This window comes from Taurulus bubalis, assembly GCF_910589615.1.
Source record: "Taurulus bubalis genome assembly, chromosome: 11".
NCBI classification, from domain to species: Eukaryota; Metazoa; Chordata; class Actinopteri; order Perciformes; family Cottidae; genus Taurulus; species Taurulus bubalis.
Window position 1 is genome coordinate 17,158,795 of NC_136599.1, and position 72,089 is coordinate 17,230,883.

Genomic DNA, 72,089 nt, shown 5'->3' on the forward strand with positions numbered 1-72,089 from the left:
AAACAAAACACAAATGATGTGATTCCCCATGTTCATTGAGATTCATCACATACAAATGATTTTTAATGTGCTTGTAAAATTCCCAGTACTTTTATGTAAATCCTTTCTCATGTTTTAACGAAGACTGAATCGTGTATCTTTCACAGCTATTATTGTACAAAGATTTGCAGAAGGCCGAGATAGGCACCAATCTGGACAAAGCCAGAATAGTTCTTTCTATGAACTAATATTGTACCTTGTAACTGTGATTCTGAACAGTTCAGCAGAAAAGAGCTTCATGTCCTAGTTTAGACAAACCAAAGTGTCTTGAGCCACACATAATCCTACAACATTAAATCAACCTCAAAATATATACAAATATATACTTTTTTTTGCTTACATTACATAAAGCAAAGCCCAGAACAACACTATAAAGCATAAATGCAACCCATAGTCACATATTCCCAAATGTGCACATGTATTAAAGTTATTTAATATTTCAACAACCTGTTTTCCCTTGGGCACCAACAGTCTCGGGAGCTGCCTTCAATACTGACTGAACACTGAGCACTCATACACATTCTCACAGACACCCATGGGTTTTGAATCAATAAATGACAGCAGCTGACTTTGATTGCACTTATCAGTCAACATTTATACCTAGTTCATGTCCATTTAGTACCCATTGCATTTAGCACCCAATTGTTGGGCAGCAAATGTGAGATAATCCATCACCAGAATAACTGAAAATTAGCATGCATCTTCTCATGTTTGCAGCGTAGTCTACACAATGCGATCAGTCATAAAAAATGCATGGAGTAGCATTCTCCTCCGATACGAGACATATGTTCAGTATTCTCTAAAGCATTCTTCTTCAGAGAGAACATTGCTCCGCACAGCATCATCTCCTTTCCTTTCCACACCCCTTTCTTCCATCCTGGCACTCTTTCATGACTCTGACACTGAAAGGTAAAGTTGGTCTGCAAAGAACACCTGTGTTGTGCGTGGCAGGCAGATGTTGAAAGGAATGAAGGCAGAGAAAGATCCCTGACATCTTCAGGTCAACGTGCCCACATGCTGCTCCTCAACACAAAGGAATTTAAAATTGGATGGTTTCTTCAGTGCGCAGTAGTTCAGCCTTGTGCTGTGGTTAATCTTTGAAGCGCTGCTGATCACCGTCTGAACGTTAGCCTTGCAATATCAAAAGGACTATCAGTCAAAAGCAGATGGCAGTGCAGATTCCCCTTGATATTTGGTTATAGCTGAAGGATCCTTTATATGTGCGAATCCTATGATTCAAATTTCATCTGAATCATAGAGGACCCTTTACTGACTAGATTTATTTTGATATATATCTGTCATCTGAAGAGGCCCACATAAATCAAATATTACACTCACTTTATCAACATTTATTGCATCAACATTGATTCTGATCATTCGATTTCTGTGTTTTACTCACTTTACACGTTATCTTCTTTGCATTCAGCGTCATTCACCTTCCTTCAATTATCTAAAGGTCAGTGCCACAGTTTGGGATTTCAAATTAAGTACCATGATGTTTTCTGGTCAGGCCAAAACACAACACAGAAAGAAAAGCAGTTAATTGAAGGTCACTAATGATGTCACAAGGTTGATAAGATGCTAAGCACTGAGTGGTTCTTAGACCGCTAACCCACTAGGGAGTCCCATGTCCTTTATTCAACCTGCAAGACAACGGTGAAGACTTATTATTTGGGAGGAACTGCAATGTCAGTAGAGTAGGTGATTAAATAAAATATTGTTTTGCAGATTAAATCACTACCGGGATGGTTAAAATATCTTAACAGACAGCGGTATGGAAATATCAGAGAAATGTACCCAGAAGCTCCCTCTAGTGTTTAACTCCAATAAATACAATATATACACAACAAAGCAGTAGAAACACCAGAATAATACTGACAATTCCACACAGATCATCCACATTCAACCACTAATAAATCACTGGGAGAAGCAGCTGGCCGGTCCTTATGTTTCATACTCACTGCCCATCTAATCTACTGCACGAGGTTGACACTGTGATATAGATCCTGTATACAGTGCACATACTGTATCATCTTCTGTAATAAAACAATGTAACATTTCATTCGGCTTAATGAGTCCATTCACATTTCCCAGCTTCTCTAAAATCAGATGATGTCATCAAAGGATTTTTGGATGTGCACAATATTTCCCCAAATTACATTTAAAGCCTGGTTCAATTATTTCAAGCTCTTAGAGATTGCTTGTGTTGCAGCGCCCCCGGTGTGCAGGGCCATCAGAGATGTCACTAGGGGGCATTGTTATACCACAAGAGGGACCACCTGCCACCAATAAAAAATACATCCATTACTATGGCAACTAGATTTTCTTTAGCACCCAGTGGAATATATTTTGTAAACATTTTCCCTGTGGCTCAAAAACACAGGGCAGAGGTCAATGTGAACTACCACTTGGGCTGTATAAATTGATAAAAAAATGAATTGCTAAATGGCGCTGTAAGACTCTTAAAACACTTGAATAATTATTTTGTGTTTTGTTTGGGCACATTGCTTTTCTATATACCATAGAATTACTTGTATAAAAAATACATACTCAAACCTGTAGAGGAATCTGTAGATCTCACCTATCAGCAGTGAAGTGCTTTGAGCCAAAGAGAAAACACAACTTGAGGTCAAGATTACAGGTCAGTGCAGCACAATAGCCTTATAATGGGTGAAAATGTGTGATCTTGAAGCTGTGCTTCAATGTCTCTCTCTCCATGGAGGGTAATATTAAGGTTCAGATCACAGTATTCACCAGTGGTTCGAGTGGTAATTGGAATGTAAGCTTCTTCTCTAGCCTCACAATTAAGTTTGGACCTTGTGGGAACGGATCATGGTGCAGACAACTTGAGAGTAAAGAGCCTTATGGTCAATAAATATCGACGGAAGAAAGTTTAGTTTTCTAGTGTATTTACAATCTATAAAAAGCTTAAAAGTCTCATCAAGATTTAATTGAAAGGTTAAAAGGTGAATTTAAAGGTGCTCTGTACCAGTGGTTCTCAAAGTGGGTAACGTAAATACTTTGCTATAAATAAATAAAATGTGTTGATCATTAAAACGTGAACATCTACAGATAGGGGCCATTTGAGCCAATAAAGCAAGCGCATTGCATCCATTACTCCCAACCCTGTTAGCTGTGGGCCAATAGAAACTCTGGTATCAAGTTAATTATGTTTACGTTAAAGCACTTACTGAAAGTCAGAATTAAATCAGTACGTTTAATACATTTATAAGGATGGATGTCTATTACTGTTTACAAATGCTAAAAGTTTAGATTAAAAGTTAAGTGGTGTTGACTTTCCCTGCTGGGGAAATATTCAATTCAATTACATTTTTTGTAGAGCAAATCACAAATTGTCCTCAGAGTGCTTTACAATTTGGACACAAACAACATCCTCTGTCCCAGGACCCTCACAAAAGGACAAATGCATTATGTCATCCCATCTTATCTTATCTTATATTAACGTGATTCAAATCGAAATGTGTGTCTCTTTCTCACTGTGAAACAGGTTTTAAGTTTAGGTTGAAAAGTTTTATAATACAAATAGTTCATATGGCATAGAAGCGTAAAAATGTGTGTTGTAACCTGAGTTTGTCTGTACTTTGCTTACGTAGCCGGGCCGGCCACACTGCCTTTTTGTGCATGTGAGCATGCATGTGAACCCTCAGGTCATGGATGGCGATCTGCACTGCTCTCATTCGGTGGTTACAGATCCCCCATCCTCCGGTTCGCTCTCAGGTAAACACTATTTGCTCTTTCAGCACTATTGCTGTTTGTTTGCAATTGTTTGGATGCAATCTGCAACCTCACTTCTTGATGCCACTAACTCTGACACACTCGCTTCTCTATGAAGCCCTTTTTGCTGTATATTGAAGGGCCTTGCCACAAGAACATTTTTAAAGGCCTAACATTAACCTTGATTGCTGAAGTACGCATGGAAATTACAATCTCAAAAACATAGTCCAACTAAGAGTACTTGTCAACACAGGTCTATTTTTACACAGCAGTTTACAGGAGACAGAGAGCGTCCTTCACTGGGAGATTTGATCCTCCGATGACACAGTGAGTATCAAAAAAGACATACTGCGCATAGAATGAAAGGCTTCGTCTGTGTGTTTTCAGTATCCATGACTAAAATAAGGTAAATATATTGTGTCTGGAGAATAAAGTGAAGGTGAATCTAAATCACAGGTGTAACGTGTATGATTGTCACTGAAATATTTATTTGAAGTCTTACATTTATCTCACAATAGAGCTGTGTACTTATATTATTACTGTTATACAAAAGAAACTTTAGATATTAAGGTAAGGTAAGGTAAGGGAGTTTATTGTCATTGTAAAACATACAACGAAATTAAGTTGGCGACTCATCAGTCAGTACAGCAGTATCAGGTAAAAACATGTTTAAAAAACATTAAGACAGGACATTCTAATTTCGAACAAGACATTTAAAAATAAAACATAAAACACAGGTATCAATGGCTTAAAAGTGAAAAAAAGTGTTGTGTTATTGTCTATTTTTGCCCCCCCCCCCCCCCCCCCCCCCCCCCCCCCCCCCCCCCCCCGCAGCACTGTCCGGTGTGAGCTGGGTGGGGTGGTGGGTGTGGGGGTGATGGAGGAAACCACTCTGGGGAAAAATCTGTTCCTCAGTTTGTCCGAGTTTTAATAATCCTGAATCTTCTCCCTAAAGGCAGTGGAACAAACAGAGAGTGACACGGGTGTGTGATGTCCGTGTAGATATTGCTGGCTTTCTTCTGGTGGCGGCCAGCATATACAGTGTCCAGGTCAGGAAGGGTAACTCCCACAATCCTCTGTGCTGTCCCTCCTGCTGTGCAGCTGGAGTAAGTACACAGTAAAGCACTGGCAGAGGATGCTCTCTATCACACTTCTGTAGAAGTTAACCAGGAGATCAGCGGGCAGGCCAACTTGCTTTAGCTTCCTCAGAAAGAAGAGCCTTTGCTGGGCTTTCTTCACCAGGTGTGAAGTGTTCAGGGACCAAGTGAGGTATTTGGTAATGTGGAGTCCCAGGAATTTGATGCTGTCCACCCTCTCCACCTCCTCCCCACTTATGTAGAGTGGAGAGGGTGTGGTCTTCTTGGATCTCCTGAAGTCCTGACTTCCTTGGTCTTGGTGGTGTTCAGGACCAGGTTGTTGTCCAAGCACCACTCAGCCAGATGTTGGACCTCCTGTCTGTAGTGAGTCTCTGGGTGTTGGAGATGAGTCCCACCACTGTGGTGTCGTCGGCGAACATTACTATTGTGTTGGAGGAATAGATGGACGAGCAGTCCTGGGTGAAGAGGGTGAAGATTATTCTGTATCAGTGAAGTTAACTTGTGTGAATAAGATTAGAAATTCTCTTTTTAGTGCCTTCTCACTGTTAACGTTTTCTGATCTTAGTTAATTAAAGGCCAGAGATAGGCCTGCATTACTGTACATAATTATCTTCAATAGTGATTGATCTGACAGTTATATTCTTGGTTTGATATATTCTTGATTAATCAATAAATCATCTATACAATGTATAAATAAAAATCACAATTTAATTTAACTCAAGTTAATATACCAAAAATCCAAGAGTGATTCAGTGTACTATAGAACAGAACAGAATTCAGTTAATATTAATATTCAGATTCTGAGACTGGTCTTAGCTTCCATACACAAGCTGCTGTTGAATATTATCTGGAGAGTTTTATAATTATAGCTATGAGCATCTGAACATGTTGCTCGTTCCACATGTTCAAGCAATATGCTAAGTCTGTGAGTGCTCTCTCTCCACAATCCTGCACTTCACATTCCTTCAAACACGTGAACAAACACTTCGGATGTCAGAACGTTTCAACTGACTGTAAAATACACAACACATTTTCCTTCTTGGTGGGTGTTGATTGTGTTTGGTCACTCATAGAGCTGATATGACTGCTGCAGATGGAGCGTTAAGTGAACTCAGATGGGTGTGTCGCTCTTTACAAACACTGGCACCAACTATTTCAAAGAGTGCATGCAAGATAACATATTGCACAGTGCCTCTTGTCCATTGAAATCAAAAGTTAGTATCACCTTTTCATTTGTGCAGACAGCGTAGAAAGAAGGAAAGACCACTCAGCAGACATTCTTCCTCTTTAGTTATTCGACAATGGCAAATGGCATGAATGAATGAGCAGTGATTGACCTTTTGAATCACTAATAACAAATCTAACTGACTTTCATGAGGAGGCTGACCACGTGTTTCCTTCATAGCCTATTAGAAGTAGAGTTGTGCTCAGGTAAAAGTACTCTGTGGATTGGGGGGCGTGGTCACGCCGCTCTCGCGCCTTCCCCTTGATTGACGTTCGCCATACACACGCGCAAAGAAATATTCCCCACTTTTTGCACACGTACATATTTGACTCAAAGCCTGTGGGTTGTTTATAGTATATGACAGCAGTCATTCCACGCGCACCGTCTTCAGAGTCACTTCGTGTCCTTTGACCTCTGTTGCTTTTAAAATAGAGAATCGACATTGGGGAGACTTGAGTCAGGTGCAGTTGTTGACAGAGCAGTTTTGGCCGCTCGTCAAAGACGCTCAACGTGTCGCAAAGTATTCCTGCAGGAGTTGCGATGTTTGTCATGTCGCGGACTAAAAGTTGTCATCACTTATAAACTTTGGACACGACGTGCTTCTCATGAGGGAACTGAAGACGAGAAAGCACGAAGATTCCTGTTGTCATCACTTCAGTTGGGTAAGCTGCACAACTAAATTAACTTCCAGACAACTTACTGGTGTTTTATGCAGGTGTGTGACATACAAAGACATTCAGCGTTGACACAGATGCATACATTGGGACGTTAGAATAACGTCAGAACTATAAAAGCCGCGGCACTCCATCAAACCTTCACGCTGCAAGCTGAAACTCTTGTTGATCAGAGTAAATCAGGGCCAGTTTCAGGTAGAGACTTTACCTGTGAGCTGTCTGATCCCTGTGGAGCTCAGAGACAAAACAATCAAAAACGAATCAGTACCGATGCAGGCTATAGGAGCCAAAGGAAAAGATATGGCAGTGAATTGGAGAAAAACACAAAACAAGTTATGATTGCTTTTTATTTATTTATCTTTGGTCTGTGCTGGAGATTCAGTGTTTTCACTGTGTGCTTCTCCCTCCCTCTGGAGATGAGGCATTGTTATGGACAAAGTTATTCAAATGATTATATTTCATTCTGGCATTACCTGTTAGTAACTGTGCAGCGCATTCTCACATTAAAATTTATATCATATCACAGCACTGCTTTATAATAATTCCGTAATATTGTTCGACACTTACCATAATGTAACTATTGCTGCTTCCCAACCAAAATTATCTTCAACGTTATACAAAATCATTCACATTTCCCCCCCTCAGTCAAAGCTTATTGAATTATGTGCCCTATGGTTTGAAAAGGGGTCTGACAATTAATTAGGAACATGACAGTCTGTACCACTTTTCACTCTGGTAGCAGGTTGTGCTGATTTCAGTTGAGATGTTGGCTCTTCATTTCTTAGAGCAGATTTAATTATAGTGTTAATCAGCATTTCTGAGTGTTAAAGATTGACCTAAACATTGGTGATTTTTGCTGTGCATCATCATGTTAAACCTACTTGCCTTCTACCGCTTTCACAAGTGAGACTCCCTTCTGAATGAAGATGGGTTCACAGATCCCATCTCTCTGTTCCTCTGTCTGGCCACTTAGAGAGTGAAGAGGAGTGGCGGCGGGTGAGTCGCCCAGAGCATTGGCCACGCTCGGCCCTGTGAAGCCGGCCCATTCAAGCCTCGGCAGCTTTGTCATAGCGGAATGGGTCAAGTCCCTCTCTTTGTGCGACCCGACTTGACTGAAATGTGGTAATTGGGGAATCCTGGGTTCCTTGCTCCCTGTGGTGATGTTCGGGGGCCAAGCTTTCAGTAAATGAATGTACAGTACAGCAAGTTGTAGCATGAGAAACGGGTCAGCTTTTAATTCAAACTTTGAAAATCATTCAGATATGTGTTAATTCAGCCTAGTGTTATCGCGCTCACATTCTCTCCTCTTCTCATGTTCAGGGTCATGTAGTCTTAGGTGACCCTGACTCAGGGGGGCAGGTCGGTCATGTGGTGCCACAAACACACAAACAGTCTCCACTTCATTAGAAGATACCTTTTAAAACTAATAACTTCATTCCCATTAGCCTCAGCTGCACCTTGAGATTACCTTTAAACTTAAGCCTTTTAAAACATACTAACTCTATCTATCATAGCAACATAGCTGCAGATTTTTCATTTATATTAATATAAAATATGTATAAATATATATATTGATAAGCAGGCTAATTTCTAGTGATGAAATGGTTTTCTGATTAATTGAGTGAATTGATTGATAGAAAAGTAATCAGATGATTAATGGTTTCAGTTTCAGAGTGATAGATACTTTTATTCTCTCTTTTTTTTCACTATTTCACTAAGTTTATTGACCGATTGATCAAGAAAAGCAGATGAACCAATAATGGAAATTTGTTATTTGTAACCCTGTATGCAATCACACATTTTGTCTGTAAACTGTCAGAAAACAGTAAAAAATACCCATCACAGTTTCTCTCAATGTAAATACATGTATTAACATGTCCAATATTCCAAAAATATCCAATCATTTCTGAGAAAGAAAGGCATCAAATCTTCACATTTGATAAACGGGAACCAGTAAATATGTGGCATTTTTGCAAAATAAGCTGTACATTTTCAATTTTCTTTTGATCATTGCAGCTAGTCAGATCAAACAGTCCACTTAAACACACATTTCTGTCTCTGCTTTCTGCAGTGTGAAGATGTAAAGCTTTTCTTCTCTCTCTTTAAGAAACACTGTATCATGCTGGTTGTTTTGACTAAAGGGCTCTCTTCAAATACGAATTGAACCTTTCAAATCCACGGCTCACCGGCATTTTCTGGTTTCAGGGCAGAGAGAGGATGATAAATTCTAAATGTCAGATGGTGAGTGGTTTGTCTGAGTGCACTTCTCACGAAGCAAGCAATTGAATGCAAACTGACAGGGGATTTGCGCTGGAACTGTCATAATGCTTTGACACCGTGAAATGGAAATCAAAACTTCCCGAGGCAAATGGCTCATCGGGGGCAACAATGAGAGAACATTATTGTAAAAGTGTCCCACGCTGTAAATCACCTCCTACTGCTTTTCCAGAGGTTGTACACACAGTCACCCTGGTATGTCCAACATGTGTTGCCACATGCCAGGCATGCTGTCTCCACCTCTCTACTCTGACTTCCAGGGAAACAAGGAGAGATAATTGCCTCTCAGCAACATCTGTAATTGTATAATTTCATCCTGTCAGAGGAGTGCTATTCATTCAGTGCTGCAGTTAGACTGTATAACCCTGGTTTCACTGAAGGGCTAAACTGACAAAAACCCTTCCAAAACTTTGAATTTGGTGGAATTAATATATTATTACTGTATGATTATTTTATATGTAGCATATTTATAAAACATCCTGTTATTGTATAATGCATTGAATGGATTTGAAATGCAGTCCAATGTGTGGTGACAGAACAGAGTATATTTAGCTGCTGTCAGCATGTGAGCAGCTCATTGTTATCCATTAGGAGCAGCTAGTGCCATGTAAGAGCCTTACCATGCGGGGGGCGAGTTTCTCAGCCACTTAATCAGTGACGCGCTGGGAAAAGTAAAAACTCCACGCCAGTCACTTGTATTTATGTGCTATCAACATGCAGCCGCTACATGAAAGAATATAGCATAACCAAATAATCAAATGTAAAATAAACCGTCTCGGTTGCAAATATCCTTCCAGAGGGATTTCAGATGGTTAGATGTGTGTGCGTGTAATTCTGAGTGCCACTAGGAATTGATCTGAGTTGGAACTTTATTGACGAAGGAGACACAGTTGGGGATTCCCTTAATTAGAAAGTATAGGAAGGAAGGCAAACACACGACAATCATTTAGTACAAAGCAATTCAAAGCCTCTCCTTCCTGCAAAATATGAAAGTCGTTAAACAACCGTAAGATGCAAAATTGTTCAATGTGCAAAGCTCTATAATTGCAGTAGAAACAACAACTAAGTGGAAATTAACATATTCTGAATGCGACTGCGATTTCACTCTTTTTAATCATTCATCATGACTATAATCAATTCAACAAAATTGTCTGTGGGAAACAAAATGCAAAGACTGCTTTAAAGTAGGTTTCAAGCCTGAAAAAAAATCCCATATTTCTGAAGCAAAGAATGAATTGGAAAGAAGAAAAATCATTGTGTTTGCTATTGTGCTAGAGAAGCACAATAATCACACATTTTACATATCAATAGCCTCGGAGAAAGCATTCCAGTGGATGAACTGTTTAAGAAGATAATCTGAGAATACTGCATACATGAATACATTTAGCAGCCTGTGTGTGTACTTGAGAATGACAGAAACACACTGTCATACTGGATCTTTGAATGTTTAATTAATGTTGAAACTAATATTTGCTGAACTTCGTATTTTCGTAGTATGTCCAATCTTCTGGACCACCATCCATCATCAACCAGCTCCCGATACAAATCCCCAAAAAGTATCTAAAGGGAGATTTTTACGTGTGATAAAGAGTGGCAGGTGGCTCTGCTGTCTCGTTCCCATGGCCTTTCCTGCTGTGAGTATTAGTTTGTGTAGTTACCCTGCTTCTGTGCCATAATAGGACATGCAGCATTGGACTGGATGGTTTAATGACGCGCTGTGTTGGCTTGTTGGGAAGACGACCATGAAAGAGAAACTAAACGGGTGGAGAGCACTGATGTGTGTATTTGGTGAGGGGATTTATCGCTCTCCTCCGAGGACGGCCAGTCCACATTTGGAATGCTTGTGAAATATTTACAGGAGTCACTGACACAGGAACTCAACCGCCATTAACACCGCGGTTTAAAATAGAGGGGTCACTGTCAGAAACTGATTGTGTCTTCAGACTGTCGATCCTGTCGGCCTTTTCACATTTGTTGGCAGATTTGTTAGCATCAAACTTTCACCCGTCGAGGGATTACGCTTGTATCCCGAGGAAAAGTCTTTAAAATTCCCACTAAATATTTCCAGCATAGATACCGCCAGTCCTGTTTCCATGGTGTCTGGCTGTCTGCCACGCAGCTCTTGCAGTTCCTAACAACCCAGGGCAAAGGTCATGACCGCTCCAGCCGACAACTGTTTGGTGAAATCAACGCCTCACACAGGGGGCACAAATAACTTTGCACCCTGTCTGAATTGGAGCAACAGAAGTTTCTCCAACGAGCACAAGAGGAGCAGGATGATCTGGCTCTGAGGGTGGGCACGTATATATCTGTCCTCCGCCTCCCTCTACCCCCCGTGCTGCACTTTCAGGAGCTTTTGTACAAGTTCAATTGACAATAGGCTGCATTCCTCCTAGCGAGTGAGGAACATGGTTTGCTGGCACTTGACATGCTCTTCACGGCATTCATATGGACGCTTGCTTTTAAACAGTGCCCTCGCTGTTAAGATCCCTCTTTCAAGACAAACGCTCACTTTGAGATACGGAAAAACAGTTGTGACACACACAGAGCATTTTCTTGTTGGCAGCGACGGCGCGTCCCAGTTGCCAGACTATGAAGTAACATCCTCTCTGTGTGTGGTCACCTCCTGCAGATTTGAGTGGATCACTGCAAACTTTGCTTTGTTTTGGTCCGGGAACCTGTAGAGAGGGAGCAACTTTAGATAGGCTTGTTCAAAATCTAGACATGTCTCACAATCAACCCCAGTTCTGACTTCACAGCAGGCACACGTGTGGAAACGTAACAGTGAGAGGTCTTCTGTGTTTGACAGGAGTAAAGAATTTGGCTATGACGCACCGTTTTCATGTTCATACATGTGCTGCTGCTTTAACTCTACTGATGTTCTTTTTTTTGTTTTGTTTTTCCCATGTACCATTTCCAGTGTATTCCTTGATTTTCAGTAACTTATAAAGTGAAAAGTTCTGGAAGGAGTATTTATCCTTATCTAAGTGAAAGTTCTACAATGACATACTGAAAGTAAATGTCCTGCATTTAACATAGCAGCATCTAAGTAAAAATGAATAATTGTCATCAGTGTTCAACCAATCAACAATCAAAAAAATATGTATATCAAAGAAAAGGATAACATCTTCTCATTTAAGAGGTAAATGTTTGACATGTTTTTCTTCTACCATTCTAAAACTAAAGAGCAGAAAGTGTAGTGATGCATTTAATTAACCCAAGTTGAAAAATATTATCTTTTTTAAATAACCATTAGAACCAGCAGCCTTTCTTATGCTCAGAGTTTCACCCTTATGGTGAGCATGTTGTGCAAGTCTTGTACGTGCTACAGTGTGCCATGGTAATATGTTGTTTTATTTTATCATATTTTCCCCAGGCCCCTGAAATCCTAAATTCTACTTTTCTAGCGCACCATGGGAGAACTTGGACCTTTGCCCTCAGCCCAATGATTTTGCTCATCCGCTGCTGGTGTTCCTAACAACGGGCTCTGAAATGAATGTCGGTCTTTTCCTGCTGCTGGAATTTTTCATATGCTAATGAGACAAATTCCCATGGATTTTTCTCCCCTGTGCCATAGACGTCACCCCCAAAATTCGGCCTCCCCCCTCTCGTTTTCTGTGTGTTATTGTCTTTCTCTCGTTCTCTTACTTTCATGCATGCGCTGGGTCATAACCTTGCTCACAGTAATCCGACACAAGACTCTTGTATGCAGTTCCAGCTTGAAAGCAGGTGTTGCTATGACTCTGCATCATCCTGCATCAGGTCTCACCGAAGTTCAGACAAATCAGCATGCATCTCCTTGCTTTTCTGAAATTTCCCTCATTAGAAAACTCCCTCAGATAAATATTTTTCTGACTTTCTTGTGGAAGGAATCTACAGAACAAGGTGCAAAATAGTTTACAAAATGGCTTGTGATTGGTTTGTAGGGGTCTGTTTACATTGTATTTGAGAACATTGTGAACCTAATCCTGGCAAAACGGTTGAACGCCATCATTAATCTGTGTTTACGGTATGGTAAACCCCAGGTAGCCACAGCAACATACTTCCGTGCCCTCCTTAGTAACTTAACCATGATCCACTGAAGCAGTAGCTCACGGCAGGATGTGGTATGTCGTGTTTTATCACAGCTAAAGGGCATTGTTTGGCCTGGCGCAAAGCGGATATCTCATATAATCGTGAGATAAGTGAGCTCTTGCTTTTATAAAATGGTCATCCAGTGTGACGGTTTCGCACACTTAGTAGTCAAAGGACTTTGTGCTGCAGGTGTTCTCTGAACGCCCTTCTTTCTCCTGGCAGTACCTTTTGCGTGAGAATATGAGGCATTTGTTAATTGTTAGTCAGCAGAGTTGCCACGGGGGATGTTGCAACCTCTGAATTACAGTAAATAGGTTTCAGTTGATACTTGCCTCTGATTGTTAGATCAGCCACCATGAGTTTAACTACAACCTGCCAACAAATTCAGTGTCTATATTGAAACATTTATTAACCTGATTGACGTCGTCACTTATGTGGCCCACCTGTTCACACACTGAAAGATGTCAAACAGTGCATTATCTGCATATGGATTGATCGAGGCCACCATGTCCCTCTGAGTATTTTTCCTCTGCTCTGGCACCTTCCTGTGTACACCAGCTCCTGAACTTCCGACTCAACACAGCAAAACCCCTAAAACACTCTTTAATGGACCCTTTCAATTGGATGCGCAGACCAGAACAAACGCTTTCATTCATGGTGTTCCAGAAATGCTAATGAAGCACGGCCCTAACACTTTCACAGGGGTACCCATGTGCCACTCAGGGTGATGCAAGGTACAATACTATGTATCCTGTTCCAAGAGTAATTTAGACCGACCAATCTGATGAGTGTCCTCAAATGCCATTGGCTCCAAGCCATAGTATTGATGTCACAGATTAAGAGCCAACTAGTTTAAAACCGGCTGAAATAGAACATTTATGTCAGTTTCCAGAAACGGTACATAAAAGCCCCAGCTGCCTTTAGTGCTGTAATAGTAGCATATTTTATCCACCATCAGTCACTCTTACTTTATAATTACCATGATTGTGTTATTAGTTTACTCTACTCACTTATTTGAGATAATCTAAGTCTTTTTTCTTTATTACATTTCAATTTCAGAAATGGTTGTTTTCTTGGTTATGTTTTGTGAGCCTTTGTCAGAGTTTGCTTCACATGTAAAGCTGTTTAACGAATAGCTTTCGCCTATGAAGCCCCATAGACCTGGTACCTTGTCCACCCCTGTGGCGCCGTGACAAAAAGTCTCAATGGAAGATGGTCTATTTGTAGAAGATACGAATGTTGTACTGTTTGAAAACATGGGGGCTTCAGCTTTTCCTAATCTGCAAACCAAGTAAATGTGGTCCAACGTATGTCTTATTATGTATTTTAACAATAAAGTCATACAAATATAAATGTCATAAGTATAACCGCTCAATCTGTTCAAAAGATCTTGGATGGTTTTCTTATCAGTTTACAACACGTTCTTGCCAAAGTATTTCATCATGGCGTATGTTATTTTTACCAAAGATTTTAGTTATGTTTTTATAGCGGAGCCTGGGCCAACAGGACGTCACAGCAATTCTCAGGAAGGAGTCAGCAGCCATCTTTGTCCAACTAGATCTATGATGGGAACTCAGTTCACTGCTTGCCCTTGAATACTCCATTAATCTGTCATAGCACAAAGTTCTTCAGTCGTATACATATTGATCAATATATCTCCTATTTAGCACTATTTAAATTTGGGGGGAGATTTATGTTATTTGAAACTCGGCTACACGTCATGTAAAAAGTAATAAGACATGTCCTGAGTATATCTTTATAAATAGTATCATACATATTGTATTTTAGTTTATATTTATCAAAGTTACAGTTGTAGTAAAGGGTAGTAGAAGACATTCCATTATCCATAGGTTATAATGGTGAAATTTAGATTATAGACTAAAAGAGCAGGAACATCTTCATTTACTTTGAAATGGTAATATAAATAGGTTTTCTTACAATATAACTCGTATTCCTTAGCCTCTAATCTATCAAAGGAGACCAGAAGTCTGCATAAGACTTATGGCTGAGGCGCTATTCCTGATTTATTTTGAGTAGGTTATTTCCTGGGGCTAGGGCTTGGCTGGTCTTGGTGAGGTGCCTCGTGAGTCTAGTCGTTTGACATGTTGCAGCAGATGCTTAATAATTTATTGATTGCCAATGCGCCATGAGTTGGCAGATAAGTAATTCACTTCTGATGAGTTTCTCACAAGTGTGTTAAATCTTTAAATGCAGCGGATACCAAGCCAGATACATTGCCTTTGCTTCTTGTTATTCTTCGACAAGCACACGGTTAGTGTCGAGCATTTCAACAATTAACCGCTCACGCTATTTCAGTTTTGTAATTTTTTGTAGGATGCTATCATGCATTTGATGGTGTATCATTATTGCCTCATTAATCTTCACAGATTATGCATGATACCTCTTAATATCACACACATTTATGGGATTGGAGCCTTGGCTCAGACAAACAGATGTTAAGGTAGAAATATTACTCCTCTTCCTTTTATGTCTTGTTTGAGAGGAATCTAAGCTGCAGGTGCAAGACCCAAATGTGTTTTCGTAAAAGTGACAAGAAAATCGCCCTTTTCTTTTTAGTCGAGCTAAATCTTGAGTAATGACATCCACAAACAATGTTTTGGGGTTTTTAAAGGAAGGTTGGGAGAGAACATGTGGGAGACGGTTCACAATTATGTTTGTGTGCGACAAGACCAGACAGGTCTCACCTTGAGGTGAGGCTCCATTGCATTCTGTGTATGAGCCCTTTGGAGATGAAGGATAATCCCCGGGATTGCAAAAACAGCTGTTATTTCTAAACGTCACAAAATGTCATTTTTATTTACAACAAAGCTCTTTGACGTCTCTGAAGCTCCTTGGGTGGCTGTTGTTGTCGGCTCTTTCTTTCCAGAGAAATAGTGAGACTAGAGGAGTTAAATGTGTCAACAGGTGTATTCACTGTCCTTTGTCTCATACAGACAGAAAATGTACAGCCATTATGTATGGACACAATCATTTGTATTGGGTAGATATGTGCTGTTGATTGTTATATATTGCTATTGCAAAACCAATAGCTGGAGAGCAGTGGGCATATTTGAATGATGCATAAGAAAGTCTTTATATATTTAAGGCGCCTAAGGATTGGAGCAATTGAGCTGCTAAAACCCCCCATTGCCAGACTTTGGGGGGTTCAGCAGCTCAATGGACATAAACATTTAAACTAAAATTTCTTGTTGTTGGTATTTGGATAAAAAATTGCAATTTCCACTTCACCACCATTTTCTCATTTGAGCTCTGGACACCCCACCTTAACAACTGGGCAGACTGTCCTCCGTGTGTCAGGGATCTGCAGCGACGTCAGCAACCCACCCGACCTGTCTCCTTCACTATGCTTTGTGGGTGTGCCTTTTTTGCCTTGTCATCACCATTTATATCTATACAACCAATGTGTTTATGATACATTGTTTACAATCGCACAAGGTTCTTTATATATCTAGCCTCTTAATCTTTCTCTCAAAGTGTGGGAAACGATGTCATATATATTGTAATTTGTAAACAGATTTATAGTGAAAGAGCAGCATTATTGGTCATGGTTGAAGTGTTGAAGGAAATGGCACTCTCAGGGGTTATTGAAATGAAAAATATCCTGCCGTGCCTCCCATTGTCTGTCACTAGTCTTGCATCCATACTTTCAACTATAACTACGCCCATGTATGTACGCTCACACAAGCGCTCTACATAAGAAACGTACATACATCCCAACCCACTTGATCCATTAAACAAAAAAGATAAATAACTTAAAACAACATGTTCACACGTTCCCCCACATTTCAAGTTCTCTAGGAGGAATGCATTGTGTTTAAAAACTGAATTCTCTTGTCTAGTGTCTCGTGCCATTGGAGCTAATCCTGCACATAAATAGACACACACAATGAGCCAGCACTGTATTAATAGGTTCTCTGCTCTGAGCAACCAAGCACACATAAATCATTGTTTAAAGACGAAGAAAGAAATTCAAGACATAGTCCTTTTGTGTGCATGTAAACAGAAAATAATCTCCCCACACCGCCACAATTCAAAACAAAAGACTGAAACCCATTTTGACAACTGATTGACAATAACGTGGCTTCACACAAAAAAAATCAGATGTAATCCCATAATATGTTTTATGTTTGAAGTCAAACTGAATTTTTGACCAAAATACTAGAGGATTGGACCTACGCAAGTTTCAAGCAAAATCTCATATCTTGTTTTTTGGACTTCTTAAAAGTGACTTCACCAACACAGCTAAATACCACTTTAGGCCTCCAAGATTATCCCATAAACTAATTACTAGCTTAGTTCAGGCCATAGAGCACAGCACTGCTCCCTTATCTGTCGCTCTGCAACAGTGATGCACATTGTGTGAGGGTGAAGGAAGGTGTGAAGAGGTCTTCTTGAGGCCTCCGTGTTTGAAAGGGGGAAGCTGAGTGTGACTGTTTGTCTCCGCACTGTCTATCCCTGCACTGCTAGCTATGGAAAACTGATTAAGCTCCTGAATGCCACTCTTCACTCCTGCAAGGGACGTGTTTCTATAGTGATTAATGTTGTTTCCTAGCTTGTGGCACTCAACAGAAATATTTTTTTCTTTTATGGAAATGCTGCTTTTGTAATAATTCATTATTATTCCTCTATCGTTTCTGTGAGTGGGATGTATTTTTCCCCCAAAAAGCGTTAAGAAAAAGAGTTGTTGTTCAGGAAATACCTAATCTGATGGTCTGGGTTTTTGTATAAGGAATTTAGTAGCGTGTCAACTGCTTGCGTGCCAGACTGGCTCCTGTTTATAGAGGCGACGAAGAAACAAAACAAAGTTTAGTGGCACTTACATGAGCGGCACACCTCAACAAACTCCCACACTGCAAAAAGTAACAGTTACATTAAAAGATGAAGAAACAAAACCACCTTTCTGACGTACGTACGTGGTGAGAGCTGAATTAGCATGCTTCGATGACCTCAAAAACCAATGTGGTGTTTACATTTTTACACCAAATCTCTTGATCACAGGCAAAGAGTTCCAACCAGTATGTGTGTGTGTGTGTGTTTTAGGTTTTTTTAGGTTTTCCACCTGCCAGTGGAGTATGAAATAGAAAGTTATAGGAGATCAAGTGCAACATGCGTTGCAATGTCTTTGTTGTTGCGGGTATTACGGTAGAATATGAGCGACAACACGCTTTTGCCCTCAACCTGTTTTGCTTGAATACAAAGAAAACGTGTAGCGCTCCGACTCTGAACACAATACTGGAAGCACAGGTTTGATGTGGATGTGTTTGATGTGTGTCACAGAGTTGTTTGCGTAAATTCCAGGCTTGCATGATTACTGGGTTGCTCGGTGGACTGAAACGAAGACACGATACTGCACCATTAAGTAATGACAAAGACACGTTGGATTCAGAGGTAAGGGGACTTATGGTAAGACCTTAACAAGCTTAAAGGCAGGGTTGGTAATCTTCTTAAAAAACATTTTTGTTGAAAGTATCGTTACATCCTGACAGTCATTTAATTTGCTGAAATAAAATGATTGGACGAGCTGCCTGCCTACCTATCTGCCGGGTATTCTTTCTGTGCGCTCATTGCTCATCGGCGGAGTCTGCCACAAGCTCCTATCTTTACAGCTGTGAATAACAACAACAGTCATGTTTTTGCTTTACGTTCATAATGATAATTTTGAGATCGTGGCTTTGGAGGGACGGCCTGGAGGGACGGGCTGTCAGTGTTGCCGACTTTGTGACGCTCTTGTAAGATTTAGCAACTTTTGGAGCTTTCATGAGAGAAGAGTTGTCAACACTGGGCTGTGTTTTTTGGTTGGATCCTTTTTTGCTATCGGCTGTCAAGCTCAGTTGGTATTTCACTGACTATGTCGTTTTTTTTCCCCTCGTTGATTGAAACAAAAGTTAAGGAATTGATTATTGTCCTTAATGAGTACTAGAGGCTACTGTATCGAACACAAACAAATATCCAATCATATAGATATGAATAGCACTACAGGAATTTGCCTGTTGGTGCTAGTTCAATGCAGCTTTTGTTTAAATCTGTGTGTGCAAATATGATGACAGTAAGTGTGAAATCTGTCATCTACAGTTAAGCAGGGCGATCATATGTTATTGTCAAAGCAGCCTAGATAATAAGCTAAGATGGTATTTGCCTCCAGATCTACAGAGAACTAAAGATTTGTGTCACTCACATAGCAAAGATGTACCAGTAATACACACAGAAAGTAGCCACAAAGCACACATTCACAAACATGTTCCTCTAAACCACTATTCTTTTGCATGTGGTTTTTGCTCTGCCATAAATCAACGTAATAGTTTTCGCTGCATAGCTCAGCAGTGTGAATGCATGCATGAGAGGTTTCCTGAGGCAGCCAGTGAATTTGCTGAATTACACATTCTTCACCATCACATTTATTCAACATCTTAAATTTTGAGAATGAGAGCGCAAGTAGCCCAACCCATTCATTTAAAGTTGTGTACTTTGCTTAACCAAAGTAATCACGGACATTTTTGTTCCTCCCTTTGCCAAAGCACTCTAGTAGTAGTTAATGTATAAAATGTGTCTGAAGGCTGTCTTTCTCTCTGTCAGTCCCAGCTGATTTGTATGGATGTCTGAAACATAACCCATTCATCATTGATGCTATTGTCTGCGTTGACAGCAAAGCTTGTCATGATGTTTCCTGTGTCTGCAGTCGTATGTTGAGAATGTCATAGAATTCTGAAAGGGTCACAACCTCAGCTGCTGTTGTAATACATTTACAGCACATACTTGTGTGTCCTGGTCACCTTCCGTTCTCTCGTTGATTATACTCATTACACACACACACACACACGCACACGCACGCACACACCTAGTCATCTTATTTTGTAATATGCCAAACATTTCTTGAGTTCGTTTTGGAAGGTATTTTGGAATAGCAATGTATCTGTGAGTTTCGCATAAAGACAGAAACAAAAGACTAGTAATTATGTGTTTGGGGAGGAAATGCGTCATGACAAAGGCTCCGGGCGGGCAACCTTTTCAGTTAGTCACCACAGGGGATTGAGATGTCGATGGAGACGTGAAGTCGGAATTCACAAATGATGCCATCGTTGGTTTGTTTTAATATTCATGGTACTTTAACAAGCACAATGAAACCGGTCATGATTAGAGACCCTCACAACAATTGCCAAAGTCCTGTTCACTCTCTTTTGTTTAGATCCTTGTGTGAGTTCCGAGTTGTCAACACTAAGCTGTGAGTCATGAACTTTGAGATTTTTAATCTAAAATATGTTAATATATGTACTTTGTGTATACTTTAATGCATGTTCTATCAGCACAGAACATATATGTGCTATAAGGACAAGAGTCCCCAAAAATCAATATAAAACTTTGTCACATTATTATTGTGTGGTCTACAAAGTGACATAAAATACCAAAAATTCACCTTTCCAATTTTTTAGAATTCAAGGTGACATTTTCAAATGTTTAGTTTTGTCCGACCAAACCTTAAAATATTCAGTTTAAAATTATATTAAAAGATCAGTCGATTATCAAAATATAATGCAGATTAATTTTCACCCAAATAACTAATCAGCTCTTAAAACCCATATATGTTGTCATAAAATATTTCTTATGTATCTGCTGTGTTGTATTTTCGGTCCCCTTTCCTTTTGGCTTTCACTTTTTCCCACATTAATACAGCCAAGTGACTCTGTGTATATTTACTTCTACCAGACAATGTATGTTTGACCATGCTACAACTATTTACATTAATCTCTTGTGCACATGCTGCTTTGTCTACACAGCAGCTCAAGCTTTGAGTGAAAATGCAAGTCTACTAGGCTTTGTCCCTTGGGGTTGTTTCTCTATGTTTACACAAGCCGTGCTCTCTTAAACATGGAAAAGGTCCATTTGACGTGATGACGACTGTCTTAAATTGACTGCGTAATTACGTCCAGCCATTCTGCACTGACGATGACTTTAGTAAATTGAAGGCAAGCCTGAAACAAAGTAGAACAGTAGAAAAAGTATAGCTTCCTACTTAATATCATTTTTTTGGATCAAATAGTTAAACACAATTTTGTAAGACACCTCTAGTTTCTTTATCGAGCAGGATAAATGCAGTTAAGATTGTTTTCTCTCCGGAACTGCTCACCAAAGCTTTCATTGAAACGCTAGTTGCCATTCTTCATGAATACTTCATCATGCAGAGATCTTGCCTAAATTCAGTCTTTAATGTACTGGGTTTTGAATGTAAACTGCAAGTTGGATTACAGTGTGAGCATTGCTTACCCTTTTGACACGGTCATTGTGTCTCCATTAGGCTCAGAAAATGATGTTGTTGATGCAATCTCCATCATTCCAAAATACACTGCAGATCTGAAAATCAATTTACACCTCAGAACGGTGTTTGTCGAGCCACCTGTACTGCAAATCCCTGCCTTACTACTTGGAATTTATTTTGTGCCTATTGAGAGAATTGCAGATGGACAACATCCATACAAGGAATGTGTATGTTGTTTGAATAGCTTCAGGAGAAATACACATTAAACTAAATACTTTCTGTACATATCTCCGGATAAAAAACTGTGCCTGCATAAAGATAGAACATGGAAATGAAGAGAAAAATCTTTAAAATCCTAGTGGCCTGCTGTCAACAACTCTGTCTGTTTCAGGCATGTTCTCCCATGCCTCCATCTATCAATACCCCAGAGCACTGCAGGGAAAGTACACAAAAGCTCCGGTCCTCTGAGAGAAGATGACTCCCTTCTCTTTTCAATGGAGACACATTGCATTAAAACCATTAAGACGGAGCCTGGTGTAAATGGGCGTGCATAGTTTGTAAGGCAGGATGGAGGGATCCAGAGAGAGAGGGAGAGAGAGGGAGAGAGGGGGAGGGGGAGAGAGGGAGGGGGAGAGGGAGAGAGAGAGAGAGAGAGAGAGAGAGAGAGAGAGAGAGAGAGAGAGAGAGAGAGAGGGAGAGAGAGAGAGGGAGAGAAGGAGAGAGAAGGAGAGAGAGGGAGAGAGAGGGGGATAGAGGGGGAGAGAGAGGGAGAGAGAGAGATGCATGGACTTCCTCTCCGCCCATTCTTTAATGCTCACTGAGTAGCCCTGCAGTGCAGGCTTTGCCCCAGTCATTGTCACCAGCTTAGAGAGTCTCTTTGCAAAGTGAGAGGCTTTCGTGTGACATATGTCACTTGAGTGAGTCTCCTGTCGCTCCTTTAGCCGCATGAGTGGAGGGGCGGGCAGGGAGGTGTGTCTGTGCTGAGAGGAACAACGTGTGGTTGAGGAGGAAGGACATGTCAGAGATGTTGGTTCAGAGAGAGTTGTTGGAATGATCCCTTGATGGTCCTGTGTTGTACTTCTTTTATGGACTTGTAGTGCAGCAGCCTTGGGCCTCTGCTAGAGGTGGATTTAAGAAGTAGAATGACTCAAAAGCTAGTAAGTATTGGTTACTTGAAACGTATGCTGTCATTAGTCCCTTTCAGTGTTTACTGTCTATGTATTTGAGTAGAAAAACATGTGTGCAGAACATGTCTGCATAACTTTGCAGTCTTTACATTGATTCAGTTCGTAGGGGTGCTGGTTTGTCTGAGAGGGGCTGAACTTATTTTGAGTGTAAAGAAAGGGATGGGTTAGTGTATGTGTGTTGGCAAGGATTAGGCCGAGTCATGTAGTAGTCACCCTCTTAGGGCCCTGGCCAACTGTTGGCTTAGGAAACACAATCCCTGCGGATTTGTGGCTGTGATCTGCCATGTGTTCAGGTAATAGATCTCTCGACTCCCAAAACAAACGCTTTGTTGTCTGTTTACATAGGGACACCACCCCATTTCACGCTCTGAAGATTTTGCCCTTTAAATGAACTCTTGTCAGCTCGGTTGAGTTATCATTAAAGTGACAGGTTTGCAGATCTCCACGTGCATACAACACGTAGTAATCTGCCTCACCTACAAGGTGGCTGGCTTGGGCGTGCATCAGGCAGTGGATTTGCTGCACATGAATGAAAGTTGCCTGTTTGGTTGTTGCCAGGATCAACACAAATCTGGATGAATGGTCCCATATCTCTGAGGGACTGTGTGCCTCCTCTCTAACAAGGACTGGTTTCTTGTCTGTGATTGAAATCACAACACCGTCACTACTCATGAATGTACAAAAGTGGTGTCGGTGGTCTCTAATGCAAGGTTGTATCTGCATGTGTGTGTGTGTCTTTGTGTTCATTGAGAATGAGAGGGGCTTACAGCTTTATTACAACATAAGAATGTATGTTTACTCCACTGGAACAAACATCCAACCAGCTTTGTTCACCATTCAATCCGGTGGAGGATAATCACAAAAAGTCCTCATTGCAAATAATACTCCTTATTGTCACAATCTCTCAATTTGTTTAATTGATTCTAAATTCAAGCAGCTTAGTCCTGCATCTAGTCTAGAACAATTACGACATTAACCTTTCTGACTAAGAAGGGACAACGCATGCAGCTTTGCGTCCTGAGAAGAACCCTGAGTAGCACTCAGTCATTGTTAAGCAGCGTACTGTATGACTGCCGGGGCTCCCCGTCTTCATTCTCCTGATAGCAGGATTAGTTAGAGGGTGAACCCATTTGGCATTGCCAGTGCTGCCGCCACAGTCTCAGCACTGTGAGAACTAAGCCGTGAAATACGGACGGGTTTAGACCAATTTAGAGTCTGCCATCTTGGATCTAGCGATTGTAGAAGACAGCAGCTTTGTGCCAGTCGGGTTTACTGTAAGCATGCCATGCGATGCCACTAGCCAGGCTCTACAGTTCAAAGGGTAATCTCCTAGACAAGTGTTGTGCTGTCTTGTGCGCTGACATCACAACAATGAGGGACAACTAAAGCTAAATAGTGAGCCCAGTGGGACATTTTGCATACATAAGGGACATGTTCTTTAAATTAGCCTTTATACAGAACTTCAGAAAACAGAAAAATCCAAGATATTTAATGTGCAAACTGTTGAAATTTGATTGTTCTAATTCAAGTAGAAGATGATATTTAATTAGATTTGTTGAATCCATTGCTCTCTACTACTCCTCTGTGGCCATTCTGCCTCTTTGTGCCAAGCCTTTTATATCCATTCAATAAAAGCCCATTAGGTAATCTACATTTACTTGCAAAACATCATGAAGAACATTATTCTTACCCTGAGGCATTGGACAAGAAAACCATCAAAACAGAACAGAAGGAATCTGTAATGTATTTTAATTGGCATTATCCAAGAGAAACACTGCAAAGTGCATGGGTTTGACAGGGTTTTATGATGTCAGATTGTATTCATGCATACATCATTCTGGTTTTCTTTTGCTTTCACTTTGATGTCAGCCACATTATAAAGTGGCCTGTTTTCAACAATGCCACCTTGAGTGTGATTATTCACAGCACATTTAGAACAAAACAACCCTCCCTCTGCGATGTTAATTCAATGCTGCATCTCTGATTGGAACAGACGCTTGTGGGGCTCTTATTTTACTGCTTATTTTAGTGCTGCTCTTTCCATTGAATTAGTCGACATATGACCATATTTTAATATGTATCTGACTCTTCCAGGTCCTCTGTGCCTTACAAATCCCAAGTGACGCCAGTTGATCTGCATCAAGACGTTCTCTGATCTCCACCGTCTCCATTAACGAGGGAGATGAGGTTGGTGGGGAGCCTGCAGCTTGTTCTGCTCTTGGCCTTGACCTCCACAGCCACAGGCCTCAACATCCCTCTGGAAGGTAGGAGTGTCATGTTGACGATTTAAGATCGTGCTTTCTTATTCAGTACTTAATCTCCATATAAGGTTGATTTACGAAGTTTCATTGACATGGAAAGCGAAATCTGTTTGAACTTATATTTGTAATGTAACTGGTTGCTTAATGTGTACTATTTAATGTCATCCCTCTCTCTGTTTTGACATTTGTCAAAAGTGTGTTCCATTTTTTTTCCCCCGCTGTCCACCCTGCATGAGTATGAATGTAGCAGCTTTTTAAAATTGCGACTAACAAATAACAACTTAGAGTAAATTGTTTAAGTCACAAATGTTGCAGCAGAGGTGTCTTTGTTTAGGGCTTTGAAGGCTTTGCAATCAAGTGCTGGTGTGTGCTGTGTTAGTTCAGGCACCTTATTTGTCCAGATTATAGTGTTGGCAGACAACTTTGCCTTCTCATCATCATATAAGGTAGTAGGGAAGAATAGGAAACAGCAAAGGCAAATCCAAAACAGTTGTATTACATTTTGTTGCAGTGTGATCTTGTAACAGAAACGTTGTCACCAATTTTAACATTCAACACTTTTATGTGTCTTCGTATTACAGTGGAGCAGCCTCCAACCATAATAACTCGCACATCTGGTCCCATTATTGCCCTCCCTCTTGACAACACCATTACTATCAGGTGTGAAGCCAGGGGCAACCCACCACCAGAGTAAGTGAAACACACATTTATAGCTGAAGATGAACTGTGGCAAAGCACATAACATTCTGACTATTTAATTGATTGATGGAAACCTGCTGTATATTGTGCTCTGACAGATACAGATGGACAAAAGATGGCGAAGACTTTGTTCCTCCTTACATCAGGACAGACCACAGAGATGGCACCTTCATGCTTCACAAGAAGCACCTTGTCACGTTTCGGGGTAAATACCGATGCTACGCTTCCAACAAGCTGGGAACTGCCATGACGGAGGAGATCGAACTGAGAGTTCCAAGTGAGTAACCTTTACATAAGAAATTAATCTATTACATGCAATTACTGATTTCTGCTTTTCAGAGTCACCATATAAGCAGTTTTTCTTTGCAAGTTTTCTTCATAAGGTTTTTCTTTTTTTTTTTTTATTAGGTGTCCCCAAGTTTCCAAAGGAGTTTCATTTCCCCATTGTTGTTAAGGAGGGAGAGCCAATCACCCTGGAGTGTAACCCTCCAGAAGGCGTGGCCCCACGTCAGATCTACTGGATGTCTATTGGTAAGCCAACTGTTTATGCTTGTAATTTAATTGGTGGATTAGCTAGTTGGCTGATTAACTCCCCCCAGAAAACAGCCAATACTCTTCAAATATAGGTCTTCATCAATTTCTAAAGACTCTTCAAGCCCCTTCTTCACTTTCAGTTGTGTTTTACTTTAGTTACGTTGATGGTGCAGGGGTAGAGGTGGAAAACACTCGCCCACCACTGCAGTCGTCATCGGGATCAGGTCCGTGTCATTGTGCAAGTGCAGGGTTCTCGCGTGGGATAGTGTAGATAGCGTTGTGTGTTCCTGACGTTTCTCTCGGATGAAAATGAGAAGCAGGTGACACCATGTGCTTTGGAAGAGGCTGTCCTTCCCCTTCACTGGCCATCAGGGAAGTTAGCAGTGACAATAAGAAGGACAGTCAAGGAAAAGTACACACTTGAGGCCCACAAGTTTCTTCCCACCACTGCCAAAGAAAAGTAATTTACTGTGTAAAAAAGTCACCTCAGTTCTGTGTGAACAGCTTTGTCAATAGGGGCTGAGTTTTCTATCCAAACCCCCTGAGAGCTCCTCAACCGCCTCCGACAAACCTGAGTGATGTCAGAGAGAAAAACAGACTTTAAGGTGTTGAGGTGGATGTGGCCTAGAGGCATGGAGCAGGCTGAAGGAAAACACAGTTTCCTCACAATTCTAGTTTTAAATGATGTTTAAAAATGTTGTCTTAGTTTCACACATTTATATTTCCAGGGATTGTCACAACAATGCCAAAAAATCGCACATTATACAAGATACTTTGATGTCTAAAAAACTAGAACATCTCAAAGAAAAAGATGATGCGCATCTTCGCTTGCAGCAGAACATTGTGTTCTCTGCATGCAGTCCACATGAAAAATATCGTTCACCTCGTATTAGTGCCATGTAATATAAATCAGAACCAAACATTTTTGCCTTGCACATTGACTAAACAAACGATGACTGAAGGCGATGTTTTAAAGGAAACTGTTAAGTACTGTGAATGGGCTAACCAAGGAGTGACACAGAGCGCCACTGACCCGTGACTTGAATAATGGCTCTATGTAAACCAAATATGCTGTCACGGTGCACTTATGAGTTCACTGGCTCTACACAAGGAAACCCTTCAGGGCATTGCCATTAACATCTAGTGTACGTGTACTCCAATCTGCTATCATGAAACCTGAGTCTCATTGTTAGGTTATTGAAAAATAGTTTGTACTTTCACTCATTACCCTCTGGTGCACCTGATGGATGTATCTAAGAAGTTCTGTCCAATTTTGTGGTTTCTTAAAAACAGACACTGTTTACATTGATGAAATATTATTGATATAAATATGCTCTTTTCCAGGTCTCCAGCACATTGAGCAGGATGCAAGGGTTTCCACGGGCACTGATGGCAACCTGTACTTCTCTAATGCCTTACAGAATGACAGTCGAGCGGACTACTGTTGCGTTGCTGCCTTCTCCAAAATACGCACCATCGTCCAGAAATCCGCCATGGCTGTCGTGGTCACTAGCTGTAGGTCTACAAAGTAGTCTGTGTGGCCTTAACCACTTGCTTGCTTATCATGATATCAAGTAGAGATCTCTGAGAAGTAAAAAGAAAATGTTGTTATTAACATCCTCCATCGCATACCAAGAAGCAGGGCTTGCCTTGTCACGTTCTTGCTCAAGGAAACTGTTATGACGCTGGATTGAGCAATAAATGTCGGCGAAGAGGAATAATCACTACCACGATCAGTATCCTTCTCACAGTGTTTTGTTTTTCTTCTAGTGAAACCTGGCAATGAGTCTGCTGACGGCGGCAATTCCAGTGAGTGATTCACACATCAAAGCAATCGCATTGTAAATCAAAATGCATCTCATGGGAACAGGCAGCAGAGTTGGTTGTCATGTTGCAGAAAGCTGCTGGTAGCAGATTGACTGTACACTTGTGTGTTGATTATCTAACCCTTGATTAAAGTTATACATCTGACCGAGGAAGGCTGTGCTCTCTGTTCAACACAGCTAAAGCCCCCCCAGTGAGAATACCTGGCCTGCTGCTGCCCTCTGGTGTTCAGACAGAGAAAGTGCTGTTGATGGGAGAGAATCTGCAGCTTGAGTGTATACCACATGGATAGTATGTATACATGCTGTATCATCACATTATCTCTACATATAAATAATATGTTGTCATATTTATCTGCGATTGCGCTTCATAACGTGCTGTTTCATGTCGTAGTCCCACGCCCACGATAGAATGGATGAAAATGGGAGAAAAGCTGCCTCTTCGGACACGATATATCAACTTTGGAAAGCTGTTGTCCATATCTTCTGTAGATGAGTCGGATGGTGGGAAATACATGTGTAAAGCCCAAAACTCTGCTGGAGAGGCTGTCCACTACTTTGATGTAATAGTGGAAGGTAGGAGCTAACATGTATTTGTTTTTGCTTCAAAGAGAGAGCAGTTGACTCCGGAATGGCAGTTTTTTTTTGTTTATTTATTTTTTGTCAAACCAACATGGGTTTTTTTAACGTCCCTCAGACCTGCCAAAGTGGGAGAAAGAGCCTCCTCAAAGCCAGCTGACCGTGATTGGGACTGATGTTCAGATCAAGTGCTCGGTCAGTGGAAAACCATCGCCAGACATAACATGGAGGAGGAATGGAGAATTGTTCATCGGTGAGTGGGGATAATTCTAGCTGTGGTTTCATGCATCTTTGACAAAGGGCAGGAGGACAGTGCAGCAAGCAGCTACACCACTCCACAACTTCAACCACACAACGGAAAGCTGACAAGCAGCGGTTCTGACAAGTGTCCTTCAAAGCTCATGGGACAGACTGGATTCCTTGACAGGGAATGTTCTGCACATTTTCACAATTTAACCTGAATACACTGGTACCAGAAAAAGTAATTGTCTTTTCTTTACTGATGATAAGTACATGTAAGACATGTGGAAACAAATGTTATAACATGTATGCGTAAGAATTATTCATTTTAATTATTAGCAGGTATTTTCTTAGCAACGAATGCAACACAATCGTGCAGGAGTGTTGTAGTCCATACCGTAAATGTTTCAGACTTTTGCATGTATTCATATGATTCTTTTTTATGTGCATAGGTGATTTAAATGCATTTTATTTTTATCATTTTAAAATGAATACATTTCTACAAAAGTTTTCTGTCCAAGATTTATAAGAAGATTTACCATCATCTTATATTTACCGTATTGTATATGCATATATGCTTATTTCCTCTCATAAATAATGTATACCTGGTCAGTCAGAAAAGTAATAAAATGATCATCACACTTTCCTATCAAAGAGCATGAAAACAAAACTGGCTAGAGAATGTTTATTGTTTTTGTTGAAAAAAAGGACTTATTTTTATTATTATTAAAATCGTTTCCAATTATCTTGATGAATTAACTGATTTTGCAATTAATTGTTTCATCTCTAATGTGTATCATATTTCTTTAACTTCCAAACATTGACATCAGTGTTAAACAAGCCATGCTGGTTGTGCTTGTAAAACAACTCTGGTGACTTGTTTTTTGTGTGTGTGTTGCTGTCAGACGACCCGGGGAGCAGCAAGCGTGTGCTTGATGACACCGTGGTCCTCCACAACGCCAGAGCAGAGGACAGTGCCGTCTACCAGTGTGAAGCCTCCAACAGACATGGCAGTGTCCTGGCCAACATTAACATCATGGTCATGAGTGAGTGTTACAGCAAGACGTAAACCTTGCACAGCCGGCGAGGACGGAAACACAAGGGCTACTTTATCAGGTTCTCCTGCCTGTGGCAAATTATGTGTTGTTGGCTCAATAGCATTTCACCGTTACCTTTTTAGAGGTGGTTTTGGTGTGGTACTTTACAATTTGCCTCTCATTCACCCATTCACCTTTAGAAATGTTGTAGTACAGTAGATGTGAGTCGCCTTTTGAAGAAGTAGAAGCCAATGTCAAATGGAGGTTTACATCGGCCTATAAGCAGCATAGAGAGAAGTGAATGGAGGTGAGCGCACATCTTTAGGTGATCGATGATTGTTCCTTCCATAGCCATGATATCCAGCAGCAGTTTCGCTGCTGTGTTAAAGTAATATAGTGTTCAACCCAGCTCTCTCCTGCTGATACTATAGCCAATTTCATTGTTTTCCTGATTTAATTTATGTTATTTTTGTGCTATAAAATGTGAGAAAGTGTTAAAAAGAAAAGACCCATCACAATTTCCCAGAGTCCAAGGTTATATATTTAGATTGCTTGTTTGGATTCTTGCAAAAAAAAGTATCAAAATTGTTGCCAATTAATTTTCTGTTTTATTGACTTGAATTGATATATTGTTTCAGCTCGACCGGCATATTTGACATAGCCATGACCATGCAACACTCATGTCAATGGGATTTTGAATGAGGTTTTCTCACTTCAGCACTTGGCCTTTAACACATCTTATATCTCTTGAAGTGTTCCAAGAGGTGTGATGCCTGCATCTGAATTATATCTGCGTTTTCAGTCATCTGCTCTTTTGTCTCTATTTCTTGCGTGGGAATACATTCTCGTCTGCAATAACTTGACATTTGAGCAGCTGAAGTCTCCTCTCCCTCTTAGATATGGCTCCGCGAATACTGACAAGGGACTTCCAAGAGTATGCTGTAGTAGTAGGAGGAGACATCATCATGAACTGTAGTGTTTTCAGCTCTCCACCACCCACCATCTCCTGGTAAGTGATTATTAGGAACAGGTATATTAGTCTTGGGGACATCCATCAGTGGCGACATTACTACATTAACGTGTGTGTTCAGACAAAAGAACTTCACACATTCATTCAGTGTAGTATGTTTTCTAATGTAACAGCTTACATCACTGTATCGGTTAGTTCTGTGCATTTACAGTGCGGTGTCACAGCAGTGATTCATGCTCTTAATCAACACTGCTGCAGGTGTCTGCAGGCCATAGATGTTGACACTTATGTCTTTTTAATTAGACTACCTCTCCTGTTTCTTGGCATTGGGCTAATTAAGTCTATGAACCATCACTGCAGCTCTGCACCAGTTCTACTAAAGGAAAATAGGATCTCAGACAGTCATGAAAAAACACTCTTAACTTTACAAAGACCCTCCGAATATTAGGATACTTCTTTTTATATTTAAATTGGTTTCAAAAGTAGTTGGCAAAAAGTACATTACAGTCAATTAAAATTTCCCTGAAATGACAATTGTAAAAATGTAATTGGCATGATTAACATGGCTAATTGGCCCAAACTTTCTCTCCTAGGGCCAAAAATGAGACTCTAGTGACCATCGAGAGGGAACGATTTTTTTCTTTGAGCGGATCTTTGCAAATCATCAGTGCCGGAAAAAACGACAGCGGGAAATATGTGTGTGTTGCCTCTAACAAGGAGGGAAAGTCATCTGTCACCGCTATGCTGGATGTGAAAGGTATCTCAGCAACACGATTAGTGCTTTCTTAAAGCAAGTGCCAGTTTGCCCAAATTATACAGTTTTCAATTGTTTCTACCTGCTTTGCTAGACTAGGGATGGAGGAACATTATTTTTTTCGTTCAATTGTTCAGTGGAAGGCTCTGGCTTGTATGCAAAACCACAAAATAAAAACTGTTGGAAGTAAGACTCAAAGAGATTCAAAGCATGCTTCTGCCTTTACCTTCTCAGTCATATTGTATACTAGCCTGTATCTGGGCTTTACTTATTGTAATGTATGTGATGAGTGATTAAAACCCTACTACAGAAAGTATGAATGCTTATTGTCTCTGTCTGTAGCCTAACAAGACAAATATCATTATCTTATCTGTTTTGTCCCTTGCTTTTATTGTCTTTAGACCCTACAAAAATAGAATACCCACCTCAGGATGTGCAGATCATCAGTGGGACCACAGCCCAGTTAATGTGCCAGGCCGAGTTTGATGAAAGTCTGCGGGGAACCTTTGAGTTGGTTTGGAGGAAGGATGGGGAGGAGATCCCACTTGTCCCTGAGGAAAATTCCAGGTAGGTCGCTGTGGTTCGATAGTGTTTCCATTAGTTTTCAGGTGTGTTTTTGCTTTAGAGGACTTTGTTCAGTCTCTTTATCTCTATGCTAATGCTCGGGAAGAAAAAAATGCATGAAAAGTCCCAAAAGCTTTGTGCCTTATCCTGCTCAGTAGAGGGTCAACGGCAGGGGATTTTGCCTTTTGTCTGCTTAATGAATTTACTGATTACCTCTGCCAAGGATGTTGTATTTTTTTGCCTAATATTGGTTCGCTATCGAAGAAAAATGCAACGGTTTTACTAACGGTTGTCGGAAAGTTAGGCCGTAGCAAACTACTGCACTTACTTGAATGGAATACAAATCTGGCACGTATAAGCCATGATTGTCTATTACTGTGAGCATTTTGATGCAGATCACGATATAGATGTAGAAAAAAGAAAATATCTAAACTTTTCCTTTTATCAAAATCAATAACAACGTAGAGGATTGTGCAGCTTTTTCAGAGGTACTGCCTATGCTCACTGAGTACTTGATTGATTGCATTTATATTCCAGCTGTGTACTAACAAATGTGCTTCCATGTTCAGATACTTTATGGGTGATGGCATGCTGCAGATCATGAGTGTGAATCTGAGCGATCAGGGAATATACACATGCATTGCGAGGACCAGCCTAGATGAAGACAATGCCACTGCACTGCTCACTGTGCTGGGTAAGATGGTTTAGTAAATAATATAGTAGAGCGTGTAATTCATTATTCAGTGTGAATTATTTGAAAAGAACAATTATATGAATAATTTAAAACCGGTGGTTTTATTGTGTTTTGGATGACATTGTATCTAAGTGACAGTTTGTACTGAGCACCTCATGTTGTATGTATGTTGTGTTTCAGACGTTCCCGATGCTCCAAAAAATGTAGAGATATTTGAACTGAAGAGCCTGAGAAATGTTCGCCTGTCTTGGATACCTGGGAGTGATCACAACAGCTCTGTAACAGGTAGGAAGTTAATGTAGGAAAAGTCGGAAAGAGGTGAATACTGCAACAGATAAACAACACTTTTTAGGAGATCATCAACAGTTGCTTACATACTGTGTGCTGTTGTGTCTGTCAGTTGTTACAATTGAGTTTACATCACACATGATGATGTGATTACGATGTAATTGTGTTGTAGTTTACAAAATATTTAGCGTGGGGAAATTAGGCATGTAGGCCCTTTCCATCTCTGGCCATTCATAAGACACGACAGGGCTGAACGAATTTAATAGAGTTTAGTAGAACAGACGAGACTCCAGCTTTATTGTCCAGCTGGAAGCTTTTAGACAATAAAACTCATAAGAGTATATTAGCACATAAACAAAGTAATAACATGCACACACTCTGCTCAGGAACCTGGCACTTTTTACTGTATCACGTAAAATCTGCAGACTACCGTTTACAATTGATTTAGAAAGTTTCTTTAAGGAGCTTCTATAGCCGAGTGGTTATATAACCGAAACGCCACAGGTTCAATTCTGACCTTTAGACTTTGTTTCATGTCATACACATGTCTCTCTCTCTCTCTCTCTGTCTCTGTCTCCCTCATTACTACACTGTCCTCAATCAAATAAAGGAAAGAATGCAACAAAACCCCAAAAATATGTTATTTGATGCAAGTTCTAATTCAGTTCCTGAGCATCACAAAACGCTGTCATGTTCCCCTCTGAGAGTTACCAGATTCTGCTGCACTAACTAAAGTTTTTTAACTAGCACTGTCTGCAAATAGTTGTGAAGTCCTGAGGATCCTGGCAGGGAAGCTTGTGTCTCATTTATGCTTCAAAAAAGGACTCATTTATTTTTGGAAGTTGGGGATGATAAAAATGAAGATCAATTGATAAATATATCCTTGTAGTGTTTATTAGCTTGGATATGCGTTATGTGTTTGCAACATACCTCAGTTGTAAGGCCAGCTCTTTTCTCATTGATATCTGTGGATCAGTTTGGCTCCGTACCAGATGTATGTGTATAATTATATTCATTCAATGTAATTAATTTGCAATTTAAATTGCCAAAAACTATGTCTTTACCTAAAATCATTCCCTTCTTTTCCTGTATTTATTAATTTCTACATGATTGCACATTCAGTTTGGTAGCAATTCATTTAGATTTCGAACACTTACGAATCATCATAATTTTTAACACGGTTAAAGGTGTAGAGTAGTTTATTTAACCCTACTATAATTATTATTATTATTGTTATTATTATTGTTATTATTATTTGTTGGTTACTTGGGGGCAATGGAAGCAAGTTGTGAGCATAACATTGACATAGTATTACCTTTTTAAGTTGATACGGAAAATGTACTAGCAAACAGCTGCTCATTTACACATCCAGAAGTTAAGGAGTAACAGTATCATATATTTTATATTTCTGGCTACCTGTCCAGTATTCACTCTACTCTCTTTCTAGCTCTGTTTTTGGTCTCTACCATCTCTAGAGCAAAACTTGCGGCTCTTTAACTGCTTAATGCTCTGCTTAATGCTCTGCTTAATGCTCCGCTATGTTCACCCGCCAGTCGTTTTCTGTGTCTGTCCGCGCTGTAGTGTTGTTGTTCTTTTGCTTTTTTGCTGAAAACTGCTGCCTGCTGATACAAGTGGTCTAGCTTAACAGAAAGGCTGGAAGCCTCCAAAGGAGAACAAATCTGCCTCCCAACACACCTTCAGGTTAATGCTAAGCCAACTTAATCACCCCTGACTAGCTTTGTACTTAACACACAGATAAGTAAGTCCTCTCTTCTTACTCTTAGCATGTTGAATTATTCCTTTATTGGTGTTGTGAAAGTGTTCCTATGTACTGAAGTTAATCCATCAGTAATGTTGAGTGAACTGTGCAGTAAGTAAAACAACTAGTTGTCTAATGCATGCTTTCTCAGCAGTGATGCCTGAACGTTTCTCTTGTCTCCTCCATGAGCACAGAGTTTATAGTGGAGTACGAGGAGAGCCAATGGGAGCCCGGCAGGTGGAAGGAGCTACAGAAAGTCCCCGGTAACCAGGCAACAGCCGAGCTTGCCCTACAAGGACACCTTAACTACCAGTTCAGGGTGTATGCTGTTAATGGTGTTGGACCTGGACCCCCCAGTGAGCCCACTCGAAGACACAAAACACCTCCTGCTGGTCAGACTCGCTCCCTTTAATTAACATTTTGCTGTGGTTATTTGTTGGTTGTGAAAGCATGCAAAGTGACATTTCTTTAAAAAAAAATATGCAGAGAGTTGGACAGCCTTTGGCCATATACTGTTGTAGCAGTATGGGGTGTAGATATTTTTGGGTCTGAGAAGCATTAACTTCAGCACATGTTTCTGCTTGATCTTGGCTCTCATATGAATATACTTATGCCAGGATACTCGTACTACGATTGCCAAAGTGTCTCAGCTTGTAGTTTTAGCTGATCAGCGTGAATACATATTTGTATTTTAGCAGAAAATTACTACAGTAAAAAATAGTAAGATGAACTCCTTTTGTGCTATTTTTCCCCATTTAAAAATATATGATTATACAACTTCTCTACAAAGCTCCTGAAAGAAACCCAGAAAACATAAAAATTCAAGGCCATCTCCCTCATCAAATGGACATAAGCTGGGAGGTAAGAGACAGAGCATACCGATCTATAAGACTGTACTCTGGAAACCATTATACTTTGGAAGCACGATTTCTTTAAGTCATCAGTACACTTTTCTGTTGTAGCCACTGTTGCCTATTGAACACAATGGCCCCGGCCTTGAATACAAGGTGAGCTACAGGAAGCTGGACGTGGAAGACGTCTGGAAGGAGCATCTGGTCAAAAGGCAATCCTTTGACGTGAAGAACACGTCCACTTTTATCCCTTATGAGGTCAAAATTCAGAGCAGGAACAGCCATGGCTGGGGACCAGATCCTAAAGTTTTTACTGGTTACTCTGGAGAAGACGGTGAGTTACAGACTTAATACCTGTTCTACTTTATGTATTCATGTCATTAATATATTTGCTTTTCAATATATGTTTATTTACTTCAGTTCTTCTGTTAAATTAAAACGTCTAAGGCTGAACTAGCACTTTAGCTGTTGTTTGGCTCGTGACTTATTACTGTGTTATCGTATCCCACCCTGTCGTCAGTCGTCTTTTGGCATTGTCTGCGGGAAAATGTGTCAGGTTAAGTTCTTTCCTTTTTTCCTTTTGCTCGTGGTTATTAACCCTGTGTGGCTGTGCCGTAGTGACTTTTCCTACCCTCTGAAAAAGAAAAAAAAGAAACATCTTTTATTAAATCGAGCAGGTGGCAGATAACCTTTTGTAAAGCAAAGGGATGTCAAATGTTCACTCCTGTCTCAGAAGCTGTGGGAGATTTGACAGATCACGACACACTTCTTGCTGTAGACATACTGAAGCACAATGGCTGCTTTTCTCTTTAGTGTCTGCTGTGCTTTCCTACTTCTACTCCAATAGCATGTAGAGCAGAAAATATTGAGATCATTTTCATTCCATTTTTGGTGTTGTATTTGTCCCTGAAGAAGAAAAAAAGACTGCCTCATTTGGTGTCCAGCTGAGTTTGTATTTGTGCATGTGTTTGCTGATCTACCAGCATCACTGTTTTTATTTACTGCCATAACCAGCATCATCTCTGCACAGCCTGAAAAGAGAGAACGACCTGTTCCTCCTTAAGCACAGCAGCTCAGACCATCAAATTAGGCTGTTTTTGTCCAACAGGATAGTTGTGTTGTTTCCCTTACTGTGTATGCATGTATATATTTCTTCTTAGGTAGTATTAAAAAGTTTTGGCAAAGGTACCCTGTTGTTTTCAGTATTTCTGTGTTCCTGACCTCCCTCTTTGTTTGGTTTAGTCCCGACTGCAGCACCACGGGACATAGCAGTGGAGGTGATCAACACCACCATCCTGAGAGTTAGCTGGACGCCGGCCCCACCTGCCACAGTGAGAGGTCATCTAGGGGGCTACGATGTACGTTTTGTTGAAACCTGATTTCTTCCAGACTACGTTGTATAACTGATAGACTTTCAATGGCAAAAGAGGAACTCTAAACAACACATTTTGTAGCACTTTACAGTATCTTACAACACAGTAATTACTTGGTGTTGACATGAGAGAGGTACAAATTAGAGTTAAAGTCCTTTACCGGTGCAATTAGATATTTATTCTATTTATCTTATTATAATAGATATTTGCAGACATTACCTCTTTTCACTCCTCTGTCTTCAGTGTTTCACAACCAAAGACACTAATTTTCATTGTTTTGTCTTTTTATAAGTTCCCTTTTCCGCCAATATTGAAAGTGGAAACAAATGTTAAAGCATGACTATTTTGAGGTGCTGTATCCCAGTAGTCTCCGACTGATTATATAGTTAAATAGGACATAGAGAAAGATTATTCCATGAAAATGTAATATTTTGTGGGGTTCAGTGGACTGCATTTGGTTTCACTCTCTGTATTTCAAACTCCCCTAATGGCCCTTTATCGAACGGTGCATCTTCTCCAGTCCAATGATTTTTTTTATTAAGAAACAACTACCTGATGAACTCAACGATGATAGTTTCATTCATGTATAATTGATCAATAATTCAATTAAAAGGCATTTTTCAATGTGGTAATATGATACACATTCTGAGAAAGGGATGTGTCGGTGTTACAGTGGTTAATAAAGTGACAACTTGACTGTGGGACGTAGCTTCTTTCATACACCTTCAATTAAGGTGATTGGTAACAAAACTCACGACTCATATGTGATCTCTGATTTGACATATCTGCCTCATTAAAGGGGAAACCAGGCATTAATTGCCGCTCCTCAACATCTTCTATCCATCTCAATCTTTCTCATCCCCCCTCCTCTCTGTGGACTCTGTCAAACTCGTCCCTCATCCCCATTTTGTTTCGCTCTCGCAGGTTCACTGGTTGAGGAAACGAAGTTGGCTGAAACCCAACAAGATTTTAGATGAGCGTCGGTCGCTGTCTTTTACCGGAAAGAGGACTCATGCCATCGTGCCGGGCCTTGAACCTTTCTCCGAGTACAGACTCACTGTCAATGTTTTCAACAAGAAGGGCAATGGCCCCAACAGTGACCCGGTCACCTTCAACACCCCAGAGGGAGGTGAGCTGACACGAACGCACCACACACAACTACTGCCACTAAGTACTCAACAACAACAAAAATTACTCAAGCTTGCAGCAAAATATAGTAATAACATGGTGGACATTGAAAGTGAATCAAGCAACGTGACAAGGACATTTATATAAAAGCACTTATTTAATTTACATTAAAGCCCCCTGCTTTGAAGTTGCTACACTTTGATGTTTGAGCTCACTTTGCAGCATAATACATGTGCAGAAGTTGACACCAGAAGACTGTTTTGCCTGTGTGCTCACCTTAAATCTGAATTTACCGACAACTATGATCACAACAAATCAGTCATGGTCCAGTGTCCAACTTAAACAAATCGAAACCTCCAATGAACAGACACTGAGTATTAACTTTTTAGTGACGTAGGAGACGAAAAACACATTGGATTTGGGATTTTCAAAGAGGGAGAATGAGTATGTAATATAGACAATTTAACGAGGTAATTTAACTTCTGTAGGAAAAACAATATCGACACAAATTATAGTATATACGTAAGTATATCTAAAATAAAATATCTAAAATACAATGTTAAGCTTTTAGGCCAGAAGCGAAAGAAGAAGTCATCAAAGGTGGTTTTTCATGAAAATCATGCTTAATGTTACAGCCTTGGGAAACGACAAAGCTGCTTAAAACAGGCAAACTGTCATATGGTTATACGATCAGAGTGTTTTTCATCTGTTCAAAAAATAAAAGTGAAAAGAAAGCTTAAAACACGGAATAAATATCCACCATGAAAATACACTTAGAAGAGAAAGAAATCTAAATTTAATTGGACATGACTGAAAATAAATAAAACAGACTGGCACTTTGATGCCATGTTTTACCACCTTCACATGAATAATAAGTTGCTCGAGAAACACGTCTATACAGTAGAAATGTTAACATTACTGTAATTTTTATAGTTCCTGAGCAAGTGCCCATCCTGACTGCCTCCAACGCTCAGAAGGACTCCATTCTGCTGGTTTGGGGTCCACCGCAGGAGAAGAACGGCGTCCTCACTGGTTATCTCCTGCAGCACCACCTCAGTATGTACACACACAATGCTGTTTGACTAATTACTCATTGACTTACACAGTGCAGACCTCTGGCCCTACGTGAGGTTTTCCATTAATAGATGTCTCCTTGCTGTAGCTCAGTGCTTTGTCTGCTGTGTGAGACGATGTGGGCGAAGTGTGTGCCGGAGTGTAGCTGCAGTGTGAGTAGTGTGGGGGGTGGGGAGGACCTGGAGTGGGTGGACCTGGGATACGACAGTTTATCGTCGAGTCTATAGGTTTAATGTTCATTTGATAAACCTGAAAGCTACATACTTAGCCATGTACTGTTTCCTCCTCTCCTCTGTGTTATCATACCAGACACTAGGCTGCACTGTTTAACACTGAACACTCCACGATGGTCTGCAACAGTCCGACTGTGCAGAGGCCACTTCATCCTTCCTCTGTGTTTCCTATCTGGTATCCTCATGGACCGCAGGTTCTCTTCCAAAAGAATAATTTAAGTCAGTGCTGTTTGTGCCTCCTAAACTAATTTCTTTGGCATTTATTTAAAAAAAACATCTTTATGCTTGAGATCAGTTAGGGTGAACGAGTGAGTGAGGGGCTTTCATTACGCTCGCTCTGTTTTCGAAGCCTACACTCTCGTTGGCTGACATTTCTGAAATCTTTTGTGTAAAATGTGAAAGCAGAGACAGCCCTTTGCCGCCTCCACCAGCAACCCACGGAGTCTGGCCAGCTCCTCAATACACTCGGTCCCCCTCTCCTTTCAGCTTTTTTTTTTCCATATCAGATGTCAGACTTTACACAGATATTCCCACACAATAGAGTCCGTAGGTGTTGGATTTTTTTTTGGGTTGCATTGATTCACCATGTAATTCAGGCTGATCTCAAATGTAGTTTTTATCTCAAGTCTATTACATTGTATACTATCAGAATCAGAACCATTTATTGCCATGTATGTTTTCACATAAAAGGAATTTGTCTTGGCGGGAGGAGCATACTATTTGACAATAACAACAATAAATATTTAACGATAAACAAAGTGCAACAATGGGAGGGATATTTACAATGAAATCTACTATTCTACAGTAGAATATACAAATTAAAATAAAGTGCACAGGCAACAGATGACAGTACTTAAGGTGAAATGTAAGTGTAGTGTGAAGGTGACAGGTGTAGAGTGTAAAGTAAAGTGGCAAGTGAGTTTAAATATGAGGAATGAAGGGATGTGCGGGAGAGTGACCGGTGGGAAAATTGTCTGGGGGTGACAGTATATGCACATCCAGTTGAGTCATGCAACCGCTGTGTAATTAGTCAATGGATAATTCTGACCGTGTTCACAAACACGGGTTATCCAGCTTTCTGGGCTGTAAACAAACATACATTTTCCGAAGCTGCATCACAGGTTTGGCACATATTTGGTTCTCACCTGCGTCTCAACATTGGCACAGTATCGATGTGGGGGTGTTCAGGAGAAATGTATTTCTTTCTACAGTCTGCGCACATACTGTATTTTGATCTATAATGCAAGTTTGGTGATACATTATGCTGCTTGTGACTTCTTCTCCTCTGATTTCCTTCGACTGTGTCTGCCTTTGTTTATTTTTTTCTTTAGTCTCTTTGTCTTGCTTCTTTTTTCCCCACCTGCTCGTCATTTTTTTATATATATCCTCCAGGTCTTCCTCCTTCTGTATTTCTTTCTCCTCTCTCCGCCTCCTCTATTCACTGATTGCCACTTGTTTATACCCCCCCCCCCCCCCCCCCCCCCCCCCCACACACACACACACAGCTCATCATGAGCTCTCTATCTCCTCTCCCCTTTCTTCATAATGTATTCCTCCTCAGCTCACCTGTCATGACATGTATCTGCGATACTCACTTTCTGCCTGAGCTAGCATGACATCTCTTCACCCCCTCCCTCAACCATTGACCCTCATTATAGTTGTGCTCAATGGACATACAACATGAGCCAAAGGTGATGACTTTTTCTGCGTGTGTATCCGTCGTCGGCTCACTCATGATTCGTGGACTGACCAGACATCTTTCTCCTTCTTCTATAGTTAATGAGACCACACTGGAGGTGGTTGATTCACAGGAGATGAACATCACTGGGGCTGACACCACCCAGTGGCAGCTTCAGGGTCTGGAGAAGAACAGCCTCTACCGCTTCCATCTCAGAGCCTGCACTCGAGCAGGTTGTGGACCTCCGATGGCCCAGGAAAGCAACACTGTTACTCCAGCACGTGAGTGGATGAAATCAGTGCACCTGTCCTGATTAATAAGATCGTATTTCCATTTGGTTGAGGTACAAAAGCCAGACCAGTGTTTTTGAAGCATACTACAGACATGGTAGTTGTCTATACAATGCAATAATTCATACATATTGGGGATATTTAGAGTAATTGTACTGATGATGTCATCAGGATTATCTGGGCTTTTTGCTTTACGCAAAGGCGGTGATACAAACTCGTGCCATGGAGTTTGAGAGAAGTGGGTGTAAACAAGGCATGGACGGTCCAGTGAAAAGACGCATTGTTGGAATTGTAGGACCTGTGCTTTAGGAGCTACGCCCACACCGAGTAAAAGTCAGAGTATTTTATCATCATATGTAGATGAAGGTTTTGTCTTTGCATCAGTTCTTTGTCACACATTATTGTGCCTCTTTGGATTTTCACTTCAAAAGCTGATCAAATCTGTTTCCTTGAAATGATAATAGGCTTTTTAAATTGTGCCCTTCACACAAATAAAGCTTCACGTCTTTTACAAAGCAACAAAACAAATGGTTGAGCAAAAACAAGCACAAAGTAAGATAACAATGTAGCAATGGAATAAGCACAGCATAACATCAGTCTTGATTATTATTATTATTAGATAAGATACTCAGGAGCCTAAGTGAAATAGGTAAATTATGTTTCAAGCTGTTGCTTTAAAAGGCTCAGTGTGATTGCCTCCCTAATTCCCTTGTGAATGCTTTTCCACAGTTTGCAGATAAAAAGGTGCATTTCCAGTTTTCTTATGACAGCGATTGAGAACATCTAACAAACCCACGGCGGAGGATTCAAGTGAACCTTAAGTCACATAAATCAACAGGGATTCTGTAGTGTAGGCTGGTCCTGAGCCATTTCGAGCTTTCTATGAAAGCTGAAGAACTTTATTTTAGGCAGTTTTTAAACGATTCCGGGAGCCAGTGTAGCCCATCTAAAACTGGAGTGCTGTGCTTCTTCTTTATAGTTTTGTTTTGAAGTTTAGCAGCAGAATTATGAATAATTTCTAACCACTAAATACCCTTTTAAAAAAAGTTAATTGAAAAGTTACAGTGAGATGAAAGCATGAATCAGCTTTTTGGCATCGTGTTGGCTGAGGAGCTGTTTCTCACATTAACTAGACCAGATGAAGGAATGCTATTTTGGCCACCCTGCTGATTGCTGCAATTTAAAGGTTAATTCAGATTCAAAGACAGAGGCTTAAAGTATGACGTTTGATGTGATCTGGGGAACCAGAGATCCAAGACTCTTGGATAGAGCATATCTTGAGGAGCTTTATTTGTTTTTTCTTTGAGCCGTCGATATACATCATCTAGTTTTTGATTGCAGAAAGACAGGATGCGAGTGAGATTAAGGCAGTTTGTTAATTTGGTTCTTCTGAAATCCATACTATTACTAAATCTACTTCCTGATCAACATACATAGCTGTCAAGATGTAAAGATACACAAAACACATTTAAAACATCACCAGAAATACAATGATGTGTTGTTGTGAGACGTCAAATTTGTCATTTGGTGCATTTGGCATTTGGTCATTTTTGTCTTAAAGTCTCACTGGAACTTCTCCAGAATATTGATTTAATTTCAGAAAGTGGATGATTTAAAGATAACAGATCATCAGCCTAACGGCACTACAACCAACTATCAATCTCATGAGACAAGTTTATTATTTTAAGGACATAATCTTAGACACCATTAAAGACACATTCAAAGCAGCTGTAGTTGATATAAGACACCACTTGGAAGATTTATGATCAAACTTTAAGGAACACTTCATCCACAAAGCAACCATTTCAATATTACAATTCATTCACACCTGCAGTGGTTGTTGAACCTGGACCCTAAGTACTTTAATTCATCAAGGATTTACATGTTTTTGTTCTCCGTTCACCACAGAAGCATGCAAGAAAAACAAAATCTTCTTCAAGAGTTCAAGATAACACGAGTTGAGTAATTAATATGTAAATGATCATTTTGTGCGTGAAATTTCTTTTCAAAGAGCTTTTATGCAGAAATAAACAGAAGTTAGCCTTTTGAAGAAGTGAATGCACAACACCCGCTTTGATTGTTTTGAAATATTTAGTAAATCCTTAACTGTCTGCAGTGAAGTCTGGAAAGATAATGTCAGAGGTTGGGATGGGTTTTAACAGCTGATCCATCATGGAAAACAATATGGTGGAACGTGCACTGTTTTCTCTGATTATACATACAGCTTTATTGTAAGTAGTTATGGACTTGTCATAAATTAAACATGGACCTCCAGTTCTTCTGCATTTCCTGTCAGTGGCTCGACATGATCTCTTATGCACTCAAATAGAGTTGATAAATCATGGTGATGTTCTGTCACACAATCCTTTAATGACCTTGAGTCATCCCCAGGTTGTTGTTCAGGCTGTCATCCATTTCACCCATAGGCTCGGTCTCACTGAGGGAATTAATGAGCTGATGAGAACAGAACCTCTGCTTTGGCATCTCTGATTATTTTCTGAACATTAAAAAGTTCTAGTCAGCTACGCTGTCCGTCTTGAGCCACTACAATTTGATATATGTATATATATATATACATATATCAAATTGTATGTGATTATAGCCTAAGTTACTTATTTTGTTCTTTTATTTGCTTTGTTTTCAGAAAAATATGATTTAGCAAAGTACATTGGTACAGTTTGCTGGATGTGTTTCTTTCAGCATATGCATTTTGCCACTACGGGGTGCCAAAGCCCAAAATGTTCAGATTCTACACACACGGTGGCTTTAATTTCCATATTACATAAAACAAAGATATGCATATTCTGCTTGTTTTGGTTAAGCTCTTTATTAACAATTAATTTAACACGCAACACTAATTAGAGTGACAGTATTAGCTGCATTTGGCACGTGTTAATGTCAGCCTTCATATTACACAGTGAACAGTGAAAATTACTTTCCAAACAGTTCAAAATTCCAGTAAAACTCCTCCCACCATTACTGGGCAAGCCCAAAAAAATATGAGCACATGAGAAAATATGTTTCCACTATCTCTGACTGTTTTAATAAAAGTGATTAATTCCTCTCTGGCTTTGATATTTCCTTTTGAGAGGCTTTTCATCTTGTAGGTGGATGTCCAGCCAGAGAGCCATTAGATGCATTGTTTGTAAATAGTTCTGTTTCGGAGCGCTGTCCTCAGGGCACGTTAGTCACAATGCAGCAGTGCAAGTTTATGGATGCCAACAGCACGGAGCAGGGGCACCATGAATTTAGAGTTGTTGATGGGGAGTAATGGAGTGACAGTGAAAAGAATGAATGCATGTGAGTTAGTGAGCTCAGGCTTTGAAGTGCTCCTTTTTATATTTCACCTTTGTGACTGAGTGAGCTTTTAATGCTTATCCCCATTTAGTTGGGATATACAGTAGCTTAAAACATGTCTGGACAAACAGCCTGACATACCAGAACAAAAACAGCCACAGAGGTATCAGCAGATGTGTGTTCATGTTTCTTTCTTTGAAAGGCTTGTCATGAAAAGAGAATGGCTGAGGTGAGTGGCAGACAAAAATCCCACAGAAGGAAAGGGTGAGGCATCAGTGAGAAAGAGGAGCAGGGAAGACTGAGAGAGAACAGCTAATAGCCATCGCAGAAGAGTGTGGCAGACAGAGAAGAAATATCTATTTTTCTCCATCAGGTCTCATGAGAACAAAGCAGTAGAGCTATAGTGGACTGCAAACATGACAAAAGCACAGAGAAGAATGTACATCTTAAGACAGACAAAAATAGCCAGCTCCTCCAGAGATACTATGATTTGCTCCCCGGCACAGAATTTGAACACCCGTGTTGTTATCGCCGATGCATTTGCTAATGGTTAGAACGTAATGTTTGAAAGGGTTGAGAAACATGATGATCAAAAGCTGATTCATCTTCACTGCAGTCCAGACTCGGCTATCAGAGCAGAATAGTCTTTGTCAGTCTACAGCACAACACAGCTTATCTGACAAATTATATGATCATAGTCATTCAGTATTCACTGATTTGAATTCAGGTTAATTATATCCCAAAAAGTGTTTTCTGGTTATCACGTTAAACCACTCATGTATGAATCGTGTTGTACTGTTTGCCAGCCGGTATGAAAACTGAACACTGAACATGGCACATGGCTTCGACTTAAATATGTCATCGCTATGACCGGAGATTTGATCTAACAGGGTTCAATGGGCATTTCATCTCAACTTTAGCTTAAAACTGCTAGAATCAATGTATCAACTGACGAGGTGTTGCTCGTAGTGATGAAACTACAGAAAGTTATACCTGAATCTGTCGCTCAACTCAGATTTGTGGAGCTATATGTTAAGCTGTCTGGCGTCAAATTTTACTGTTGAAGTTCTCTCATCGAAATAGAGAAAAGAAAAAAAGAATGATGTACGGTGTACATAAAAACGGCCGCTACCCTGACCATCTTGATACGAAGTATAGGAATGTCCGTTCTACTCCTATATACTGTTTTCAAGGCAGCTGTTGAAGTAAATTGAAGAGCTCAAAAACCCACTGTATACTACAAATGGACACAGTAGAAGGACCCGAGTGGTAAAGAAACAAATCAGTTGATGCAGGTTTATAAAGTAAATAGAATATATGTTTTGAATCTTTTGAATCTGACAATTACAAATTTGGAAGCTAAAAGCTAAATGGTCAAAATCTGCTTGGAATCAGTAAGCAATAGTAATAATAGTAGTAAGTAATTGGAAGGACAAAGCGCGTGGTCTTTTTCCTCCACGTCGCTCTCCACAAGTCACCAAATCCAAAGCACCACTAAAAAAGCAGATCACACATGCAGGCATCCACCTGTGTGTTTGTGTTTGTGAGGATGCACCGCCCACGTATTTGTGAGGGGTGATGTGTGTGATGTGTGTGTGTGCCTGGTCTATAAACCTTAAAGCTGGCTTTCCATATATGTCTATAATCTTCTGCTGTATTTCATTTTCTTTTTATCCCTCTGAAGATTTGTCCCCAACTCCAGCTGTGGCCCCTGTTCAGAGCAGTATGTATCACTGCCTGCAGCCGCTGCTGCTCGCTAACATAGAAGTAGTGGTAGAGATAGACAAGGTTGTAGGTGTGTTGGTGTAAAGGTTTGTCCTTTATAGTTGTAGAGATATAGTTTGGGGTAATTCCTAACAAACAGTTCAGGAAAAACTTGAAATCTGAATTTGCAATTCAAATTTGTTTTGGAGACCCAAACCCAAACCCTACTGCAGTAGCGCTGTGCTTACTATCAGGTGCACTGAACTTGCGCGGTAGCTTCCACTAATCCAGTTTTCCCGGTTGCTTCAACACTCCTGCCTTCATGTAGTCTATAGAGCCTGCTTGTTGCACAATATAGAGTATTAGACCTGACAGCACTGCAGCAGGAATCTAACATCTGAGGCTTCTCTCTCATTTCAGGCCACAACTGTTCTCTCTCCTTTCCCAGCTCTATCCCAGGCAATTCTACTCATCCTTCTTTAGGTATATAGCTCACACTCGCACATGTAGAGCCAATGATACCGCTGTGATCTCATCTTGATGTACCTTCAAATTTCAACTAACAATGGGATTCCAGACATGGAGACATTTCAATCTATTCTGATATTCACTCATGGTGGGGAGGCGTCAGGAAATGCCAGTTTTGCTTTAGAGGGAGTGAAGACTAGATGTCACTCACGCCCACGATCTCTATATCTACCCTTTATGAGTCAAAATCGAGCTCCACTCAATTAAGTCTGGGGCACAGCATTGCCTTTTGAACTGTCTTCTTGAAGGGTTTCTGCTAGCTGCAGTGTTCTCAAGCTGCAGGGGAACCTATTTGCCTCTGCTAATCCTCTTTTCCTGCCTTCTTTCTCCCTTTCTCTGTGCTTGTCTGTGTATTCCTTTCCTCCTTATTTTCCTCCTCCTATTTCTTCTCTCTTTATCAGTGCCAGCGCTGTTGAACATAAGCTCTTATGTGAGTGACACCTTTGCCAAAATCAGCTGGACTGCCAGAGAAGAGCAGCAGGACTTGGAGCTTTATGTTGCTTATATGAATAACCGTAAGCTACTTTTCCCGTTCCCGCTTTTTACGAAACATTGATAGGAATTATAGGTGGCATCATGTGTAGGTGCAACTGGAAAGGTTTTATATAAACATTGAAAAATATATTTCAAGCCTCGCGTCTGCATGGCTACTTCCATCTTCTCAATGATTGCCTCAAAATGTGTTACAGTGTATTTAAAGCTATATTTAGTACAACACATTTCATAACTTAAGAGCTATTTATTACTTGGCTATTGCAGTCTTCTTTTTCTTTTGCACGAACGCTAATACAGACTTGCTGCTTGTGCACTTCTTGTGCTTGGCTGTGTAGGTGATGGTAACTGGCTGTTATCAGAGGCTGTTAACGCTTCTCGAAGTTTCCACGTTATTGATGGGCTCAAACCTGGGACCGTGTACACTGTGCGCCTCATGGCCAAGCGGCTGCTCGATAATGCTAGCCTTTTTGAAGATGTTATCCAGACCCGAGTCAAAGGTGAGAGGAGGAAAACGGTGTCACACTCAATAGAGTTTAGTGATTTGAGCTCTAACCTGCCTGAACTAAACAAGCATAGCATTGACAAAAGTATATCGACTGTAGTGACTGTGTGAGCTTATTTATTTATTTTTCTTGCATCACTCTGTGAATTTGTTTTCTAATATTCTTTCATAAGAGATGGAGTCTTATAGCTGAAGGGAATGTGAGTCAAATACGAAGCGAGAACATCCTCTGAAACTAGAATCCATCATGTTTCTTTTCTGTTTTCCCTCAAGTTGTGTGAGGAACGCTTGAAGCTGTCATACTCCAATAGACCACTGAGTAAAGGAGGTTCTTGAGCTCTGTGTCTCTTTGCTGTTTTTGTCCGCAGGTGCGGAAAGTCAGCAGAGCGACTTTTCGACCGAGGGCTGGTTCATTGGGACCATGTGTGCTGTGGCGCTCCTCACCCTGGTCGCGCTCATGGCCTGCTTTGTGCGGAAACAGAGAGGTGGCAAGTATGCAGGTACGCCACCGCCGACCCAGCGACGAGACATGTTCTCCATGGAAAAAGGTCAGTTAGCCTCGGACCGGGGTTGGTTCCCCCTGGTTGTCTTGCTTCAGGAAGTGAACCAAAATTAAACTCAGTAAATGCACTGGAGAATGTAGGAGATATCAGTCTGACTTGATTATAAGCAACATAACTATCTCTTAAATTTTTTAATATCAACAGATTTACGGGGTGACCCTTTGATTTGACATTAATGTGATTTTGGTTGACCTCTTGAAAGAATGATAATGTGCAATAAGTCTCAACCCTGACCCCTCCACCCCCATTTGGAAATGCGTCATGCATGCATGTTGGACCACTCTGCTACTGTTGCCATGCCAACTATCATTCATCTCAAATGAACTGTCCACATGATTCTTGCTGCGTTGTGAAATAATTTGTGTGGCCTCGTTAGATCTGCCCGCTACCTCTGATTACAGACCTTGTCAAGCCAGACAAGTGGGAACCAGCTGGCTTTGTTTCACACCTCCCCAGACCTCACCTGTGCAGACCTCTCTGGCTCTTCCCCTGCACCTTTGTGCTGTCGTGTATCAGAGCCAAATTCAAACTCACTATGGTACCAACAGTACCTGCAAAGTGTCTCCTCGCTCACTTTCTCTCCTCTCAACCTGCTTTGCCGTCTTCTCCCAACCGCTCCACCTCTTTGCCTGCAGTAGATTTTGACATGAAGCACTGAATATTTCATCAGCTCCTTTGGATTCCCCCTTTGCCCATCCAGCTCTTTTCATGAAACCCCTCTTTTGTCTCTCTTGAAAGCAACTAGTATTTTTTTAAAGCATATTTACACAAAGAGCGTCTGTGTAGCACTTTGGGGCGAATAAACAGAAGAGAGGCTTTCAGTGTGCAGACTCCATATAATGTTTACACAGTCATATTTAGTTGTTCTCAAAAGCTTTTCGTTTCTGACTTTTAAATTCAACTATATATATATATATATACTCAAGTGATGAAAAAGTTCAGATCTTTTATTCTTGGACATCTGCTTTCCAAGAGTCGTCTGACATAAAATCACTGGATGATTAAAACTAACAAAAGGCAGATGCTACTGTTTGAGTTATTTCCCTTTGGTAAAAGACACAATCCTTTTCAGTTATTTGAATTTGAGGAATTACACATTTTATATTCCGTCCCAGCAGTACAAGTAATATGTAATCACATCTGTGGATGTAAGTGCTGTTTTTTAACAATAGTGCTGAAATGTCTGTCCCGCCCCTCCTCCTGCAGTGAAAGAGAAGGAGGACCTCCACCATGATGCAGAGTCACAAGGAATGAATGATGACACCTTCTGTGAATACAGGTGAGCTGCACTGCAGGGGAGGGCTGCAGTGCCAAAGTGTGCTGAGGAAATGACATTTTTGTATCCGCTTCAAATGCATTGTGTTGTAGCAATATTAATCTAACAACCATATGTTAAGTACTTTCTGGCTGAGAAACTCATTTGTCATGTGTCACAGTAATGTTTTCTCTCCCATCCCAAAAGAAAACCATGCATGCATGAGCTTTACCAGGATCAGCCAAGAAGCCATTGTTCTCATCATTTAATGGGCTAGGTAATCACACGCTGTAGTGAAGAGTAGTGGGTAACAAAAACATGATCTTTGCCCCCCTTTAGTTGGAATTATGTCCTTTTTATTTTAATGTCAGTTTGTGACCTTAGTGTGTGGTTCAGCTTGGTCCAGTAGGCAGTATATGTGTATATATGTAGGTGTGTACATGTGGATGTGTGTGTATCTGTATATGTATGTATGTATGTATGTATGTGTGTGTATATATATATATATATATATATATATATATATATATATATATATATATATATATATATATATATATATATATATATATATATATATATATATATATATATATATATATATATATATATATATATATATATATATGTGTACATATATATATATATATGTGTACATATATATATATATATGTGTACATATATATATATATATATGTGTACATATATATATATATATATATGTACATATATATATATATATATATATATATATATGTACATATATATATATATATATATATATGTACATATATATATATATATATACATATATATATATATATATGTACATATATATATATATATATATATATATATATATATATATATATATATATATATATATATATATATATATATATATGTACATATGTATGTATGTATATATATATATATATATATATGTGTACATATGTATGTATGTATATATATATATATATATATATGTGTACATATGTATGTATTTATGTGTAATATATGTATGTTAAAGAAGCCCAGTCTGATACTACTGAGGTGTTTTTTCCTTCTGGATCGATCTGGCTGACGCTCTCTTGTTGTGTCTCAATTTCCTTGCGTTCACTTTGATTGGATAAATGATCCACGGACATGTTGTGATGTAGTTTTATTCTCTTCGGCCGTGGTATAACAATAACCCGGTCCCTTGATGCCAACAATTAACGCTTGGTTGTTAGAAGCACAACAGTCGTACCGCAAAAGCGGTCAAAACCCTTTGCCCTTTCCGGGGTCTAACACCTGCAGTCAATAATGCTCTAATTTACTATATCGGCAAGCACAGGACCACAGAACAGCGCCACCCAGTGTACATATATAGTAACATATTCTCTATACCACATTTGGCTCTTACAATGTACAGTATATACACACATAAACAGCAACGTGTCGAAAATATTACGCACATTAGGCAGAGTGCCTCTGCTTATCGGGTGTTTGACAGATTTAGATTTACCTTTAAACCCCAATTCACCTTGTGACCTCAAGGTGAATGCTGTGGAAGATCTTTTAATTTTCTCAGAAGCTTTCACTGCAGACACGCAGGTTAATTCTAGATGTACAGTCAAGCCTGGTGCAAAATATCTTGTACTTATTGAAACGGGCATAAACTAAGCATGGCAAATGGGTGGAAAACCAGAGCCTTTAAGCCCAAAGCAGTCAGCTGTTGTACTTTTATAATAGCTGTTGAATTCCCATTGTTTGCATTGTTTAGCCGCTCGGTGACAGTTTAGGGAAATCTGAATCCTATTTTGCTTGACAGCACTGCAGCAACTGTGTGACAATGGCGTGTTTGTTTGTGCACACCCAACAGAAATCACCTAAAATAGCCTTTTCGGTCCGCTTTGATTATGCTCGTCGTCATATTATTCTGAACATGATTACTCACAACTGTCTGGATGCTGCCAATTACATTCTTGTGATTCTTGCCAAGACTATAATTCTGTTGAACAAGACACAATGCACTGTCTAAGCAGCCCTTGTTATAGATTATATTGCTTAAAGATGTAAGAACTACGTTTTTACTTTCCCAAAGCTTCAAGTGACTTTATTTGTGTGAATGGACTAGGTTGTTAATCGATAATATTGACCCAGTGATTGCTGTGCAGATACTGAGATGGCTTTAAAACACACTTTAAGTATTGTTTTCTGTGAGGTTTAAGTACCAAGTAGTGCTGGGAGATGATTCAATATGATCCCACATCAACTCTCAGTGAAGTTGGTTCATAATTAAGTGATTATTTTGTGTTTTCCGTTGTCCTAAATTAATAAATATTGTGCTACTGATTTTAGCTTTGATGCCAAGTTGGGTCTCATGAGGCAGAAGAGTTGTGAGTTGATGCAAATGTGTGTCTGCAACTTAGAATGCCTCTCATGGTTGGTTTCATGGGGCTGCTCTGACTACTGTCCCCCCAGAGTGCCCTTAGCTTTACTGTGGTGTTGTTTTCCTGGCTTTGGAGCTGGATTCAGGGCTCTCTTGTGCGCGTTGAATCTCTGATGGCAATAGACCACCCACTGGTATGCCACGTGTTTGGAGAGCTGGCAAGTGGTAATTATGCTTCAGACAATTTCTCTTCGGAGACGGCCCTCTGCCCCTCTGTCCACTGCTAGAACAGCAGGTGTCATAGCTCGAGCAGGCTGTGAGCCAACAGTGTGATGCAATTTTTTCCACAGCTAGTTTATCTGTTTTTTTTTTTTGTGTTTAACCCCCTGCACTTTTTTTATTTAAGCTCATTTTAGCTCTCACCTTGATTTTCATGTGCAATTGTGGAGAAAGCAGCAGATGCTGAGAAGTTTCCCTTCAGACACTTTTAACTAAAATAAATACAGCTGCAGGTGCAAAGAGAAAGAGAAAGAAAAATCCTCCTTCCACCTGATGGTTCTGTGCTGCCCTCAAACCAAGTCAGCATGGGTCAATGGCAAGACAAATGTGATTACCTTCTGCCAGGTGATGAGCCCCCATCCCTCACCTGTTTGTGAGGCTTTAGGAAAGCCTTTTCACAGCAACAGCTGAGACTGAGGCTGAGCAGGATCCAAACCAACTGCCTGAATGGGAGCCGGGGCTCAAAAGCACTCAGACCCATTTTATCTCTGTATTCAAAGTCACAGTGGGCGGGCTGCGGCGGCCATTGCATTCCACCGCTCTTAGATAACAGACACTTATCTCCAGTGCTCCAGAGTCGTCAGAGAAAGAGGGTTTGATAAGAATGCAGACCTTATGTGGACCTTATGCGGCTTGCATGGTAAACGGTCTCATGAAATAGTGTAGATAAGATTGGTTATTAAAAATCACTGTGAAGGAGACACAATTTGTAATCTTAGCTTGAACCTGGTCTCTGCTCTAAAATGCTGCTCAAAATGTCGAGGTTGTATTTGACACAGGTGTCAACTACAGTACGCCTCAAATGGCACTATCATATAGCAGCCACCAGAGCGTTGTCTCTGAACGCAGACGCTCTGTGTTATGAATACCAAACCGAAGGGAGGAGGAGAAGGAGGAGAGAGAGAGAGGTGTCACCAAACATGGAGGGTTTAGAGAATTAGAAAAGAGGACAGGGAGGAAAAATATCCTCAATGTTTTGAGGTGACCCTGCGTCTCGTAGTGAGACACCTGCGAGTTGGCCAGTTGCCCAGCCTTAAATTGGCATCTAATCTCCTCGGCCTGCGTGTGGGCCTTCGGGAATACCAGGAATGACAGGCTGTTTGTCTGGGATTGCATATGTCCCACCTCTACCCCCTTTTCCCTTTTCTCAATCGCAGTGCCCCACCTCCTCCCGACACACACAAACCCACACAATTCCCACTCGTCTTCTTTCTCACTGCACTCTGGCAATTTCCATCGCTGGTTCTAAAGAGATTTGAAATTGCCTTTGGTCTTGAAGCCTTGGCAATTAGCAATTAGTGAAGTGATTGTAGCAAGCCCTGCCCACCTCCCTTGTGCTCCCTGTCCTGCTGTGCAGCCGCTGCATCCTCCCCTGCCTACCTCCCGTATGATGTATAAGAACCATAAGTATTTGCTTTGTGATTGGGAGCATGTTTGTGTATTAGTGCAGCCGAGCATTTAATAGTGTGCAGGTTCTGTACGCTGGTGTTGCTGTGTCTGTGTGGACATTTGTGATTCTGTGTGCTTGTGTGTCAGCCTCTTAGTGCCATGAGTGTTGCTTCTGAACGTATGCACTGTACCACTGACCCTGACCATTCTTCTCTGTTGTTGTTGGTGGCAGTGACAGCGAAGAGAAGCCACTGAAGGGCAGGAGCTCGTGTTCCCTGACTGCCGATGACGCGTTGGGGGACAGCGTCAGCAGAGACAGCATGGTTGACTACGCCGACGGTGAAGGAGAATTCGACGAAGACGGTTCATTTATCGGGGAATATTCTGGAGTCACACACAGAGGCTCTGTTAGCGAGCCCAGTGGACCCAAACCAGTCACTGTATGAAGCCGGGCTCCAGTCTAAACGGTCAACTTCAAATATTTTTCAAGATACTTTTTTTATATTCAGCTTCCCTGGGATTAAATATAGCATGAATAGCCAAATATGGGGGGATAAAAATGACTCAAATGTGCAGACATTTTGCCCAGGGACTGGAAAGGAAAGAACACACCCAATACACACGTCGGTGTAAAAACCATGTAAGTCTTTGTACATACTGTAAGAGAATGACCTGTATCGTTTGAGATTTTATTAATTATAATAAAGGTTTTTTTTGTACCTTATAGGCTACACTCTTCAGCTGTGTACATGTCAATTGCCTTCTTTCGCAAAAGGCTGAAGATCAACAATTATTTCCCACAATGCAAAAAGCACTGAAAATGTCACCATACATGTTTTTCCTTTACACGGTGAATGAAAATGACACATATACGTTTTTCCTTTCCTTTCCAATGATAGAAAATAGAAATACATATGCATCTACAGCCTGTGTTCAATGACAGTTGAATCAATATATGGTCATAAATGCTTTACTGTCTATTTTATGAATATGTTTCTGACTTTTGTTAGTTGACAAATGTGTGACCGTTTTTTGTATTTGAAATGCTGTTATCTTTTTATATCAAACATATTTTGGAAATGTTTTATTGCTTTTCACATCAAACTGGAAAAATAGAAAAATAAAAACAACATTAACATAAGAACAAATTCAAGTATCAAATTCTCCCAACTAAACCCCTGGTTGGTTGGAGGAATTAAGGAAAAGATCTACAAATTATTTAGAAAGAGGTTAAAGTGACAAGTGTATTGCTGCATTTATATCATGAGTGAAATCATGACAAGATTTATCGAAGGGACTTGTCAAAACTCAAATTGATGAGCTTTCACCTTCAGGCCCTATTAAGGAAGATGAAGTTTTGAAACTAAAGCGGTTCATCACACTCCTGTTTGTTTTGGACTTTTTTTAATCATGTGACATTATTCTGCTGGATGGCACAATATGAATCACTCCACATTCCTTTAAAAGTATCAGGCAGCTAAGCTATTTTTTATCTGGAAATTATTATAGATTTGTACTTCTATCCTAGTTTTTATTTAAACGTGGTGCAATGATTCATCAGTTTCTATTTGCCGTTCCTTTTCTGTCATCTAAAAAAGCACCCTCTTATATGGTAAGTTAATTTTCAAGTTGAGATGTCCTTCCACTGAACATAAAGTGTGAATACAATTTAAGAAAATAAATTATGCAGCAAAATGTGTTTACAAACTAAGCACAAAGCAATATTATAATGATACAAACATGGCTGAATTAAACTTGACGTTCTCAAAGGTCAAACACATACAGAATTCCCAAACAATCTTTTCCCGTATCTCCGAAATACATACAGTGAGTCCTCACATCCATAATGCAGGCCGCTGAAAAATGCATCAAGGATGTCGGTAAAGATGAGATTTGTCCAATTTAACAATATTACTTAAACAGATGTAATAAAACAATAAAACAAGATACAGCGGTGGAGCCTAAGTCTGAAATATCTTATTGGCTAGAGGCTTATTTTTTATGTTCAAGATTCTCCACTGAGCTCTTTTAAGATAAAAAGACCTTCAAAAACAAAGAAGATTCTTGAAAACCAAAGAGATATAGTTAGATGTCTTTAACTTTGTTAAATCACAGCGGACTGTATTTCACATTTAGAAAGGGGACGTGGTCTATAGAAATGCAAAAAACGAGAAACATAAACAACCAAACTGATTGTTGTACGAGTTCTTCTGAAGATGTATACAAATCCTTCCCAACAGAAAACAACATGAGAAAATAATAGTTGACAATGAAGAGAGTTTTTACTTCAAACCAAAATTACAAAAAAAGGTCATATGGAAGAAAGTTCAGCTATGAAATATAGTCAACATTTTAGTCAATTTCTTTCCCATTACTTGGTTCAGATAATTGGTGCCAGGTCCCATGGCTCCAATTATCTGAAGCAAAGCAGTGTTTGCTTTCCCCTTCAATTTCTGAGTGTAAAATATAGCACCTTTGATGAGGCAGAAAGCCCAACTAGCAAAGATGGGAGTTGATCGACTCATCTATCATTTGGTGGGAGCCTCTAGAACTTCCCCTCTGATTCACTCCATTGCTTTTGAGCCTTTCAATACAATAAATCTCAGAGGTTCAGAAGGACGTTTTATTTTGCTTATTTACCATATTTGTTTGTCCCAAAAGTCGAAAACAAACCATCAGTAAACAACTGTGACTAAAAAACAATATTTCAATGTATCAAATGTTGCACAAAAGATGCACAAGATGTCTGCGCTTTTTTTTAAAGGACATACCATTAAAGACAACAATGCTTTTTTCCTTTTTTTCAGCTTTCCCTTGTTCAAATCCTCTCACTTCGGCCACTTGACTTCTTGCATATCTAAAATACCTTAGAGGCCCTTATCTTTCATTTTGAATACACATCCTCTTTGCAGCTGTACAGTGTGTCTATGGCTTGGTGATTATAAATAGGCATTGTAGCCGTAATCAAACCAGACTTGGGATAGTGGAGTTGAAAAGCACTCCATGCCTCATGGCAAGATAAAGGTCATTTAAAGAGATAATCCCTGTATTGTCGGGGATTACGCCCTCATCCGTTTTAAAATTGCTTTCTCCATGGAACGCTAAAACCTCTAAACAACAACAAAAGATTACTCTTGTCAGAAACCCCCCTGAGTGTCACACAAGGAGCTTTTTTTGCTCTGCTAAATCTATTTTGAGGACATACAGGTGACCCTTTCATAAAAATCATTCTATAGCCCTGTTTTGAAACAAGCAAAGGTGGGGATGTTTACATCACTTGGATCAGTGTTAAGTGTTTGTTGCGTGGTGTTTTGCTTATGTGTTGCTGCACACACACGCACACGCATACACACACGCACATACACACACACACACACAAACTCAGAATCAAGCTCAAAGCGGATCACTCCCTTTTAGTCAGTTTGATCAGAGCTGATATTTAAGCTAAGTACCCTGGAAATTGCCTGGTGGGAGGAAATCAATAGAATACTGTCACAAGCTGTGAGTGCAGCCCAGTAACAACAGACTGGAGCCACTCAGCGTTGCATCAACCTCAAACCAACTGACGGCGCCGCAAAGACAGGGCACTGCAAAAACTGGAGCACACAGGGAGGATTTGCATTTTGTCAAGGAGCTCGATATTGAGTTAATGCTCTAACTACCCGGCAAAAAGGTAGCACGATGGCCATGAAGATCTCATTAATAATGAACAACGATGGGTTCACAGAAAGGGGAACTGTGACAAGTGTTTCTGAAGATGCTCATACAGAAGACCTGCTTCGCTTTGCTGGTTTTGGAAAGAATGCAGTTAAAGCATTTAGAGAGGAATCCGCAACCGATGTCATGGCTCCCATTTTCTTAAAGGGACAAACAGTCAGTCGGGCCTATTCAGAGCAACAAACGCAAACTCTCTTAAGGATGAGCTTTGAGCACTTTACCTGAGAAAGGGGTCAAGGGTGGGGAGAGAGGAGAGGAGTTGACTGCAGGCTCCTTATTGAAACCTGCTTCAGCAACATTTCAGATGACGAAAAGCAGCTCAGAAAGACGGCTCATGACCTCGACTCACAATAAGAGTGGCAGTATTTTATCGTGCATATTCCTCAAACAACCTTCACTCTTTGTCTGTATTTTTGTTTTTAAATGGATGTGGAATGAATGGCCGGGCTTACCTTTTTATTGAAGGCCAAAGCGCAAACAAGAAAAACGACAAAAAGGCCTTTGAGTGAGACATCAAAGTCCAGACACAGATTCAAGAAGCTGCTATTGGAAAAGTCTAAAATGTGTTTGGCCTCTTTCACTCAATCTTCCTAACGTGTATTGGAGTCACTTTAAATGAATTTAAATGCACGAGTATCTGAAATAAGAGTTTCCCCAGTCACAGAAACACCCAGAAGAACGCCCCTCTAATTCCAGGTCTCAGGCGTCCTGTCGCTCCTGCTCATTCTTTTGTCATCTCAACATGGTGTTACACTCACCTTCTGCTAAAATTGAATTTGTCTCACTAGGATGCAAATGGAATGGGATGATTCTGCATACAGAGAATCCTTTTAGAGGGCTATTATTTCCCTGGTAAACTGCTTTAGATGCAAGTCCAGACACTCTCAAATGCCAGCCAGCAATGGATGTATGTGGTGCATGTGTGTGTCTGTGAGAGAGCGAGAGAGAGAGAGAGAGAGAGAAAGAGAGAGAGAGAGAGAGAGAGAGAGAGAGAGAGAGAGAGAGAGAGAGAGAGAGAGAGAGAGAGGGGGGGGGGTATGAGGCGAGCAGGAGGAGGCAGGGACACTCAGGCATGGCAGAAACTAATGAGACATGCATCGGTAATATGATTACAAAGTCAGCCTGCCTGTGTCAGAGATCAGGGCGACGCTTTGGAGACATGTGCCCGGGACAAAGTGGACACTGGGATGTTCCGTTGCACTGCGTCTGCATTACATTACTCTACCTGTAAGTGAGTGGCAGCGACTGCAGATGGTGAGACTGATGCTCCCACAGTTATGCTGTCATTCAGATAATGACAACACTCACATCAACAAAATGGAGTGTGATTAATGCCGATGTGAAACAACTCCAGTGTGCGTATCATTAAGGAACGCAGTCTGGTCCCTTTTAGGTCAACATGTCCTTAGTTTGATCCAGTAGAGGATTTCATATTGCTGGAGGATTAGATAAGAGACGTGTAAGTGTTGTGTGGGTGGTGAATAATTCTCACCTTCCTTTCTTAGCCCGGGGCTGACAAAGCAACAACTTGGCACAAACCAGAATCCGCACACAATACGCAAGTCAGCTCAAAGTCCCTGCGACAGAGCCATGTGGAAATTGGCATCCTCAACTCGCACACAGCTGAAGGAACATAATCAAAAATGACTTTCCTATTTGTTCACGTTTTGAACATCGCACCTGCTCAACAGCAGTGGTGTTTTTAAATGTCATTTTTAGTGCATCAAAACCCTTGTTAACCTTTCAATTGGTCTATTTAAAAAAAAAAGTCAGAAGACCAATTGCTGCACTGCAAAAACAGCCCTTGTAGAAAGAAGCAAAACATTATTATATTTAATCAAATCATCCTAAATCAAAGCAAAAAAAACTTACCCCATTGGCAGATTTTTTTGCTTGACAAGATTTTCTAAAATAAGCCAAAAATCAAGAAAAAGTAAGGCATGCTTTCCTAAAATTAGATATTTTTTCTAATCAAAACATGCTTGACAAGATTAATATTCTCTTTTTGGGCAAATATGACTTAGTTTCTTGATACAAGGCTTTTTCTACTTTCTTGAAATTCCTTTTTTGCAGTGTGCAGAGTGTGTTCCTTTTATTCTTTTACTTTGTAGTCAGTAATCAGACTCCGGTATTGTACATACAGCCACTCTCCCAAGAAAACACAAGCTGAGTTTGAAACCTTACCCTGATATTCAGTTTTAGTCTTATTATAGTACAAAAGGCTGGCGGCAGAGAGAGAAGTGGACACAGACTGAGTGCATCTCCTGTGCTTCACAAACTAATCAAATGGGTTATTTCAGTTGGTTAATGAGCAAGTGATGAGCGGCCCTGGATATCAAACAGAGGGGAGAGACACTATAATGTCAATTTGTATGTTTCCAAAGCAATTTGTTTTCTATGAATTTGTTCCTGCAGTGCGTTTCTCTTGGACCACAACTCCTGAATTATTCATTGTGGCTTCATTAAAACACCTCAATTTGCATAACACACTGGGCCGCATAAGATGCATTAAGGCTTTTGATCCTATTCCACATGTCAAATAATTTAACACAGAACCGGACCACCAGAAAGCCTAGCAAACATGGAAGACTTCAAATGTCTCAAAATAAACTAATAAACCTTACTCGGCTTTTCGAAAAAATTATCATGCAGAGATGTAAGTGGGTCAGAGTGGACCCCCTTAGTGCAATAACCCACTTGAAGAAGTAAATAAAGTATGATAAAGTATCATTCTGGAGGACATTAGTGTTTCTCTAGAGAAGATACAACGTTGTGATTTATTACAATAATTATTTTAATGGCGGCAATGACAGTTGTTTGTCAAATGCTGGTTTCCAGATGTATCTTTCGATCACACCAGTTTGCAATCCTACACTGATCTAACTTCAGACACACTCATCATACAAACATCCATCATATTTATAATGCTTTCCTGGTCGTTCCTCATCAATTGCAGCAATCAGGCTAATGAGTACAGGTTGACTGATAAAAGCCACATTGAAAAGACAGATATAACCACATTAACGCTGGTCGCTCCAACTGGGGACATGTCAAGTGTAAATTCAGTTGCCACCTGCTACACATACACACCCACACACACCCACACCCACACTCACACAAAGAGCCTGTTTCTGAGCCATTAGCCATGTTCACCTGTGTGTGTCTGTATAGTATGCAACACTTGGTTCCACATGTGTCTATGAAGATGAGGTTTAGAGGTTAACGAGGGGCTTCTCAGCAGCTAAATCCTGCTGCAAGCTGTGAAACTTCATCCCTGTTTACGAGAGACATGCTGAGCACGCCGCACAAATGTAACAAGTTCACATGAACATATGTGTGAACATGTTTTTTGCATTGTGACTGCTCAGAAGCATAACGTGTTGATGTAATATAACACATGTTAGAGTGTCGGTCATATGCATTATGTGAAATAGTGAGCTTGAAAAACAAGCCGCTGGGCTGAAATAACTTGTTGATCTCATATTGTCGCTGCTGTGTGAGCTGACCTTGGCAAGCTGAAGAATAACTTTCAGGGGATCACCAAAGCCAGTAGTTTCCATCCTCTGGGTACCATGGACCAGATTTCATGGAAATCCATTTAATAGTAATAGACAAGTGAACAAGCAACAGCAGCACCCCTGAAGCCAGTCTCCAGCATGGCTACAAGTAAATGCATCGGTAACTGTCCAGCAATACCATTGGGGATGGTAGACAGGCAACAGCCCAGCACCAAAGTAACTGATTCATAACCAACGTCATGAGTTAAACTAAATACTTTGATCCACTCTGAAGCAGTCAACGAAAACAATGGTAAAAAAGAAAAGAAAAAAGTAGAAGTTCATATTTTGCAATGAAAAAGTCGTAAGATTGAGCATTAATTTTGATGTCACAGCCGGATTCTCCTGTGGCCATGATTATTTCTCCTTTCAAACACACACTGATGATGTGCTTTTGAGTTCTGCTGGTTAACACCATAAAAACGATGTTGGTCCAACAGGTCACTGTCCTTAACTCTGTCACAGTGGAGAGATTGCATTTCTACGACTGCATACAGAGTTGCCCACAGTCGTCAGACTCGTCTCTCTCTGAGATCTGAGTTATGAGAAAAACACTTTCACCTGCAGTGTGACCTTATCCTAATGTTTCTTTGTCATTTTCTGTCATCGGATTTGTTTACTCGTGATTCCCACCCGAGCCGTCCTTCTTTGACTGTTTGCAAAGCAGAAATGTCACCGCCAATACCAAATGTGCTTTCGTGAGGTTTTAATGTTTTCCCTCAATTTTGTTGTCCTTTTTACGTCACAATTTGTCGTAAAAGGGTGAGCGGGAGTAATGAATGAAAATGGCAAGTATAACTGGTGCAAAAGGCATCATTTGGCCAGACGTAATCACACAATCAACTCTTAAATCCTGGTGGAACACTAACGTGAAAGCCTGCATATCTGGTTCTTTCAATTCCACTCAGCGCGGACTGATTACTGTAATGGCTTTGTCCTGCTCTACACCATGAAAATACTTGATCCCTTCGCATGCTGTGCACCATTACTGCTGAGCATTCAAACACACACACACAAGCACATGCACACGCTAGAGCAATAAGCACAGATGGGTATTATGTGTTTAGTGTGGGTTTCTATCGCTCACTGTCTTTCTTCATCACTATCTTTATTATAATCATGATGTGCCCTGAAGGCACAGTTCAAATACTTTGATCTGTGAACAGCTCGAGCTGATAGTGGCAGCAGTAGCCTGAACAATGTGTTGTGCTGCCGTACAACAGCATGGATGTTATTGAGTCGAGAAACGTGTGTCTTTGGTGGGTTTCTCTGCACTGCTGCGACACAAGGACAGTAATTACCCTCTGCGACAGTGTGTGGCTGCTATTCTTTTCACCTTCTGAGTCCATGCGTGTGTTTGTGTTTCATCACGGCTAAATGTGGTCCTTGAGACACAACAACAGAGGAAGGTTTGAGTACTTTGCCAGACAGATTCTGTGACGCCGTCACAAATGTGCAGGATACCGGTAACGCAACTTTACAGGTGTGTAGTTGAGATGGCAGCAACTAGCAGCAGTCACAGTAATTGGGTTTAGATTCAGAGATAATTTATTGTTCAGCAAAGCACTTTGGGGTCTGAAGATACAAGACGGGTGCCAACATGTTTTGGTACAGTTGTAGATCATGTATATAATTAAAATCAGTATTTTGTAATTAACCCATCAGCGACATTGCAGAGCACGAGTGTCTTTTCTACGACCGGGATCCTCTGCTGCTCTCGGTTTCCCTCCACCTGTTTTAATTAATACACTTGTCTTTATTGTGGCACTGCAAACTAGAAAAGCACATACAAATAGACACAAAAATTAAGAAAACTTCTCTACGAATTTGACAACTCATAGCTGCAAAGACAAAAACACAAAAACTCTCTAAAAAGTGACGCTTGTGGGTTGGACAGGCTTGTTGTCGTTACCATGGAGAAGGCCCCACAACCCGCTGGCCGGCAGGCCGGTCTCCTGAGATGGTCCATCTCGGCACCACTCGGGGAGCTAAAACTAATAAAGCAAATCAATGCGGCTAAAAAGTCTCAACTGAAAAAGCCCCGTTATTGAACAGCAATTCATCTGAAGAGCATCCCTGTAGTCTGCATGGTCAGCACGAGCACGTGTGTACCTTGTTGGAGTTTAATAAAACGGAGCATCTATCTTTATTAATCACTGATGTAGAGTTTAATGAGCGGCTTAGCCGGTAAGTAAAGCGACATAAAGAAGTTGAACCTGCTGCAGATTGAGGTCGACTACGAAGTGCACACGCTCGACTCGTTCAGACGGGTGAGTACAACAACAAACTGACAGTCAACCATGTGCTGCGTGTAAAAGCCCAGTTGAAGTCTGTATTGTTCCGTCCTTCAGTCTGCGCTGTCTGTGTGTGGACAGTTTGTTCTGCTGCTGATTTTGTATGAACTGCCAGGTGGTTTACTTTCTGTCTGTGTCCACAGCCCTTTTTTTATTTATTGTCGGTCATTTTTGTTTAATTGTCTGAGTTTTGTCCTCTCCTTCGATTGATTTATGTGAAGATATACAGAGGGAAGCAATTGTACATTTAATATTGTTAGTCAATATATGCTCAGTGTGTCTTTGGAAATGGAATTTATTGTTGGTTTGGACATGTTGGTTATTTTATCGAGGTCTCTTCATTTTTCCTCCCTTGTGTGTTTTTGTGGCTTTTTTTTTTTGTGGGTCAGGATCTGTTGCTGTTTGAACCTGTACCGCCCACTGAGACATTTTGGGGTTTTGGAACTAAACTTGACTTGACTTTAATATGCATCACACACACACAATCACACACACACACACACACACACACACACACACACACACACACACACACACACACACACACACATTCATGGTTCACCCAACACTGTTGACATTGCGTGAACTTGGTTGAACTGGCTTCCGCGTCAAACTTTAGCAGTAATGTTAGATTTGACATCTCTACAACCGATGATAAGAATTTAGGGACACAGAGTTTGACTTGTCGGGGCTCATAATACCTAAGTTCTTATAACTTTTCACACTCCAGTGGTCGCAAGCTTCGCTAAGGAGCTGTGTCCTCTGCATCTTTCAGTCTAAATCGCCTCATTTCATTTGCCTCCATTATACTCCATCACACCTTATACCTCCCGTAGGACTCCAAGAAACCTAATTTGCCCTCCATTGTCTTGGCGACATGTTGTGAGACACAGCCAGGGCACCTCTTCCTCAATTAGCGGTCAGTCATCCTCCTCTGGAATCCATCAAGCCCTGCCTACCTCGTTTATTCGCACATCACCCTTCTTCTTAACTCATACACATTTTCTGCCTGAGAGAAATCTCCCCTGACATGCACGATTACTAGAAAGCCTCTCTCTGTCCTTTCCCATCATACTTATTCAGCTGTGATGGAGCCTAATTTTGCTCTATAGAAGGCGGAGTGTGAAATTCAGTCTTCTCTATATGTCATTTGCTGTACACAGATGGACATATGTGCACACCCGAGACAGCATTTTTTTGTCAGTCAATCATTTCCTCCACCCTCTTTCTTCATTGGAGCACAGAGTATGTATAAACACTACACTTGAACATGATGTATTTGTGGCTCGGCATTGGATGACATAAACTTTCATGCTATAGGCAAACACACCTTCCATAACATGAAGAAAGACCCCCCCCCCCCCCCTCCTACACACACACACACACAGACTCACACACACACACACACACACACACACTTCTTGCTCAAGTAACGAACTCTACTCTCACACCTCGTTGGTGTAATCTTTATCTAATCTCATTTTAGCTGATTCTTGGAAAGCTCTGGGAGAAAAAAGGCACTCACTTGGCATTTACGTGTCAGTTGCTACTATAGCACCTCCACAGGATCGTGTCTTTGGAAGGAAACTTTACTGTACTCTACACCTTTTTATAGTTACAGTACATTACAGCTGCGTTTGCCCTCCGAGACCAATTTTCTCCTGTCTGCTGCTGAGAGCTGGAGGAAACGAGGAGTGCTACCGGGGTGGCATTCACACTGAGACGAGAAATAAGCCCAGTTTGCAAAATATATTGAAGTACCTATTTTGTTTTATTGTGAAAACATGCAGTATATTTGATTTATTGTCCACCAGGAATGTTTGTTGTACAGGAGCTTCTTTTCAAAGGAGTTCTTCAGATATTTTGCTTCATAAGGCTCACAGAGGAGTAGATTTTATAACTCTTTTCAAAGACTGAATAAGTAGTAGCCTTGAAGTACAACGGCAGAGTAGCATCCTATTAAATGTAATGAATTACCAGCTGCCTTTTATAACCAGTATTCCACTAGCCCTGGTGGGTTGGTGAGGCTTGTGGGTTTGCTTGTTCCCAGTATCTTGAGGATGGTAATGAAGAAGATGAATGAAGATGGTAAATCTTATTGTCATTTCTATTATCTTTTATTGAAGGACCATGTGCTTCTCTCTCCCCAGACAGTAGGTAGCTCAGCACTATATATATACAGTTTTTGGATAGCGTCCATGCTACTGAGTGGAGTATAATCCGAAAAGAACACAGCAGGTCATAAAACCCCAACGCTATCGCAGAGACATGTGTTGACTGTACTGTGTGCTATCTTTTCTCTGAGGAGAGAGCAAACTTTCCAGAGCCTTCAACACAATTACATTTTCATGACTACTTTCGTCACAGGGGCAGTCATGAAGTCCTGCACATAAAGTGACAACTAATTATTTAGTTAGTGCAGTAGTTTCTACATTTTCAAAATGACACATTATTCAGGTCTTTCTTTTTTTTCCACTTTGTTAGATTACTCCCTGCAATATTTTGCCTGCTTAACATTCACAAATTTGCCAAATATCACCATTGCTTTGTTTTGTAGATGCCATGTTTTGTAGATTATCACTGCCAGTGCTAAACTCTGTGACAAATGGACTGCTTGAAAACAAAGAAACTGACTGCAAATAATATCAAAAAACAGAGTTGGATTTCATGAAACTATAACAACAAAGTATTTCTGGATCTGATGATTTGATTGTAGTAAACGTATAAAGCGGATTTACAAATGTGGACTAATTAATCCCTGCAAATACGATTTGTAAGAAACATTTGTTTGCTAATATCAAAAGGAAGAGAATTATAAAGATGTTAGGATAAATCTTATGAAAGATAAAAGTAAAATCTTATCATTCAGTCAAACTAAGTATACTCCTTTACTTTTGAAGTGTAAATAAAAGATGAGAGAGAAAATAAAGTAATAAGAAGAATCAATACTACAAGCTATAATGTAATCTGTTTCAGTTGTTTTGCTTACACTACATTTCGGACTACAACTAAAGTTGGCTGCCAACCTCCAACTCTTTTTGAATTGCTTATAATCTGCTCTCAATGGTAAATTATAGGGTTGTTTATGGACTATATTCTGCGGGAAGTTATGGAATTACCTGGAGAAAAGTCTCTGGTTGATCAATCTATAGTAAACAAAGCAAACAGGTTGGTTGAATAGAGAGGGAATGGCCTGCAGCAACAGTACAGATTTATTCTGAGGTGTTATTTCAGGCTTTTCCAAAGGCATTATTTCTAAACCTTGCACTCTTGGATTGGTGGAGTGTGCAATTTCCGCCTGCAGTGCGGCCGCAGATAGGGGACCTTTCTCAAAGGGTGACAAAGCAGAAATTTCTTATCGGAGTCCTCTCTGTGACATCCCACTTTTTAGACAGAGGGAATTATGGGCTGTGATCAATTGCAGAGAGAGAGAAAGAGAGAGGATGCTCTGATACAACATAGGCCGCTATCAGAGCAACTGTAATTTCAAGCATGCATTATTCAACAACGCTGTAAGATCTGTGAAGCCTCGAGATTATTTACACTTTGAAAGCATTGGCAGGGCAATTGGAGACATGTATTGTGGAGCCCAAAGGTAATATCTCAGCATTCGAGAGGAGATACAAGTTTTGTCAATTTGAGCATCCACAATAGATATATATGTATATGTGGCAGAATTACTGAGAAGGAATCTTTGTATGACACATATCCACAAACCTGACTTGTCTCATGTTTATTTCAAAAAGACAGCGGTCAGTGTGGTTGTCTTGTGAACGATTGTGGGCTATTTTCTGCAGTTGTCTGTGTGTCCGGGCCTTTACATTCATTATGGTAATTATCCATGGCAGCCAGCGATGACTCCTGCATGCTGTGTGTCCACTGAGCTGGCGTCACAAGAGGGCATGGCCCGCGCGCCGCGGCTTGCATTAACGCGCTCTTGGTTGTCTGCGTGTGTTTGTGCCCGTGTTTATTTGTGTCAATGTGCCCCTGCTACAGGCATTGCTTACAAATATAACTTGAGCCTTCTGTCCTTCTATTTCTCAGTCTTCCTCTCGCTCTCTTTATCCTTTCTGCCTCTGTCTGTGTTAGGGTTCTGGATGTGATGCTCTGGCCCTGTAGCTGTAAGCGTCAACATCTCTCCATCTCCACATGAAGACAAACAGGGCGGCATTATCAGGGAGAGGACAGACCCTGCATTCAATCTTCAACTATAAAATAACCTCCTACCACCTCCTCATTGATATTCATGAGGAGACAGCAGCTCGGAGAAGAGCAGGCGGTCTGTTTGCAGACTTATTCGTCTCATTTGTTTAATCAAACATCACTGCATAGAATTTATCACACTTTGTCACTCCTCTCCTCCCTGCCTCACATCAGCTTCTTCACACTGGACAATTCAGACTGCACCTGTTGACTTTAACTCTTCACATGCTTGTTCAATATGAACCACATGAAGACTGTCAACTCCGTTTTACATTTTGTCATATCTGTGCGATTTAATATGAAGTGATACAGCAAAAAGCCTGTTAGCTGAGCACAACGACTGGAAACAGGGAGGGGGGGCTCTGTCCAAAGGCATCGAACCATCTACTATCTATTCATAGTCGAATCTTGACGTTCACAGTTTGTGGCAATCATCACACAATACATTGTGCATTGGAAACTAAAGAGTGGCTGCTGAGGAAGAACATATGGTGAGCCTGGATCTGTGTTTGTTAGTTGGCATGTTGGTTTGTGCGTGACTAATAAAATAGTAATGCATTTTATTTGTAACACATTTTTCATTCAAAAGAATCTCAGAGTGCCACAGAGCCAATATATAGTAAAAACAAAACAAAAAAATTGTTAAAACATAGCTAAAACAAACTATAATAAAAAAAGAAATAGCTATGTAATGTACACGTCTTAGAGATAACAACTTTGCACTCATAAAGGCTCAGTGATTCTCTTTGTGTCACAACAACATTGTGGTATCGCATCACTTTCTTTGGTGTTACAGGGAGTTTGAAAGTTCAAGTCACACTGAATATGAATCCCAGTGATGATCTCGATCCATGCACTCACTAATTTGGGGTTGGCAATGGCTAGACACGTAGAAAATATGTTATTAACCCAGGAGCGCAGAAGAACATATGATAAATGAACTAGAGAGTAACTAAAATAAAGCAAGGAAAAGTAAGGAAAATGAAGCAAAATCCATATTTATATCATATTTCAGAATGATTTTGTCCCCTTTGGTGTAGTTTAAAAAAAATGTTTTTTTCATGCTTTTTTCCTGTTTTTACACCTTGTAAATCAGGTTTCAAACAGGTACTTTTATTTGATCAAACCCTCCTTAAAAAGTAATATTCTCGCTACAAAAATCAAAGATGTGTTGCTGTGGAAACTGTGAATGTCAGTGTGTGTGTGTGTGTTTGAAATTCTGTCTTGCGTGGTTTTGCAGGCATGATGGCTCGAAGCTACGACTTCAAACTTGCTTGTTAAAAGTTTGTGCCACTTTTGTGCCTGATCTCAATTCTTCTTCTCACTTCCAATCAATGTGCTTTGACATTTCTTTTTAGCCAGTGTTGAAGTCATAGACGCATACGATTTTTAAAGGTCTGGGGAAAAATGTGTCAATTAACACCTTCTCCAGGTCCTGCTCATATATTGTATCTGCAATTCCTGCTGTTGCATAGACGGCACTTTCTTGCTTTGTTTTGTTGATTTATGATGCAAAACGTGTTGTTTTTCATTCTGCTTAGCCTTTAAATACAGAGAAAATTGACTTATTTTACTGTTGCACTTACTGTAAGTCCACAAAAATCTGATTTGATGTATGCTGGGGAGTTTAGCTTACTCACGTAATACAGAATAACCATAAATCTGATGCATAGCTGCTCATGTGATGCTGCTGCACATGCTTTCATTAAGTTGTGACTATCAAACATAACAGGACTGCAGTAATGTTGTTATTTCACAGATACAGCACGTGATCTTGATATGGTGTGTAGGCTGACCCTCAGTTAATTATCTCTCATATAACCAGCCGTGTATGTATCATCTCAGTGACATATACAGCGCTGGGAAGTTTTCTGCTCTCCTCAGCAAGGAGACCTTGACTGTTGGAGCTGTGAGATTTGTCTGACAGTGAATCAAGGGAGCTGCACCATGAGCTTCAGAGTGAGAAATCACACAGAGGTCTGATAGATAACAACATCCCAGGATGTTGCAGCAAATCTTTTTTTTCTTCTGTATCAGCATACAGTCCTCAGTGTTGGCTATACGCCCGCATTCATCACTCAACTTTCATGTGGCTTATGAATCTGTTTAGCGGATCCTCACCACGTTGAGAACACAAAGTCTGACCCCAAGACAAAGGAAAGCCACAGCGTTTTATCATTATTAACCTCAGTTCACCCCAGAGGAGATCACATCTCTTCAGAGATATTGTGTTTCCTGCTAACTCCTGCTTGAAACACAATCTTTGCAATGATAAGCTGTGAAATGTGCTACCTGTGAATCCTTGGTCATGCAAAATTAATAGGGGATAGTATTGACCAAGGTAGCATCTGACTTTGGAGCATGAAGAAATCGTACATAATGATGTATTTAGATTTTTAAACTTCAAGTGTCTTTCCTCACACTTATTTTCAATGTGGATTTGCAGAGAGAAAGAAAGCTCCTTTTGTTTTTTTTCTCTAACAAAAATAGCAGTTCTCATGAATAAGACAAAAACATATTTTTCTTGAATACATTGTATTCATTATGAGTACCCCATTTTGCTCTGCAGAAATAAACTAAAACATGAACATTTAAAAGAGAAACAGAACTGAAAACAGACAAAACTGGTGTGAAGATATGAGCTAAACGCCTTTCCTCTGTCTGCTTTTCGACCTGAGACACTTTGTTCATCTGATTTCGTGAGATGCAAGGTCAGAATCCCAGAGATTTCTGTCTCCTCTATTTATGCGTTTGTATTTTTGTCAGGTCTTTGAGAGTGGATGACTAACGACACAGAAGGATCAACAAGCCGCAGCCCCAAGCTGTGAGAAACATATGATTTATCCCTGTTATTAGCCTGTGCCATTTCCCTCCACACCTATTTAAATTCATGACTAAATCCATCTCTTTTCCCGTGCCATTTTATCATCAGTGTGCGTTTGCATTCTCCCAGTTTTGATCTATATTCCAGGATAAAGATTTGCTATTCATACAAAGGAGCCATTTAGATAGCACCTGGTAGTGTGGGAAGGGAATGGATATGAATCTCAAATGACAATGTATTCGATTAAAAGCAGCATGAGGTGTGAGCCTGAGAAATGAATGCACACAGGCGAGTAGTTGGGAAGCTTATTTCAGACAAGCAACAAACCATACAAATATTGAATAGGCCCTTTTCACAGCAGCCATTTTTACATGTCATTGCAGGGTCAACACAGGTGTAATTAATAATGGCCCTGTTCCATTTAGGTGGGCCAGGGCTGGTGTTGTGCATGCAGGCTCACTGGAATGCCTGTGACACACTAAATAGAATGGGGCCATAATACATTTTGTCAATTACACCTGTGTTTACCCTGCAATGGCATGTCAAAATGGCTGCTGTGAATAAAGCCTCTTGGCTCACACAAAAACCCACAGTTTTATTTAAATTTAATTGCAAGTCTTTATGGCTATGCTTCTCCGTAAAAGCCCATGTCAGTAGAAAAACAAGCATTTCTGTTTTGACGGGTACATCAGGTCAAGATGTATTGTAGCTCTCGCTGGGAGGCGTATCAATACCTTTAACTGTCTGTCACTCCCTACGTTTTTCCACCCTATACTTTCCACTTGCTCGGAGCTGTCGGACCTCAATACCTCCGACGCGTCCTGGATGCATTCACACCTGTACTTTGAGCGGTCCACTTGTGATTGGATCCCCAAAGATGCTTGTTAATGCCAGGTCTGAGCAGGGCCTAAGTGATACACTCTGTGTATGGTGTGGGAAGGCAAGTTTATTTGTAGAGCACCTGAGAGACCATTAAAAGTGCTTTACCTGAGAAGAAATGCATCAGGACAACATTCAAACCTGGAAGTAAAACCATTTAAAATGAAGCACAAAATTGAAAACATTATAGACCAGATATGCAGTTATAATGCAGTTACACTGCAGTAATAAGTTGCTTCATATTCCGTTCAGGGAAATAAAAGTGCAGTAGAGAAATACATTAAACAGAAGCACTTGAGTATTACAAGTATATTATGTTGCTTCATATTTCTACAATGAAAAATCTGCAAAGTCTGATAAAAAGAGATCAGTGGAGTATTTACCTCCTTTACTTTAACAACTAATACCATAATGTCATAATGTCTTTACAAATAGATGTCCTGCACTGAAAATAGCCTGTAAAGATGATTGGGAAAAGTGTGGGGCCCACATTAATGTTGAACACAATAATAGGAACTGGATACGGAGTGTGTATTTCTGTGCTTTCAGTAAAGACGTTGCACATGTACGCCTGGATGTCCTGTGTGTCCAAGTGTGCAACTAAATGCACTTTTAGTATTACAAGTACAAATACTCAATGCAGAAAAACAGTATCTGTTATAAACAAATAATCTGCATTTGAATACTATTTCTTTATCAATCTATTGTCATATTATTTGGTTTAGAAAACTTGTAAATAGTGAGATACATTCGTCACAATTACCAAGTGCTCAAAGGGACACCTTCACATTGTTTGTGCACTAAAACTATCAACAATAAT

At 40.3% G+C, this 72,089-nt stretch overlaps 1 protein-coding gene across 1 annotated transcript; it reads left to right on the forward strand.

The window, feature by feature from the left end:
- The first annotated feature begins 6,633 nt into the window (after positions 1–6,633).
- On the forward strand, positions 6,634–54,519 carry chl1a (cell adhesion molecule L1-like a). The gene is made up of 26 exons (XM_079225630.1): positions 6,634–6,758; positions 24,675–24,844; positions 25,423–25,531; positions 25,639–25,817; positions 25,949–26,071; positions 27,419–27,589; positions 27,845–27,883; positions 28,078–28,189; positions 28,292–28,473; positions 28,595–28,729; positions 29,622–29,762; positions 30,651–30,762; positions 31,317–31,480; positions 31,879–32,044; positions 32,611–32,735; positions 32,916–33,020; positions 34,977–35,174; positions 35,573–35,643; positions 35,745–35,967; positions 36,876–36,991; positions 37,931–38,135; positions 39,068–39,190; positions 41,218–41,400; positions 48,304–48,483; positions 49,705–49,777; positions 54,028–54,519. The coding sequence occupies exons 2-26, from the start codon at positions 24,763–24,765 to the stop codon at positions 54,239–54,241; spliced, it is 3,531 nt and encodes a 1,176-aa protein (XP_079081756.1). The 5' UTR covers positions 6,634–6,758; positions 24,675–24,762; the 3' UTR covers positions 54,242–54,519.
- Positions 54,520–72,089: the final 17,570 nt, after the last annotated feature.

What these genes read in the sequence shown, in the direction of transcription:
- chl1a (XM_079225630.1), top strand. Translation starts at nt 24,763, where the DNA reads ATGAGGTTGGTGGGGAGCCTGCAGCTTGTTCTGCTCTTGGCCTTGACC. An exon ending in AGGGGCAACCCACCACCAGA is followed by an intron (nt 25,532 to 25,638) that starts GTAAGTGAAACA and finishes GTGCTCTGACAG; the next exon opens with ATACAGATGGACAAAAGATG. An exon ending in TCACAACAGCTCTGTAACAG is followed by an intron (nt 33,021 to 34,976) that starts GTAGGAAGTTAA and finishes CCATGAGCACAG; the next exon opens with AGTTTATAGTGGAGTACGAG.